This window comes from Podarcis vaucheri (assembly GCF_965113315.1).
Source record: "Podarcis vaucheri genome assembly, chromosome: 6".
NCBI classification, from domain to species: domain Eukaryota; kingdom Metazoa; phylum Chordata; class Lepidosauria; order Squamata; family Lacertidae; genus Podarcis; species Podarcis vaucheri.
This window is the reverse complement of record NC_138764.1, coordinates 70,643,786-70,715,874: the sequence shown is the minus strand read 5'-3', so window position 1 is coordinate 70,715,874 and position 72,089 is coordinate 70,643,786. Positions and strand designations below refer to the sequence as shown.

The window sequence follows — 72,089 nt, the reverse complement described above, 5'->3', positions numbered from 1 at the left end:
AACTTTTGCGTTTGGATCTTCACTCTCTGAAATATGGCAACCCTACTTTATTTGTAGCACTACTTTCTGCTTAATATAAAAAATAAATCTCAAAGCAGCTTGCAAAAGATTAACAACATTTTCTTTAAAAAATAATGGTAATTTCATATAAGAATGCAACAACATTCAACTGAAAGCTAAATAAAAGAAGAGAAAAGCGTGCTACATTTTCTTATAACATTGTTATTTACTAGATAATCGGACTGTACAATCCAGATAGCTCAGGGTGATTTGATACAGTGATGCTGAGTCTGTGGCCTCCAGAAATTGTTGAAATAGAACTCCCATTAGCCCCAGCCAGCATGACTAACAGTAGTGGGTGATGGGAGCTACAACTGGAGGTCTGCAGTTTCCCTACCCCAATAGATGGCCGTGGCTTGAATCTCAATCTGTCTGATGTAGGACATTTCTAGGTCAGTCATAAGGCAAAATCATTAGGATCTTGCTGTCTTCAGGATGAACCAGAAGTGATGCAGATAATCAACATCCATTAGGGGCCTATAGAAATAAATAATTTCAGATCACTATATGTTAAATACCATTGGTTTTTTTAAAATTTATTTTTAGGATCTAGAGGCAGTTTGGCTCTTCCATCTTGGATTGCAACATGTTTTTAGTGGGGGGTGGGAATTCCTGAAAGACCCAGGTTTGCAGACCTCTTCCAAATTGGAGCCTTAAACATGTTAAGAGGCAGAGTGTAATTGGGATGGAGGAGCATGACTGATAGGCCACCCATGACACACCCTTCATTTCTATTACCTAAAGTGCCAGCAGATTTATAAAGTCCACTACGTGACTGACAGGCCAGGGTCTCCCACAGAGTGTGGGGACTGGGAATCCACATGCTTGGATCTGATTCAAGGAATTTGAAGCCTATCTTGTCAGAGCAGGTTCTAAGGAAGAGGTTGCCAAATCTCACTAACCATAAAAATGTTCCTTGAGAAAAAAAGGTCTGGGTGAGAGGGGACTATCCACAAGCATTGGATCTTGCCCTGGTATTTATGACATGCATATGTAGAGGGTTGAAAACAGAAGAGACATTTTTGCAAGTCCATAAAATGGAGAGAAAGAAGAAAGTTTTGACTTAGCAAAAAAAGGAGTTGTTACTTTGAACAAATTGAAAGCAATAAAAAGGATCATTCCATTGTTTTAAGATTTCCATAACTCATTGTGTTTAAGCACATAAAAGCATAGGCATTTGGCAATAAAATTTGGATCATTTGGACAATAGATCAAAATGCAAGGTTTTTTATTTTTAAAAAGAGTTTTATATGGTTCTGAAAAAAATTAAAATATATTTTTCTTGGTTTTTGTGACCAGAAAAAATAGCCTTACTCTGGACCAGAAATCTCTAAGGTTTCTTTTTAATCCTCAGCATCTGTGTCCAACCCATTCACTTCTGCAGTTTGTCTTTCTTATTTAGTTTTCAGTATGTTTACTTGGAAGTGCAGACTTTTCCCAATATACACATTTAACATTTCCTGCTGGGCAAAAAAGTGACTGAAACTAGAAAATGATGCTTAAGTCTCTGTTGGATTTCCACATAGAAAGAGGAAATATACACAACTGTGTTCTGCATTGATGACAGCTGCCTGTGCACATTTTCTCTAATTTAATTTTTCACATCACCCTGGCATAAATTTGTGTAAAACTGCTGTGAATATCTCATTGATTTTGACGGTCTGGGGAGGCAGTCTTGATTAGCTCATGCAGAATGGAAAGCCGGGGGGAAATAATTAGGAATGTATTCTTTTTTTTACTTATTTGCAGACAGATCCTAAACTCCATCCCCTTAGAGCCCTTTCGCACATTACACAGAAACAAAACTGGTTTGGCAAGGAAATCTACAATTAACAGGGAGCTAAAGTTAATATGGCCTTTGTAATGGGCATACAGGTATGATATATGTGTGCTCAAATACATGGTTCTGTTTTGTACTTTTCCTTTGTCAAACCAGGCATAAGAGATGCTGCCTCTTGTTTCTCTTTTCTTTGTACTAAAGGAACATAGGATGCTGCCTCATACTGAGTCAGACCCATTGTCTAACTCAGCTTTGACTGGCAGTGGTTCTCCAGTGTTCAGGCAAAGAGAAATTCCTAGCCCTACCTAGAAGAAGAAGAAGAAGAAGAAGAAGAAGAAGAAGAAGAAGAAGAAGAAGAGGAGTTTGGATTTGATATCCCGCCTTTCACTCCCTTTGAGTCTCAAAGTGGCTAACATTCTCCTTTCCCTTCCTCCCCCACAACAAACACTCTGTGAGGTGAGGGGGGCTGAGAGACTTCAGAGAAGTGTGACTGCCCCAAGGTCACCCAGCAGCTGCAGGTGGAGGAGCGGAGACGCGAACCCGGTTCCCCAGATTACGAGTCTACCGCTCTTAACCACTACACCACACTGGCTCTACCTAGAGATTCCAAGGTTGAACCTGGGACCTTCTGCTTCAAAGCAGGTGCTCTACCAATGAGCTATGACCCTTCTTGACATCTAACTCATATATGTGATGTTATCCCAGTCCCTGCCCCACTCCCATTATTTGCTGGTGAGGGCAGAGGCAGGGAGATGCACATCAACACATTATTTGTTCCAAAGAAGAGAAAGAAGAATGGCAGAGTCCGTTCCACTGTTGAACAGCTCTTACTATCAGAAAATTCTTTCTGATTTTGATCTCCTTTCTTGAAACTTGAATCCTTTGGTTTGGGTTCTACCCTCTGGAGAAGGAGAAAAAACAAGCTTTCTCCATCTTACATGTGACAGCCCTTTAGATATTTGAACATGGCTTTCATATCTCCTATCACTGTCTTCTTTTCCAGGCTAAACACAGCCAACTCCCTCAGTTATTCCTCATAAGGCTTGGTTACCAGACCCTTTATCAACTTGGTCGCCCTCCTCTGCACATATACCAGCTTGTCAATATCTTTCTTACAGTAAATTGTGGCGCCCAGAACTGGACACAGCTAAGTTGAAATTGCTGAAATACTGTAGCTAAATTATTAGAAATGAAATGGTTGGGGAATGAAAAAGGGTCACCCCAAAATAAGTTACTGCCTTTTCCATACTCCCTAGGTATGTGGAATTATGCTAGTTTGTAAATTTAAAAGATTTCTTTAAAAACCCAATGGCTCAATAAATATCTGTGCTCAGGGACTTCCAATGCCTATGGAATGCTGAGATCGGCTAATTCACAGACAGTTGAACCGAGAACAAAATAGAATGAAAGGAAAAGGGAGAGGGGAAATAGAGTATTGGCTTGCTTGAACCCTTAGTAGAACATGGAGGTGGTGTAGGAACAGGATTGTTTGTACTAGCAGTTGAGAAATTCTCTTACCCCCAAACTGTGGGGAAGTTTCAGGAAACAAAGGAAGAGAAAAGAACATTTTCCCCCTTTCTCACCCCCTGGAAACTCCCTTTGCTAGGTTCAGTGTCAGGAGCCCTTTACTGCAATACAGCTGGTGACCATTTCACACGTGGGTTCTGTTCCTGGCCCCTGTGCACATCGGCAGAGTATGCATAAGTGCACCCTGCACCGTTATGCCCCACCCTACGCCTGTTCAGTCCCCATGCAGCCTTCTTCTGGGTCCAAATGAACCCATGCGTTGGTCATCGTGCATCAATTGGTCATGCCTAAAATGGTTGCCACCTATATAGCACAATGGGGGACAGTTTCAGGATGGTGGGAAAGGGGGGAAATGTCATTTTTCCTTCTTCCACTCTTAAGGCTCTCCCCCTGAAATCCCCAAACACTGCTAGAAGGTTCATAAGCCACTTGACATGCTATTCAAGAGCATTTCTGGGCCTACACTATAAAAATTTGTTGCAGATTCCCACTTGTAATCATGCATGACTCCATGACACTGGATGAGTCCATGGAACAAAAGGATGTCATTGTCACATAAGTACAACAATGGAAGATCATCCTCTGCTTTTGTGTTAACAGCTGTCTGTCACTGTTACTTGCCTAACTTCTGAATCAATGACATCATTGAAATATAGGCAACCTCATGCATGACGTCTAAACAATTATGCCACAGATATAGATATGATCATGACATGTGTGGTTACAAATGTATCTTTGCCATCAAATATCACATTTTTAGGTGCGTACCTAAAATAAAATTATAAAAGTACAGTGTATGTAGTAGCGCTAAATTAACTTGACCTGTCTGCTTTATTTATTTTTTTTCAAATTCTTTTTATTATTTATTCCATAAAGAAAATAAAGACTAACATACAGATAGAGAAAACAAAGCATAATAAAAAAGAAAAAAAAGGAAAAAGAAAAACTTACCAACAAAATAAGTAAGAAGTACACAAAATTTTTGTTTTCATAGTTCTCCCATAACATAACTGTTTCTTTCAGGACTTCCTTCAGCTTGGCCGCAAATCATACGAAGCGAATAAATAAAGTTACACGTTTCATCGTTTATATTGTCATTGTGTCCGGTTTTGTTCTCTATTTTCCTTACACAATAACCATAATCTGTCACAGTACATCTCTGAATCCCTCTAGCGTTATTTGTCCCTCACTGATGCCTTCCAGATAATTTACGTATTTTCCCCAATCCTTAATGAACACTTGGTCTTTTATATATCTAATTTTTCCCGTTAATTTGACCTGTCTGCTTTAAGAGTAATAATAAATGTGCATATCAAGAATGGAGAATGAGTGACCCTCCAGATGAAGTTGGATTCCAACTCCCATGGGCCTATGGAGCAAGTTATCATCACCATTACGAATGCATTATTATTCTTTTATCCCAAAAAGCATGTGTATAGATCTGATTATGCTATGATTATCATCCCTTGCAACTTGTGGCATTGAACAAGCAATTATGAGATTATTTCTCAGTTCAGAGTCTGAAACTCTGCCAGACATTTTGAATCTGGACATCAAAATTCAGCCGCAAGATGCAAAGCTGCTAAGAGGTGTGAGTTTCTCTGCATACATACAAGCCTGCTGTTGCCTAGTTTTGCTCATTCCCTGAATGCTCTAGGAGGTAGAGTCTGGTTACTCCACTAGATATTGTTGGGTCAATCAATAGGGCAAGAAGCAAGTGGGGCATTACTTGGTTCAGTTCCCACCTTCGTGGCTAGTTCTGCTTTTGGCAATACCACCGGTAAGTTTAATATTTTCTCAACATCTTTCCTAGTGTTGTTGTTGTTGTTGTTGTTGTTGTTGTTGTTGTTGTTGTTGTTGTTATTATTATTATTAAATATTTAGTTTGGTTGCACCATGTTCTTGACTGAAGGGGGGGGGATTTAAATTTTGTTTGCATTTTCATGAAAATAATCTAATTCACACTTCTCAAACCAATACGCAAATCACAGTGCAGTAATCCTTTGAAATTTGCACTTCTGGGAATTTTGCAATGCAGCTCTCCAACCAACCAATATTTATATATTAGCAAATAGTGTGCCAAAAATGCATACATTAGTAAAAATGGCGTGCACAAATGCATTGAAAAAAATGTCAATGACAGTCAAACATGGGAACAGAAATGTGCTAATTAGGAAAAAATAATCCTGAAATGCTGAGGAATTTTCATGAGAATTTCTCTCTCTCTTTTACTGTGTAAATGTGGAGAACTGAATGTAATATTGGAGAGATGAGAATGTGAGAGAAATCAAAATTGACATATTTGTACACCGCTAGCTCCAAGTAACTAAAGTCAAGGCCATCTTGACAATATGGGCACCACCCATCAAATTTATGGCCCTCCCTCCCCTGGATGGCTTGCTTGGCACCTACTGGGTATTTTGTAAGTGCCAAGCAAAGGAGAGACTGTACTTCAATGTTAAATCTCATGCTTTGCATACAGAAGGTTCTGGGGTCAATCCTTGACATCTCTGGGTAGGTCTGGGAAAGACTGCTGTCTGAATCCCTGTACAGCCACTGCCACCCCGTTTAAACAGTAGTGGATCAATGGCATCTCCAGATAGAACTGGGGAAAACCTCTGAAACTCTGGATAGAGACTACCCCTAAGTTCCAACAATACTGAGCTAGATGACCACTGACCCAAGCTGGCATAAGGCAGATTGATCCAATTCCAATTAAACTTTTTATTGCACTAGCCATAGGCCATGGCACCATTCAGAAGGAGAACAACAACAAAAAAAACCCAAAATAACCATAAAAATCATCGGGCACAGACATACAATAAAACCACGGTTACAGCTACTAAAATTATTTGTTGCATTAAATAGAATAGCAGAAGATTCTCAGGTAAGATGTGCCAAATTAAATATCCAAATCTCCTTTGCAGTTGACTGCTCGTTTGTCTAGTTCCTTCCTCCTGATCTTCTTATCTGCCAGTGCATAGACTGCTACTTTATAAGTAATAAAGTCGCTGGTGTCGCTCAGCAGCCATTTCACCCTTTCCCCCCTATTCAAATGTGTTCCATTCGTAAAGAGGGGTTTTATAAATTGGTCTCTTGGGTCTATATATAACGGGCGCTACAATAAATAATGGCAGAGGTCCTCAACACAGGGTTGTCCACACAGACAGAGTCTCTCTTCATAATGTACTTTGCCGTACCGTCCATCCAACACCGCTTAGGGCATCAATTGGAATCGTAGTTCTGTAAAAGCGATTTTTAGTAGGGCAAGTGGGAGCTTTGTCAGGTATCTGGCTCGGGCATGCTCCATTTTGATAAGTGGGAACCATGGTGAGCTCTTGGTAGAAGCAAACATGGTTAGATCCCTTTCTGCATTGGACCTAAAGAAACAGTCTCTTAGGTGTTGTGTTCTTTCCATCTGAGCCCTTTTAAGCTCTGAGCTCTAATTGCTTCAGTCAGATGCTTTTAACAGCTGGTCTTATTTTGTACTTATTATTTATCTGGATACTTCTCTTTGTGAGAGCAGGATGCTGGCCTAGATGGGCCTTTGGCTCTTGTATTTGTTGGGAACTACCCTGGTAACCAATTGGTCGAAAGGGGCATCTTTTCACAAAATAAATGAGTAAAGCACTGTTGATACAAAGCACCCATTAAGGAGGGTGGGCATGGAAGAGCAAAATCTACCTCACCGACTCCCGACCTTCAGAATTGCTGAGGCAGGTAACTGGGGTGGGGGGACGGGAGGTTGGAGACAGAAATGGTTCCTATCTGGCTGGGATTTCAGCATTATGGATTCATTTCAAGGTGCTGTCAACTTCGATATGTTGAAGAGTTCCTTGAATATTGCAAGAGTCTTTTTTGCATAACAGACACTTGTCGGCCTTTTCTAACCTACACACATGGTTTCCTGCCAGATAGTCCCAAACATCCAGAAACCTCTGCATCTGGTCAAACAAGGACAAACAAACACTCTTCCTTTTTAATTATTTACTTGCATGATTTATGGTTTTGGGGGGGTTTTTTAATTTTAAAAAAGGTCTTTTACATTTTCCAGAGCACCACCTGATCGGTGGAGCTCAGCAACTGTGTTTACTGTTTCAGATTCCAAAGTCTCTCCTGTCTAAATGTCTTTAAGATGTATTTCCTCATGTGCCATTTCTTCTCTTGGCAGGCAGGTCTTCTCAGGAGGATCTGGTGTATGTCAAAACGGGTATAAAGTTCTTCGTGGCAAAGGTTGGACAGGGAGAACTTGGTGTTAAAATTCTTATCACATAGAATCCTGACAGATTTAAGCACCTTTGCTTCACAAATGTGAAAACTAATTCCCAGAGCACACAGGTAGGAACCACACCGTATGAAGGGAGGATAGTGGCCTACCATGATCTCAGCTATTCATCTGCTGCAGGTCTACACAGCTGGTGACTCACCAAGTCAAGTGCAGCCCATAGCCATGAATAGTAGCCTAGCTAGTGCTAGGCTAGCCTTGCAGTCTTGAATACACAGCCATATCATCATCATCATCATCATCATCATCATCATCATCATCATTTTATACCACCATATACCCACAGGAAATCCCACACAGTGAGCTTGTCACAGCAATATTTGAGAATTTTAAAAATTTAAACTTGCGAAGTTGGCCAAATGTGTGAAAATTGCTTTACCTCTTGTAATAAAACTGCATGACCACAATGATTAAAGCAAACTTGTGGTCTCCCTCACCCTGTCCTCTGAGATCCGCCTAAAGTAGGGGTGGCCAAAGTGTTGCTTGCCAGATATTGTTGGACTACAGCTCCTATCATCCTTGATCGTTGGCCATGCCTGTTGGGGCTTATTGGAGTTGTAGTCCAACCAGCAACAGAAATCTGCAACACTGACTACCTCTGGGCTTACGTTTCCTTGCCACCATCCCTCTTTGCATAGAAAAGCCTTGCAGTAGGCCAGACTCCTACATACAGTAACTTCTCTTTCCCAGTCTCCTTGCTTTTTATTTTACTGCTGCTGCAAAACTATATACTATTTTATGGTTTGTGATTCTGCTTTCCTATTAAGTGCTTGATGTCTATTACAAGCAACATTAGAGTCAAAGTAAGAAGGCTCTCTGTTTTTCCCCAGTGGTGACTAGAGATGGATAAAACTGTCTATTTTTGTTCTCTCGAATCTTAAATTTGGTTCTCTGCCTTTCTGCAGCAATTTGTGAACTTTCTTTCTTTTTAATCCTTATGGAAATTCTCCCAGTAAACACATTTATGCAAGCAGTTTCTCCTAATATAATGATTTTTTTTACTTATTTTCACTAATATATCTATTTCAAGCACACTTTTACTTAATATATGTATTTTGGTAAACAGTGATTGGTTCAAGAACTGCATTGCAAAATTTGGATAAGTGAGAATTTCAAAGGATGGCCCTGCTTCGGTTCTCATATTATTTCAGAAAGTGTGAATTTTGTGAATTTGGCTTTAAATGTGATCCGAATTGAATCCCCCCTCCTGTAGTTAGTGGTGACTATGGTACTGGTTGATATCAAACTGGCAGGAATTTCTTTCTGCAACAGAATCCCTCCTCATAAGATCCCTCCTTCTTATAAATGCTTTTCTTCAGACCCATTGTATTTCTCCCCCTCTCTTATTCTCCATCCTGTTTTCTGGGTCATTCATTCTCTCTCTTATCTTCAGTGAATTTTTGGTGCTTATGAAAAGTGTTTGAACCAGAGTCTCAGGAACTTCACACAACACCTTTCCCCCCTGCGGATAACAAGCTGAACGAGTTCTGTTGATTTCAAGGACCTTTGGATTAGTCATGGGAAGCAAAGCGATATGTTCATAAGTTGCTTTGCTTTCTGACATCTTTTAAAATCTGGTCTAAGATTACCATAGTGGTGGTGGTGATGAGGAGCTGTCTCTCTGCTCTTCATTTCCAATAACAGCAATCTCATTAATAAGGCACTTCTTAACCTTCCGCTTCAGATTTAACATTCTCTCCTCTCTCTGCAGTTGCCTGTGACCCCCAAAACACTGCTCTGGGTGGCCTTCCTGAACAATGTGGGATGGGGCCAGGAGTCCTAAATGACAGTCCAAACCACTCACCCTTACAATCACCCCCCACTAACATAAAACATTCATACAGTAAAATAATTAGGGATGCACTGCAACAATTAATGCAGATCTCCACATGTTGCCTTTCAGATATATCTACTGTTTTCTGTGCACATACATACATGCTCCAATACCTTCTTTCAGAGCGACTTGAATTGTGTTCTCTGTGAAGTTCCATTGTATGTAACAGAACTTGCACACCATTCCCTTGAAACTGAAGCACTTGGTGTTTTCAGTGTTTGTAAATGCTTAGCATTCAGTGGCTAAACAGCTCCCCTTGCATGCTGGTTGGGTGGCTCAAGAAGAAGAAGAAGAAGAAGAAGAGCAGGAGGAGTTTGGACTTGATACCCCACCTTCCACTCCCCTTAAGGAGTCTCAAAGCGGCTAACATTCTCCTTTCCCTTCCTCCCCCACAACAAACACTCTGTGACGTGAGTGAGGCTGAGAGACTTCAGAGAAGTGTGACTAGCCCAAGGTGACCCAGCAGCTGCATGTGGAGGAGCTGGGAATCAAACCCGGTTCACCAGATTACGAGTCCACTGCTCTTAACCACTATACCACACTGACTCTCTAGAATGCTGGGGACAGGGACTCTGCTACAGAAATAGTGGCAGGTCTTCAATCCTTACAACCCCAGACAACTATGACACTAGATGAGCTGTGAAAGCTGCTAGGGAGAAGGGAATGCAGAACTATTCTTATTATTATGACTATTGTTGTCACTAGAAACTTTCCCATATTAACTTATATTAGGATGCAAGCTAAAGTGAATTTTCAGGTTCAATGGATTCAAATGCTGCTGCTATTAGTAGTAATAGTAGTATTTGAATTTATATACTGCCCTATACCAGGAGGGCTCAGGGTGGTTCACAGAACAAAATCAAAATATAAAACTACAACATACATAATCAAATTAAAAACAACAACCCAATAACACCCCCCCAAAAAAACCCCACATTTTAAAAGGGCATAGGATGTCAATCAAATCAACCAAAGGCCTAGTTAAAAAGGAATGTTTTTGCCTGGTGCCTAAAGGTGTATAATGAAAGTGAACTTCATTGGGGAGAGCATTCCACAGACTGGGAGCCACTGCAGAGAAGGCCACCCTCCAGACCTCTCTTTTAACTGGAAGATCTGCCCGCATTTCACAACCTTCTCTGGATTCTGAATGTATTGGAGTATATAAGAGCTGCCACCTACCCATTTTTTCACCAGCATAGTTTGCCTCGTGGCAGGACCAAGGTTTGACACAGGTGCTCAAATTTAGGAACACCTGAAGAAATAAATGCACAAATGGATTAGGATATGCTGCTTCCTGATGTCATTAGATTCATTCAGTTTGTGGTCATGTTGTTCCATTTTGGAGATTAGGTCTACAGTCAGAGAGAAGCAGAACAAGCACATGGATGCTTCAAGTGACAGGAGAAGGAAATATTGCTTGGACCAGTCATGCCCTTTCACCAGCCATGTCTGCCAATGGGTCTTTCCTGAGTTGGATATTACCCATCCTTCTGCATGCATGAGGTTCTCGGGTGGACTTCTATCTAGTCACTGACCAGCCACAGACCTGCTTAGCTTCAACAAGATGGCTGCATCATGTGCCGAGTGACCATTTAATACTTATACAGTGGTGCCTCGCAAGACGAAAATAATTCGTTCCGCGAGTCTTTTCGTCTTGCGATGTTTTTCGTCTTGCGAAGCACGGTCCGTCACAACTGCGCCTCTTCAAGCAGCTTAAAAAAAAAGCCCAAGACGTTTTCGTCTTGCGAAGCAAGCCCATAGGGAAATTCGTCTAGTGAAGCAACGCAAAACCAAAAAACCCTTTCATCTAGCGAGTTTTTCGTCTTGCGAGGCATTCGTCTTGCGGGGCACCACTGTATTAATAATGCCATGCAGGGCTGTTGTGTTAATTAGCCATTTGTCAGCTTCCCATAGGCATCTGGTTGGCCACTGTGGGAACAGGATGCTGAACTTTGGTGTGATCCATCAGGATCACTCTTCTGATGTTCCTAGCAATACAAAATGTTCTGTTGAGGATGGATGGCTTTTGTTGTGGTTTTATAAAGGCCTACATATGTAAAAGAAAACTCTAACAATACCCCCTGTGTTGTTGTTTCCAACATTGCTTCCGGCTGTCTCATACCAAAGAGATGAGCTCTGTTGGATACAGCTTAGACATAGTTTTTCTCAAACATTTTCTCTCTTCAAAAGCTCAATAGGATTTCTTTGTGATATGCCTGAACAAGAACACCCAGCAAGCATTCATGTTTTGTGCAGCAGGTCATGCTAAAATTATACATAGCCCCAGAAGTGAGATTCTCCCCAGTGCTGCTCTCAAAGGGGAATTTCTAATCCTGCTAACATTCTGGCATTTTGATTATGCATCAACTCAATTATTTTCATAGCAGTATGGGAACCCTTGAGGTCCATTCCATTGTAACAAAGCAAGTAGATGATTATGTGTGCATTGCTACACTCACATAGACCTTTCTCCTCTGTTCAAATGAACTGGAGTACTTCTTGTGTGAGCGCCGTGTGTGTATCTGAGGGCTAAACTAGGCCCGGTGTTAATCCAGATGTGGGGAACACCTAGAGATTAGTGATCAGCTTCAGCTATTGTGACCAGTGGTTGGGAGTGATGGGAGCTGTAGCACAGGAACATCTGGAGGACCACGGGTTCTCCAAAATTAACTCCCCCAAATGATGGATCTAATCTGGCTCCTGCACCTGCAGTGCTGGCTTTGTTTGCTTGTTTTTCAAACGTGTGCATGTCAGAGTTAGTTTGGTCCTGAGTTCACACAATTCACAATGCCACATACACCAGTTCCATCCATCAGATGATGTTGCCATTGATTCAGGATGTGAAGTGACTGTGGACGCATTTCTATGCATGTAAATGTATGCCCCCGGGCTGCTTTACAGTTAACACACCACTGTCTAATGACAATATGCATGTTCAGTTGTTTTTCAATGCATTTGCTGCTCTAGCGCCAAATAAGACTTTAAAATAATATGGGTTTTAAAATGCATGCAACATTTTGCAAACATCACTCGGGAAATTCTACATGCATATTTATTTCACTACAATAATGCAGATATGCCCCAATGTCACTAGGTCACCCCCACCCCCTTGCCATCATTCCGTTACAGTTCCCTTCATGGTGGCCACTTCATGGTAGAAGTAAAACATGTCTACCTATTAAGTCTGGAATTGGTGCATTCTGAGGGTGTAGTCACATAGAGATACCTAGATTAAAGTGAGAAGAGATCATCAGGATAATTTATTCTGACTGCTTGTTCTTCCTAGTCCACAGAATTCCACTTAGCAATTCCTGCATGAAACAGGATTTTCTGACAAAGACACAGTAATGGGATGGCATGGCCATGATCAAGGAAAATGCTGTCAATTCTAATAAAGGAATGTACACTTCTAGCACTGCTTTCCCTAGTGGACTTTGAGCTGCTGCTATTGCTGCTGGGCCAGGCTTATCATTGTTTTAAAAGCACATGACAGAAGCATATATTCATAGAACTGTAGAGTTGAAAGAGGCCTTGGAGGCAGAATCTGCAAGGCAATATGAAATTTCAGCATCCCTGGCCAGATGGCCATTCAGCCTCAACAAATACCTGCAACCAAGGAGAGCTCACCATCTTTCAAAGCAGTCCGTTGATAAGTTTTAACAATAAAATTGGTTGGCTTGTATATTGTTGTTGTTTAGTCATTTAGTCGTGTCTGACTCTTCGTGACCCCATGGACCAGAGCACGCCAGGCACTCCTGTATTCCACTGCCCCCCGCAGTTTGGTCAAACTCATGCTGGTAGATTCAAGAACACTGTCCAACCATCTCATGCTCTGTCGTCCCCTTCTCCTTGTGCCTCAATCTTTCCCAACATCAGGGGCTTTTCCAGGGAGTCTTCTCTTCTCATGAGGTGGCCAAAGTATTGGAGTCTCAGCTTTACGATCTGTCCTTCCAGTGAGCACTCAGGGCTGATTAAGAATGGATAGGTTTGATCTTCTTGTAGTCCATGGGACTCTCAAGAGTCTCCTCCATCACCATAATTCAAAAGCATCAATTCTTCAGCAATCAGTCTTCTTTGTGGTCCAGCTTCCCAGAAAATATCTGAAAGCAATTTCACAATAAAAACCATTAGCAATAAAAAGAATTGCAAAATTACACAATTAGACAATTAAAACAATTAAAAACACTTTTTCAATTCCAATGCAGATGTAGTTCTCTGTGTTCTCTGGACACAGTTCTCTGTCTTTTGGTCTTAAAGCAACCCATGAACTCACTCCATTGGACTTGCTCCAAATTGAGTCTGTAAATCCTATCTCCTCCTATCTCTGGGATCTCGATGTCCTCCACTATGGTGCTTGTTCCTACCCCCTTCTGCCACCATCTGATACTTTCTGCTGCCACCATATACACAAGAAATGCCTGCATGGCTTAAAGCTGCAGCTGCATAGCTTACATAATATTATGTAACTTTGGCCTTCAAGCGACTACAAGCTATATAGTTTTCTATGCAATCTCTTTGTCTGTCTCTGTCCACTGATCAGCAGCTCCTTCTCCAGAACATTACCCTTCTTGTTCTAATACTGCTTGAAGTGGGCTTCTGCAGATCATAGAAGATCTGGACATCCTATATAAAGACAAAGAAATGAGTTTTGTACAAAGATCCCCAAGCATGATCTGCAATTCAGCCTTATTTCCCCCCTCATGGCAATGAATTTACAGTCCTGGCCAGCAGCCTCTGGACTTCCTTGGACCCTGGCTTGGGTCTCCTTCACCTGTGTGTGGGCCCTGCACATACTCACTTTTATGAGGAGAAACATACTGTACATCTGACTAAGAAAACATTCCCTATAGTCAGTGGTCAACACCAGAGAAGATCTCACTCATGGGATGAAATTAATTTCATCCCACACATCTAATTGAAGCCATTAGTGAATATTCTTGCCTTTCAGACAGGATCAAAGCATTCCATGAGCTAGATCATTAACTTCTTTGCAAGGCAATTACATAACTTATTGTATCAATTAGTTCGCCTCCAGCTGTATGAGTTTATCTCTGCCTATTGGGGCTAATCTGCAGCCGCAAAGAAAATCAGCAGACCAGATTTGATTCAAAGGCCCTTTGCTAGGTTTCCCTCTTCTGTTTTGCTCCTCTTATTAGGTAACATTAGGAGAAGTCATCTTTCAAACACAGCCTTCATCAAAGGACTTGAGCTATTCCATTTTGTGAAATTGCTTTTTAAGATATTCTAAACATCTGCTGAATGGCAAGAGTTCCAGGGCAGTGAGTGAGGAACTTCAGGTCTGGGGGCCAAATGAAGTTCTCCAGGGCTTTATATCCAGCCCAGGACAATCCCTCTCCTCAGACCTCACCATCACCGGTGCTGCTCTGCACTCCCCTCAAGGACTTTCCCCTGCTGGAATAGAAACACAGGGAATATAGGAGGCTGCCTTCTACTGAGCTGGACCATTGGTCCATCTAGCTTATTATTGTCTACATTGGCTGGCAGAAGCCTGGAAATGCTGAGGATGCTGCAAATCAGAAGCTCCATGACTCAGCAACAATCCTTCCTCCTGTATGTTCTTGAACTCTGATAATACCTCCAGCTTGATTTCACAGAGGATGTAAAGGGGTGTGTGGGTGGAAAAACTTCTGAGTTTTGTGTAGCTGCATCCATTGCTCTTATCATTTTTGCTTTTGACTCCACCCAACAAGGGTACAGTGGAACCTCGGTTGTCGAACGCTTCAGAAGTCAAATGTTTCGGCTTTTGAATGTAGACAACCCAGATTTTTTCAATGGATTTTGCCGACTGGCCATTGCACCTTGGTTGTTGAACATTTTGGAAGTCAAACGGTCTTCCGGAACAGATTACGTTTGACAACCAAGGTTCCACTGTATATAGCCCCTGGAAGCTAATTTATGAAGAATGATGGCCCCTAGGGTGAAAAGAGTCCCCATGGTCTTTCCCCATACACTGTAGTCTTCACAATCTTCCATTCCATTTGCGACTCATCTCATTTCTAAAGCAATTTGTGCATCCTACGTAATGCTATTCATACTGTGTCCTAACAGCAGCTCAAGCTCTGTGCCTAGACAAGTGCAAATTTTGTGCCAAGGAATGTTGGATTCCACAACCTGTCTGTGTATGGAACACCCAAGCCTGGCCATTTTGGCATCTTTAGCAGCTTTGTAATGACGCCTCACCAAAGAATGGTAAGAGATTACACGCATTTGAACACAATTTGTGTATGATAATTTTACTTACTTATTTTATGAAAAATACTTACGTTCCACTGTTTCATAAAACATAAAAGTGGTTTACAACAAAACTACATAAAACCATATAGTAAAAGCCATATTTAAAAAAGATAAAAATCAGACTTCAATTAACTATTGTGGAAAGTTGTATTCTTAATTGCCTGGCAGAATAAAAAAGTTTTCAGCAGGCACTTAAAATTTGAAACAGAAGGCGCCAGCTAAATCCCTCTTGGCAGCATATTCCACAATACTGGGCCAATGACACTAAAAGTTCTGTATCTTGCAGTTGTCAAGTAAGTTTCACCAATGCAGGGATTGGGGAACAACCAATGATGTTCCTGTAGAAGATCTCAGTGACTGAGCTGGGATATAAGGGTTCAGGTGATCCCTAAGTTGTTCGGGGGCTTTGTAAATTAATGCAAGCCCCTTGAAAAAGAGAACTGACAGAGGCAATATGGGTAGATAGGTTCGAATTTAGAAATAATTACTATAATTTAAATAGATGCATGTTTATTTTGTTATTTAGATATTTATACACCACACTTACATAAAAAATATAATCAAGGCAGTGTACAACATAAAAATGTAATATTAGAGTAAATACAAAAAAAAAAAAAAATCCAATAAAAACCAGTTGGTAAAAAACAAAAAAAAATGTTCCGAAGATGTGTCTGAACAGTCCAGTTTTATTAAGATACATAAAAGAAGGCAGAGACAATGCCTGCTTGACCTCAACTGACTTAGAGTCCCATAGGGCAGGGCCTTCAGTGTTAAAAGTTTGCACCCTGGTAAAGGCAGACTGAATCTCAAGAATTAAACAGAAAAGAAAATAAGAAGAGTAGATCCTGCATGACTGAAGACTGTCCACACCTTCTTATTATTTCCATAAGTTAAAAAGTTGAAAGCTTACATTTTTCTTTTTTAAAAATAGCTAAGAATTTAGAAAAGGCACTTTGAATATCCATAAGGCGACACCCTGCCTGTACATATAGCCCTGATCCACAAAACGCCCCCCCCCCGGCACTCTCTTGCTTCAAGGCCAAAGAGTTAGATAAAAATGTCTGCAAGTGCCACACACATATCAATAGTTGAATAGGGGCAAGTATACCTATATAGTGGGTTGGGAACTTGTAGTCCTCCAGATCAGTGGTGGCTGGTACCCATGGGACTGGTAGGGCATAGCACAGGGAGGCCAATACGAAGTGGAGCTGGAGCCAATTAGGCAGAACAAACTAATTCTAGTTTAGGCAGGACAAACTAATTCTAGTTTACTCCTCTTCTTCCTCCTCCTCTGCTTCAATCTACAAGAGCAACACTGAGACGAAGGAGGAGAAAGCTGATAACCAGTGCCACTCCCTGCCCTGGTTGTAAGTAAGAAGTCAGTCAGGCAGTGGTTGGTGAGGCACTTCTAACTTTGCCCTAATGGACTAGCCTCCACTGTTCCAGATGTTGCTAGGCTCCATTTCTCATCAACCCTAACCAGTATGGCCCAGGGTCAGAGATCATAGCAGCTGGAGTCTAAGAATATCTGGACTTCCCTTCCCTGATTTACAGGCATAAAATGAATGCCTTCAAGAGACTTCATGGTGTGCGTTGCAGGATCAATCAACCTTTGTGGGTGTTTGGGCCACGAAATGGTATGTAAATAAAACATTGTGGATAAGCAAACATCTAAAGCATGGGTAGGAAAACTAAGGCCCGGGGACCGGATCCGGCCCAATCGCCTTCTAAATCCGGCCTGTGGATGGTCCGAGAATCAGCGTGTGTCATTTTCTTTAAAATGCATCTCTGGGTTATTTGTGGGGCATAGGAATTCGTTCACCCCCCAAAAAAATATAGTCCGGTCCCCCATAAGGTCTGAAGGACAGTGGACTGGTCCCCTGCTGAAAAAATTTGCTTACCCCTGAACTAAAGGGCCACAGATTCCCCACCCCAGCTATACACTAAGATTTCAAGGCATTTACAGCACGATAAGTGAATGAGCCCTGCTTCCATGGGGGCTGTTTGAAAGCCCTGCCAAAAGTGGTTTGAAATGTAAACTTCAAAATGTGAGTTTCCCAATAATTCCCAAAAATCGCATTTTCACATTTGGAAATTGCCATGCATTCTGCATATTTGTATCGTCACACAACATTAAGCTCCCGACATATTAACATTTTTGGTACAATGTCAGAGTTCAATGCACACAAGCAAAGTCACGGGAACCACATGTCAAGTGGGGTCAGCTGACTTGCACAATGATGGTTGAGGAAGCTTCAGAACCCGTCTCAGTTTGGGACACACCAGCAGCTGATATTCAAAGGGTGAAAACCCATAGTGCATATGTCCACTTGGTCGATAGATAGGTACAAATGCAGATACAAAGTGCTTGTTTGTGGAGTGGAATATGGGGCAAGGCAGCCACAAGAGAGGAATAGCCATTGAATGGGTCAGTTCATATGGCTGAGTGGCTGTGGCTGTTGTTATGGATAGCTGTATGTCTGTACCTGTTTTCTTTGTGTGGCTGTTCGCCTGCCCGTCACCTCTTGTGTCTAGTTGCAGTTGTGGTTCCCATGCATAATGTGGTGAATATCAATATGCAGCACAGGCTGATCAGCCAATCAGCCAAGGGTGTTGTAACTGCATCCTGTGTCGCTTGCAGATCCTGCAAAGGACACAAGTTGGACCAAAGGGACTCCAATGTCCTTTCCCACTCTATGATCCTCTGGGAGGAACTCAATTCACGCTCTTCCAATCATTCCATCAGCTTGCCTGACAAAACTCTTCTCCCCTCTTCCATACTATTCTGTATGGAATTTGTCTACACACACACACACACACACACACACACACACACACACGTGTGTGTGTGTGTGTGTGTGTGTGTAGTTTTTATTCTTGTTTTTATTGTGCATTTCAGGTTTTTATCTTGTATTTTTATGCTGGGAGCTGCCCTGATATCAACAGATGAAGAGCAGTATACAGATTTAATTAATAACAATCATCATCTTCATCATGATCAACAACAACACTAGAAAGTATTCATTATCAGTATTTCCAAACAGTTTTAAACACCTCACAAAACTTGATGGGCATTCTGGTGAATTTTTCTATTGCAGAGTTGCATTTGAGCTTGCCTTCTGCTTTAACTTTATTGTGAAAAACACTTAGCTTTGACTGTAAAACTATACCTTTAACTGGGAGTATACCCCATTGATCTCAACGTTAACATTTATTTATTTATGACCTAATTCAAATTGACAGATATGGCTTTTCTGAGCACGTGCCTCCATTTCTACAGCAGAATGTATGTGTATTCCTGCACTGGCAGCTAACATTTCTTTCATGAGATTGCTTGCATGCTTCTTTCCACAAGGGAAATCTCAGTAATTTCTTCTGGATCTCGCACGTCTTCACCACATCGTGTGAATCTTACCAGTTTCATGTTCTAAATGTTAGTAATCCTACAATTCAAGATCGTCGATATGCTAACTGGCAGCGATTCCCCAGGGTTTCAGACAGAGATATCCAGCTCTACCTGGAGATCTCCTGAGTGCAGAGCAGATGTTCTTCCACTGAGCTACAGCCCTTCCCCACACAACCATAGCTGTGTGTGGGTACACATCATCTGTAGCTGCATCTCCCCCCTCACATAAAACACCTCTTCAGGAGAAGCCCCTTGCACTGAGCTGTGAATTTTCACCTCTCAGCTCATCAACTCGCCTCCTAGTCCAAACTTGTCAGGCATTTCCCCCCTCAGGCTAGCAGCCTGCTCCTCAGCCCCTAAGTGACAGCTGACATTCCCATTGCTGCAAGCCCTCTACAAACAAACCTCCCGCCGCAGTGACCCTTCGCCGTCAAACACATCTGACCCTGGATCCTAACACACGGCCTACCTTGGTGGCTCTGGGCCCTGCAGCCTTTACAATAACACTGGTGCTGTTCTTTTGTGTCCCAACAGTCGGAACATCCCCAGTCACAGTTAGTAAAAGGCCCATGTTTACCAGGCAGCACTGTGTCTAAGATTGGAGAAGGGTGGGTGGGTTATTAATCGCCGCCTTGGCCAATTATTCAAGCACAAGAGATTAATCACCCAGCAACACACACACTCTCTCACTGCCTGTGAGGCGGACAAGAGGCAGCTGTGGACAGAAAAGCTTTACTGGTTTCCTAGAGCAAAGTACTGAGTTGGGGAGAGGCACGCAGAATGAGTCTCCTCAAAAGACAGTGAGCAAGATGAATTTGAACGCAGCAGAAAGGGGGGCTCCTATTCACAAATCAAATATGAATGCCCTTTCCCAAGGCAGCAGAACAACCACAAGAATAACCCACCCATTAAAAATCACTATTTAATACGTTTACTACTACTAAATGGTAAAAGGTAAAGGACCCCTGGACGGTTAAGTCCAGTCAAAGGCGACTATGGGGTGAGGCACTCATCTCACTTCAAGCCAAGGGAGCCAGCGTTTGTCCACAGACAGCTTTCCAGGTCATGTGGCCAGCATGACTAATCCGCTTCTGGCGCAACGGGACATGATGATGGAAACCAGAGCGCACAGAAACGCTGTTTACCTTCCCACCACAGTGGTACCTATTTATCTAGTTGGACTGGTGTGCTTTCAAACTGCTAGGTTGGCAGTAGCTGGGACAGAGCAACGGGAGCTCACCCCGTTGCAGGGATTCGTACCGCCAAACTTCCAATCGGCAAGCCCAAGAGGCTCAGTAGTTTAGACCACAGCGCCACCTGCATCCCTTTACTACTACTAAATACTACTAGTACTACTATACTTCTCCAGCCTTTAGGTCCCCTGTTGCATCTCTTCCAATTCAGGACTGTTGCTCATTGCCGATATACTGGAGTGGTTTCAGCTAGGAGCTCTTGGTGACAAGTAGTGTTCTGTCATTTTCCCTTCTAGGACTTTTCCTATAACAAGTTATTCCTCTGCGTTAGTTTTTTTTTAATGCATTACTATTCTGATTCTTACGACTTCAGCAGCAGGTCCCAGGGTAGGTTATTATTCAAATTATAATTCAAAATTCAGAATTGAAAACAGTTAAAACAGATTACTGTCACAGGTGGGCCCTGAGAGCAGACACTTCAGATGTTGAAGTCCAGGGTAAAGAGGCATCTCTCCATTATTCACCAAAAGCTTTACAGTGAAGAAGCCACACACACCTCTGTGGGGAGGGAAGTTCACAATTTAGGGGATGCCACAGAAAATGCCCTCACCTGGGCCACCCCCCCCCCAGACTCCTGAGGGAAGCATACCTACCAAGAGGGCTATTAAATCTAGAAGTGTCTGTAGGGAAACCGGTGTTCTTCCAGATGTTTTCCAAGGATACAGATTTTGAGCATCTTTAGGAAAAACAAAAACAAACACAAAAGTCATTTGAATCTCACATTAGGAAGAATACATTTACAATTTGCGGGTGGGTGGAATGGAATCTGCAAACTACAACTTTGCCAGAAAAACAAAATTGAGCTCCTGGAATTTCACAAGAAATTCAGGTTTCACAAGATTCATGCTCATCCACAAGCATTTAAAGCATAAGTCAATAGCTGGGACTGAGATAAGTATAGTAAACTTGATCAACAGTTTCCAAATCACCTTAATGTCACTTGAGTCAGTCTCATGAAATGACAGCATGTCAAAGTAGTAAATTGAGACTCTAGAATGATTCCTCCAATGCAATTGAATACAGAAAAGGTAGGGGGGGTATGGAGATGATTTTGGCTTCTTTGCACTAACCCATCACATGAAATCTTTTCATAACACCACTCAGCTAAACTAGTCAGCTGTGTTTATGGTGGACCACTTGAGTCTGCCATTGGTGGAATCATATTAACTACATTAGTAACCAAGCCTATTTGGTGATGGAAACAGATAGTCCACAGCCAATATAACTTAGCTATGATCTAAATTTTAAACAAGAAGATGGGATAAATCTACCAGTGATGGACAGCTTCCTTGCTCATTAATGCTAAGTGGATCAAAATCTTGTTAAAACATGCCACATTTGGGATCTTTGCCCAGTACTCGACCAGAAAATAAATAGAGAGCAAAGCAATGCATGAAAACACAAATACCATATATTATTTAATTGAATTATGCAAGATGAGCCCAGTCCTGATTTATGGAAGATATCCAGAATAATTGTTTTAGCAAACCAGGGGAAAAACAGGAGGACACTGACTCTTGGGCTGGGCTATTGTTTACAGGTTTTTGTTGGGGAGATTATTATTATTCTTTGTATCTTTATATTTAGATCTCACTGTGATTTATGTGGAAATTGTTAAATTTTGTTGTGTACTTTTTGATGTGTTTTATATACTGATTACTTTTGTTATGCTTGTAATTATGCTTGATCATGGTTTTAATTATGGAAAGGCTGCATACAAATAAGATGCCCATTACTATTACTAATCAGTACCTTATAATTATTAATTCAAGCAAAACATTTAAATCAAATTATGTATGTTCAGATCAATAATCAAAGACAGATAAATTTCTGGGTGATTGGGTGAACTTTAAATATTACATATGTCTGTCAAATCCATAAAATACCAATTGTCCTTAGATGATACTAAGGCTTTTGATCAAATTCCAAAGAGCAAGTCAAAAATTTGGAGTAATTATGGGGGGGGGGGGAATATCCAGAAAATCACAGCAATTAGAATAATTAGGTGTCTGCTTAAACACATAGAGAGAGCATGAGAGAGAGACCCAGGAAGCCATAAGCGGTCATGTAGCTTTTCTAGGAATCACTAAGCAGGGCCTTTTCTTCCCCCTACTCTACATGGCTCCACTTGCCTCTAATCTATAGGGCTCTAGTGCCCTATAGTTTACCCCACAAGTTGCCAGTACGACACCTGTGGGTCAGCCCTCCCTGGCACCCACAAAGTCCCCTCCCACAGCTGAAATTAGGCTTGTGAGAAGGAGTCTATTGTACCCAATAGCTCACAGTGTGTGGTGCCCAAAACTGCTTCTCTAGATTGAAAATGTGCTCATGAACCCCAATAAGTTAGTGACCCCTCATTTCCTGCACCCACCCGAGTTTCTGCCAAATTTTCCAAACTGTATTTCACTTACCAAATCAAAGTCATCAACATTGGCTTTGTTTGGGTTGGAGATGAGAGAGATTTTTAACACAATCTTTTAACACAATCTCCCCCCCGGCAGCCTTCTAGCCTCCATCTTCATCCTCCATCCTTCATCTTCCATGTGCCCCTGTGCTGCTAGCACATCAAAGCCCTATGAAGAGCAGCGCATCAACTCTTCTTGCATTTGTTCCATCTTTAACACTCACAGCTCATGATAACACTGAGGATGAGAGGTATAAAAGCCAGCTGGACATATTTTATCCTTGGCATGGCCCAATGTGATCCATATAGTGAAATTTCCAGGAAGAAGGGGGGTGGGGGAGAGAGAGAGAGACTTGTGTTAAATGCTGCTTCTTTCTTTTCTTCTCTGTGCCAAATATTATTCTGAAACGAAATGGTTTTAAGGCTGTCCATCCCACCCGCATCTTGTAATTAGGTTTTTCTCCATTGATTTTCTAAACAAACGCCAACCCTCTGCGCTGCTCGGTGTTTGAGGCTGGGAAAGATCTGGTTACACTTTCTCTTCAGGATGGAATTATTATGCTGACAATAGGAGAACAGTCGCTGCTGATGTTGGAATTTCCCTTAGTAAGGGGGAAAAGGGGCTCTGGAGCAAAGAGATTTGCCCAAAGTGAGTCAAGAAACAACTACACATTCCAGGAGGGAAATTTTCCTTGTTGATCCTAGATACATACGATGAACTGTATTACAATAAGCACAAACCAGTGGGGTTTTTTTTTTTTTTGCATCCATTGGGACTGTTAGGGAGGAAGGCAGTAGGGGGAACCCAAATCATTAACAGGCAGAGCCAACTAATTCTAGTTTTGCCCCCATCCTTCTCACTGCAACAGCAGCACTGAGATAGAGGAGGAGAAAACTGACAGGCAGTGCCACTTCCTGAACTGCTTTTTAAGAAAGAAGGCAGGTAGGTTGGTGGGGCATTGTCATTTTTGCCCAAACATTGCTTTCATTGGCCCTTAGCGAAAGGTTTTTACAAAAAGCTGTTATACAGCTTCACTCAGTCCCATTATCAGTCTGTGATGGTGGGAGGGTGGCTTTAGCTCTTTCCTCACAGAAATTGCCCCTTAAGTTGCTCCCGGCTCCTTGCCATTGGTGCTCTGATCACGTTCATGCAGCCTGGTATCTCTCGTTCCTGTGTGCCTGGTGAAGAAGTACACCACATCCGGCCTTATCTCAGGAGCTAGAGATAGCAGGCTGCGCACAGCAACAATTCCAATAGCCATTCTGCATTTGAGAAAGTGCTGTATTTACCCAGCTGCCTAGGAATAGAGGTATGAAGTCGCCTCTGGCGGGATGGGCGGTTGCTTGTGGAAGATGAACCAGGCTTTTCAAGAGCAGCTCTGTGACGCCAGGAAGCTTGTGTGCTCATCACACAGAGGCCTAAGGAAAAAGTGCCATAACTCCCATTAGCCTGTTTGCATCTCTGCACGGATTGGGGAGTGAAATAATAACCTCTTTCTGCCAGGTGGAAAGGAGTAAAAAGCATCTGCCTGAACAATGCTGCCCTCTGCTGACCAGCATACATTCTTAGAGACATTTTCTATAAACAGGATTTTTATCTGGGTATCTTTATAAACAGGATCTGTTAGAACTTCCTTTGAAACAGGATGCTTCTGTGGACCTCTGATCTGAGGTGATTGTGGACATGATATCCTGGCCTTCAGTGATGGAGAAACTCTAGGGCCAGGTATCTGGGGAGATTCTGTTCATGCCTTGGAGATGTGAAAGTCAATGCATGGACAACTGGCCACTACAGTGGCCACACAGATTTTTCCACCTGTTGTGGATTGGGGGAGCTCCTTGCTGGGAGACCCCTTTTTAGACAAGAGTTCCTCACCTCAAAGAATTATGATAGGCTGCCGCACTTGTCTGTTTAGTGCTTGGAATGTTTCTGGGCTCTACTGCCTCAAACCAGTAGGTTTGGGTCACCCCAAAAACTCCAGAGGACACAGAACCTAACCCAAACCTTGTGAAATATCCTTATGAAGTATAACTTAACCATGTGGTCTTAAGGTTTTAGTGAGAAATTCCTCTTTGATTCAAGGGAGCTCATTTTCTAAATATTTTTTAAAGCAGTTTATCTGGGAAATGGGTGGGGGTGAGGAAAAAGGAAACACAAGCAAACACACAGAGAGAAGCTTGCAAATAAAATGAAATAAATTTAACTTTCTTTGTTATATGTTATCTGCTTAAGCAGAGTCTTGGGTTTCAGAGCACGTACTGAGTTCCTTGCAGAAGAGAGGTTCTGAAAATGAAAATCTTTAGACATCAGATATTTCCAGAGACTGAGGCTAAAGCCACACTTATTTATAGGCATCTGAGCCCACCATAAGCTGTTTTCTCCAGGGGCAGAATAAGCTCCATTTCTGAAGTCAGTTGTTTGAGTGGCCAGTGATAAATTGACTTAGAGGAAGATGGACTGCATCTTAATGGACTGCATTTTCAGTATAAGCTGGCCAGTTCCAACCATCTTAGGTATTATTTTAAAAGAATTTGTTGGAAAACAAAAGATAGGGAGTTATAGCCAGTTAAGGCCCACTGAAATGAATGGTTCTAAGTTGTCATGCCCATTAATTTTAACTCCGAGTACAGCTAACACAGGATACAACCCAGGATGTAGATCTGTTGCAGTCTTTCCAAAAGAGTGCCCTGGTGACTGACACTCTAGGTGGCATTGTAGAGCTACATCAGAATACAGGACATCACCACACCAATAGAAAGAGCTTCCTACTTAGGTTCATTCGTTCATCCAATTCCTACATTCCCTAGCTACAGAACTAATGCCACAGAATGAACATGTCAGCTTAAGTCAATTTCTAAGGTATCAGTTTGAGGTTCATCCGTGTGTGTTTATGTAGGCACAAACACACTTTTTGACACCAGTTCCCCTTTGTCACAAGTGTTAGCCATCACTTTAGTTTGTAGTCTCCCAGCTCTAAACTTTGGGAGTTATTAGGATGTTATTGGCGACTGCTCCCAGGCTTTGGTACTCCTTCCCTAGAGAAGCTACACTCGCTCCCTCCTTGCTGGCAGGTGAAGAGCTTTCTACTCCAACAGGCTTTTCGGAACTGACTGCTTTTATTGAGAGACCTGGTGCTGTACTGTATCGAAATCTTGGTATGTTTTAAATAGATTTTATATATGTAAATAGATTTTATGTATGTATGTATGTATGTATGTATGTATGTATGTATGTAAGCTTTAATTCTATCAATGTTTAATTGTATTTTAATGTTTGGTTTTTCTATGTTTTTATCTGTAAGCTACCTTGAGTCCCTTCAGGGGGCAAAAGGCAGGGTATAAATAAATATGTAACAATAATAGTAATAAGTCAATTTACCCCATAGTAAGGCACCAGTAATCTCAAATGCAAACCCCAGAAATGGCTAACTTAATTCTCGCTTCCACTAGTTGCAAGTGATTGCTCTGTTACTTGCTGCCAAGGAAAAATTCTTCTCTTCTGGAGCATCCTAAAAGCTGTCAACAGCACACTCGGGTCCCAAAGGCCCCATTCACGCCCCTGCAGTAAGCATGTTGTAACTTGACTATGGGACAGCAAGGCACTCTGAAATTTCTCCTCCCCTCCAAGTGAAGCAAGTGCCAACACTGTTATCAATTATCAACATTTGTTGAAAACCTTTATTTTGTCCCAAGCCTATCCAGATTAGTCAATTTTATTTCTGCAGTTTTTAATTTTTGTCTGTTTCTGTGTTTTAATACTATTTTATGACATACACCATGTTTTATATTCTATTTCTGTACATTACTCGGGTCTTCTCTATATGAAGAATGCTTTATACATTCTGAAATAAAATAAAACAAACATTTCAAATAGCCAGCTCTTTTTGGCCACTGGCATTTGGTTAGAGGACTGAGCAGTGATCCGTTGGAATCATATAGTTGGAAGGGACCCTAAGCAAAATTTGGCCATGCGAGTGAATTGATATGGAAAGGCTGCTCTCTGGTGGATAAGCCAGGAAAATGTTTCCAGAGGAAGTTTTCACCAGAAAGCTCATTATTAGCGTCATTATTCTAGAAGTCATAGCAGGTTTCAATTAATAAACTGGAAGGAGGGTCCACTGTGGCAGAATGGGCAATGTCAACGTATTCAGGGAAAGTGCCTTTCAGCAACCAATATTTCCTTTGGCTGAAGTTTCCAACAGGCAGCTCTGCAGAGCAAGGAACATTCTGTAAGTCTGGTTTAAAGGTTGTAATTTTCACAAAATCATGAGTCACAAATGCTACAGACTGCCAAATACTAGGCCAGTCAGTTTCCTAATCCCTCTGAGAACTTCCTATGACCTAGAGCCACAAGACCCACAACCTCCAATATTATTTCACCCTCTGCACTCCCCACAAGTTTCTACTCTCTCCTCGATCCAATGCTAACTCCTCAGCTGTCTCTCTAGCACCCGCCAGATCTGGGCAGATTGAGCTTCTTTCCTTGACCCCCAAGGACCCTATTCCACTCTCATCTTGTAGATTGTATGCTTAGCATCCCTTTCCATAACAGCCAACTTCTAGGGACCAAGGTCCCTTCAGCCTCCCCACTAAAATGTTTAAGGGGGCTGCTTCTCCAGTTGATGGGCATTGCCATTCAAACAGTGTGTGCATGCCATGTCTTGTGATTGATTATGCATGCTGGGGCTTAACTGTCCCCCCCATATTTTATTCAAGTTGTCACCCCTGCACCCTTTCCACTAACCTGCTCTCTCCTTCCTCCAGCTCAAGCATAAAGAGGACAGGCTAAGGTAAAGCCTCTGTCATACTCCTGGTACAGGTACACAGGCAAAATCTTCACCTGTTCAGGGGCAAGATGTGGCTCCATACCTGGGCCTGGATACAGAACATACCAACAAGGATGAGGAGATGCAGCTGGACCAAAACTCACCACTGCTGGTCATTGACCATGCTAGGTAGGGGTGATAGGGGTTGGGCTCTAACGATGTATTGTTTGTGGATGCCAGACTTTCTAACTTCTGGACCCAGCAAGTGTTAAAACATAAGCCAGGCTGGTTTCCTGATGTGGTAACCACTCAGGATGATGGACCATTCAGAGGAACAAAGGAAAGGTGATGGGCCATTAAGAGAGCAAAAGAGAGGGGACTCTAGCACAGGAAATGGGTGGGGGCCTTCATCTCTCAGCTAAAAGGACAAAACCTGAGTTTTAGAGCAGAGTTTGCTGTGATGTGACCTAGAGGGAAAAGCTGCAGGTTGGAAAGGCAGAGAGAGAGCTATCGCCAATTTCTGCTTGAATACAAGGCTGCGGCTATGGGAAAAGCAAGACCCCTTTGGGGTGCCAATGCTGTGAACCCTTCTATGATAGGCCCCGGTTGTATATATGTGTAAGTAAATAATATATCCCAAAAACAACCACAGTCTCTGCTGTGCCTCATTGATTAAACCCATAGCTTCTTTGCTTGTTTGGGGAGCTGTAACCTAATTCCTCCAGTGCAGTCAGGCAACTTGTATTTTAGTAAACTTGCGTTTCAAGCTGAAAATTTTCTAGCTGCTCAGAATGTGCAATGAATATTTTTTGTGTGTTTATGTCAATTCTATGCCTATGCGGTTTGTATTCATCATAATCAACTTCATTGAATGTCCATGGGTTCTAGTGTTAAGAGAGATGGAAAATAACTTTTCTCTAACCACTTTGTCTATAGAAGTTGAAAAACTTTAATCCAGTTACTGCTTCCTTGCCATTTCTCTAAACCAAAAAGTCCCAAATGCTGTAATCTTTCTCCTATATGTTGGTAGCTCTGCGGGGGGGGGGGGGGGAAGGACCTACTGAAGTGGAAATTCTACTGAATTAAGAAAAATACCAGTCACCTGGAGAAATAACATTCAAGAGATAAGCCTAAATCCAAGCATGCCTTTCAATCCCCTCATTTTAAAAGTTGCAAGAATATATGTCTGCCAGAGTCAACAGAGAAGCATGTATTATTCACAACACAAGGTGGCATAAGAGAATTATTTTTGAACACTCCTGGACTGGAAAATTATGGCTCTCAGAGCTGCAGACAAGTTGCTGCACAAATCAAGACTCTGCTCTAACAATGAAGAGAGTAACTGCAGTAGGAAGTAACCTCTGCTAATTTTATCTTCCCAACAACCCTCTGATGTAAGTTTGGACGAGTTACATATTCTCAGCCAGTTATCCAGTGAGTTTCAAGACCAAATAGGGATTTGAACACAGGTTCTCCAAGTCTGACACTCTAACCACATCATCCCATGGCCATAGTGCAAGAAGTCTAAGAAAGAGTCAGAAGACTGGAATTTTCCTAGTCATAAATATATTTTTAACTTGTCCCATCATCCAGTAAAAAAGAATTAGTTCAAAGTCTCAGACTCTGACTTCCGGGACAGTGCAGACACTGTTTTCTTCTTAGTGTAAGGAAAGAAGACTTTGGACAAAACTCCCCCTCCCCCTTTCTCTTGAGTAATTGTCTGTGAAGAAAAAAATTCCTGTATGTGAGATGCAAGAGACAAAACAAAATAAAGCAGCAGCATAGAGATGCTCTGTCGGCAATCGTCTCTTTGCTTCTATTCCCATAGTTTCAAAGCAGGTTGCGGAGTTGCTCTAAGGCTCCTCGGAGTCATAGCTCTAGAAAATGGGCTGGGTTAAGTGGATTGCCACAGGTGAGATTAATACCTTCATAGATTTGAGCGCTGGATGGTAGAAAGTGGTGGGTGGAACCTTAACAGGCTTTTGATGTTGTACGGATTGTTTTGCAACATTCCAGACCAGGGAGAGGACTTTGCCTTATGCAAAGTCTGACTCCACCCCCAGAAGTGGAAAAAGAATCAGGTTATATGCAGAGGTGTGATCAAATAGGTGGAAATGAGCTGACCAAGTGCCCCTATCCTCTGCCAAGTGCTGGCACCTAAGCACAAAAAGTTCTGTACAGAAATTTGTGTCACTGGTTGCAATCTCACATGTACCAAAGTTGCAGATAATCTTTAAGGTATGCACCTAATGCACCCTGTTACAAATGCATACATATTTCCCAAGGGTGCTGGCTCACTGCTGCATGATGCAAGACTGAGGAATCAGAATGTGCAGCGGAAATGAAGAGGTGTGGTTCCCTACCCAAAAGCTGGCTGGAGAGGTGCCATCACATCATAATGTTATGTTGCATGGCAATGGTTGGCATGGATGTTGGTACAGAAGAACTCTGAAGAGTAAAGACGAAACTGCCCAGAAGCTAAGGGCAAAAGTGGTAGCAAATACTGGCAGCATTCCTACCAAGTAGTATGAAGTTTCTTATTTTTGTTTTAAAAGCTTTGTCCCTGGTATTGCCAGCTACTGGAAGTGTTTTCACATTTTTATATATGTCTTTCAGACATACTACAGCTAACAAAATGCCTACAAATTGCTAGCAAATGCTCCATGCCTATCCGGTAAAAACATTTCATGATAAAAGCAGCCCAACCTACTTCTCAAACATGTTCCTGCACAATATTCACATCACAAAAATATAACCCTTTGTTGATAGTGTGAATGTTTGAGGTGTTTAATGCTGCCAGTTATAAAAATGGTAAAAAGACTGTGCTTCATACATTTGACTTTACAAATATACCAGTGTTAATGATAATACTAGATTATGCAGTTTTGACTTCATTAAAATATATTATCATCATTATTATCCAGGAACTTCTCCAGCGATACAGGATTCTGAGAAGAATAAACATGTTGGTTTTTTCCTGCATACACTCAGGTCTATAGAAAACCTACAATACTAACGCTAGATGTCTTACTGGATTAGCTGGGAACATTTTAATAGTTGTGTTTAGCTTAATCTCTGAAGACAGACTACTGGCAAAAATATAAATCTCCTCTTGCCTTCTCCCTTCTCACCATCCACTGTAGACTACAATACTCTGTGCATTTTCCTAATAATATTATTATTTATAAATCTCTATCATATCAAGATACAAGTTAGTCTAATACCAAGGAAAGATATTAAGGGCTGCTACAATGCCCTTATAGTTCATGATTCACAGAGATACCAATAAGAAACCATTCACCCAGTATGCAGCTGCACAGACCATATTCAGAAACTTGTACTGCACAAATGGACTGTTTGTGTGCTTTCCTAGTTGTCTATAAGACATTCTGGAGTACTGTTAGTGTAGGGGCAGCCAACTGAAATTACGGTACACTGATTAAAATTTAAGAGGTATATGGTCAAGTGGTATGGCCTCCTAGTCTCAGAAATATCAGTCACTTTGCTAAAATACTTCAATATAGCTTAGAAAAAAAGTTTAGAGTAGGAGATAGTGGAGTCTTGAAGCAGCATCAAGACCTCGTGTCCAGTGCAGGAGAAGACAACCTCCCCACCAGGGAGGGACCTTTGCAGAGGTCCAGATGTCAGTGTGACCAGAGCTGCTGGTGGGCAGAGCAAGAACTGCAAGTCACCAACACCACACAATGTTTCTGGCTCCCTGAGGATCTTGAGAGAAAAAGAAATACTTTGTGTTTGTGTAGATGACGGAGAAATTTCCTTTTCTCCTTGCAGCACACACAACTTTTGAAAATGCTATACTTTTCCCAGGGAGGGATGACTTTTGCAAGCATCATTAATTTCCATGGGTTTACTTTGAGAAAAACTTAGCTGGATACAACCCAACGTTACTGCTTTGAATCATCTAGCACGGATCCCTATCTTTCCAGTGATTAAAACATGCATAGAACTGACTAACCACTTCTCATTTCAAGTAATGTTAAGATCATTATCTCAGAAGATTCTGCTCTCAGAGATTCTACATACAAAACAGCAAAATATGTGAAAAATATTTTTAAAAACTAGTGGAACACTTCCAGATTTAATCTCACCTATTTTCTCTCTCTGCATATAAAAAGAAATGAGTACTTGACTGGGGGAAAATGGCACCCTGATTGCTTAAATCCCCCTCCCCTTTTATTTTATGTTTACATGGTCACATAGAAAAAGCTCAGGATGTACAAAGCTCCCTATTAAGGCCAAATGTGCCTGACAATGCAGCAACATAACTGACTTGGTTCCTAAGAGGGAAACAATTGGCCGGCCTCTGGAACATTTCATTTCTGCTGATAACAGAACTAATGGAAAGGATTAAGGACAGTGGTTATTTCAACATTCGTGATTCAGAGAGGAATCTGGGCTTGCTTCAATTGGACAATCACTTCTGGTTTTGCAGAGAAACACACGCATGGCTGCAGTGCAGCTTAAGCTCAGGCACTTCTTAGGAAATGTCTGTCTGGAATGGAAGTCTGCATGGAGTGTATTTTGCTGCATGATTTAAAAGCAACTGCTTGACTGTCATAGTCCACTGGTCAGCCCCCAGCACAGGAAATCAACTGCTTCTCTGCTTGTTTGATGTGCCTGCTGCCGTTAAGACACCTCGAAGATCTAGTGTTTAAAGGTTTGTACACAAGTTGTGTTATTTTCTATATACCATAAATCAAAAGGAAAAGTACACTAAACGTGCTATACAAACAGATCTTGTTACTAGCCAAATAATAAATAACGTAAAGTGGATAAGACAGTGTAGCAGCTGTTTCAGCTTCAGGAATGGCAAACACTTGGAATGCAACACTTTTGGAAGCTAGCTACTGGTTGGCAATAAGATCTCAATTTCTTTCCCATTGGCTACAACAGGATTGCTTGAGCAGCTACTTGCCAAGTCCATAGGAGAACCCAGAGAAGATGCCTGAGAGGAGGTTTTAGTTGGTGGAGTGGGACTGGCTGGAGAAGGAGTCAGTCCAGGTTTCTTGGGAGGAATTGGTGGAGGGTTTCCTCTTTCTCCTCTGGGTATGGTCGGTGATTTAATTCCAGGTGACAGTGGACTCAATGGGCCAGAGACCTTGCCTGAGCCACACTCACTTTTGGGGCTCAGGGGAGTGGCCAGGCTTCGGTAGTCTGTGCCAAAGGGGGAGCTGTTGGGAGAAACTGGCTTGATGGGACCCTGCTGGCTGGTGAACCTGGAGAGAACCTGAGTGACTGTATTACGGGCAATCTGCTTTGCGGCAGAATTATCCACCAGGGTGGGTGACAGATCCCTAGATGGAGGGCTTTGGAGACCGCTTGGCTGGTGATCTTGATCAGATTGGGATTGGAATTTGTGACGCGCCGCATGGAAGCGCTGGTTGATCCCCACTTGGTACGAAGATTGGTAGCTGGGGCTGCTGACTGATGCTCCAACCAAACGTTTAGTCATCACTGGGGAGGAACATGGGGAGGGTGTCAGTGATGAAGAAGTTGTGTTGCTCGGAGAAAAGAATATCCCACTGGAAGGGACTGGTGGGGTTGAAGGCGAAAGGGAAACTGTTCTCGCTGGGGAGCTGCTAATTTCTGTGGCCCTCTCAGCTGCTGGTCCAATCGGCTCATCCTTGGGCAGAGTTGGCTCCATATTTGCTTGTGCATGAGCATCACAGTGCCCATTTGCCTTGGTATAAGAGTGGGAAGCAGTGGCAGAGATAGGCGATAATATAGGTGCCCGTCGAATAGTACTTCCTTGGCTGAGGCTCTCTGTCCAGGGGCTTTCTGTCTGGCAAGTGACTGACCTACTTGAGCCCTCTGTGGCAGTTGCTGTGGATACCTTTGAGATCTTTGCTGGCGTGTGCTCTGCTTTGCCTCTCCCAGCTTTATATGAGGCCTCTAATTCTTTTAGAGTTGTCTTCAGATTCTCTACTTCTTCCTTCAGGGCCTTGGTGCGATTCTCTTCCCGATCCAGCTTGGCTCTCAGCTGCTCCCGTTCAGTGTCAAACTCGGACAGCTGCTTCTCCACTCGCGCCTCCATTTGCAAGCCTCTCTTCTTCTGGGCTGCTAGCTCTCCCTCCAAGTGGCTTGCTTTGCTTCTTTCCTCAGCTAGCTTCAGCCTCAGCTCCCCAAGCTTCTGTCCTTCCTCTGCGGCTTTGGCTGTGGCTTTCTTGCACTCCAACACAAGCATGGCAGAAAGCTGCTGCTGGCGGTCATGCTCCTCCTCCAACTGGTCCAATAGCTTCTTCTGCTCTCTCTCAAACTTCTTCGCCTGCGACTTCTCAAATTCCAGCTATAAAAGGAAGGTAAAGAAGCTCAGAGGGGGGGAGTAAGTAAAAAATAGTTTTGTGCACACTCTGCACACACAAAGATTCTCAAAGGCAGTCATATCAGTTAGTGAGTGGATGGATGTAAGGATCACTGTAGATAAAAATTAAGATTCATGAGCAGTCTGCACTCCCAGCTTAATGTGTGCACAGAAAATGACCAGATTAAGGAGTACACACATTAACCATAAGGTGTAAAGTCAACATAATGTAGATTAGGGATGGGGACCTTTTATCCCACCCCACCCCCGCCAACAGATAGCCACATTCCCTCAGGCATAATCATGGCAAGGGTCTCATACCTATGGTGTGCAAGTGTGGAGCAAAAAAAAAAAAAAAAAAAGTGGTTACCCACATGTTCTCTCCCATCCATTCCCCAACCCTGACACACACCAGTTCCATTGTGCATCTACTATTTGCCTTGTGTGGGTAAGGAAATTAGTGGCATGGTAATGGAAGAAAGTCCCAGTGCCAAACTGCAAGCATGTGGTTCCCACTGCAGCCCCATTTAGAGTCTGCCTGCTGCGACTTGCAATTTGCATTGGAAATAAACCTCTTCTTAGAAACATGATTTCCTTTTATGCTCAAATGTTATTACATCTCTTGCTTCTGCAGGCTACTTTCACACACTGGACAAAAATCTCACTCTAGTAAGTCTAGTCTCTCCCTGGCGGTGGAGAATGAAGCTCCCAAATACACAAATACCAATGCTAGGCATCAGTTTCCCCACCCATACAAGGCATGTTTTCTGTGCTAAGCAGCAATTAATCATTCCTCTCCAAGAGCTGACTAACTAGTGAGAAGGCATACCTGTTGTGCGAGCCGCTCTCGTTCCTTTGCCAGCATGTATGTGACATCATCTCCTTCAGCAGTATCTTGGGCATGCCGCCGCCTCTCTTCCTCAAGATCCAAGATTACCTTTCAGACCAGAAGAAGAACACCATCAATCACCTTTAAATACAGCATCAATTACAAATGTATCCAGATATACAGGCCAGGCCCCTTTCTGCCTAAAGCAATATTTCAAGCAAAACACACAAAAATACAGACATACAGAATCTTTGACCTTTACCTAGTAGCATAAGGCTTCTGAACAACGCTAAAGTGTCACTTCATGGTGGAACAGAGAAGGAACAGGAAAACAAACAAATTCAGATGCTTTACAGGTACAGAAAATACTTCATGACCAGGTAGAATTGAGTTTTTGAGAATTGAGAATTGAGAGCAAGTTCTCAGTAGAACCAAGAGGAGCCAAATAGCACTTGGTTCCCAGTTGAACCAGTGGGGTGTTCCATGTTGTCTCTGCCAGCTGTAACTAGATCTAACTGCTGCCAATATTGTTCTTCCAGTAACTGGAGAGCACTCAATTTTTCTTTTCCCATTTTTCAGCACAACAGGCATTTCTACATGCAAGTTTATGGGTCTTCCTCAACTAGAAATTAGACCATGGCAAAAGAGATAAAATGTGTAAGCTTCTGCTTCTCCCAAGCCCCCATGTTTGTTTTGGAGTTTATGAAACTGTGTAACTGGTGTAAATCAAATCAATTTGGACAACTCTTTTTATAGGATTGGGACAGATATATTAACATACAATAGGGCATGCTAGTCTACAACTCAAGACCATTTGGAGAGGAAGGAAAAGATTGATCTGCATCTTTCTAAATTATGAACTTGGGGAAATGACCAAAATGCAGGACAATAACTGAACAAAAGAGGTTCTAGTTTGTTAATGTTCTAAAAGGAAGTGGTTGCTTCCTTTCAGAATTGTCAGCAGCTGTTTTTCTAGGATATTTGTAATTATTGGGAAAGCACATATCTGCAGATTTGAAGCTGCCTATGATCAAACTGCAACCAGAGATTGATAATTATCATCTTATGGGGGCAGAAACTTTAAGGTCAAAGCGCTAAATAGGTTAACTGAACATCCAGCACAACAGGGAAAGGAGAAGCTGGATGATAACAAGACTTTGGTCAGTTCTGAAAAGTTTTCTACATTCCAATAGCAGCATCAATAAAAAAAATTAGCAACATATTTGTGCTTTACTAATTGAAGTATGCTTGTCGGGAACTTCATAAAAAGATTGTTAGCACTGCAATGCTATTTTAATCAGCTAAACTACATGGCTTGAGACTGGGAAATGTGCAAAACCATGAATGTCACACACTGAAAGTGTCACATCAAGATGGAGAAAATGTGGTTCAACATGTAGTGTTAAACTGCTCTGCAATACCAAATGCTAAGTAGGAAGAATTTTATTCCTTTGATCAAAGTACAAAGGTCTTGGAACCCACCTTTCTGTGCCTGCTCTCTGCTGCAGCTAGTTGGAACAACATTTTTTCTTGCATATTCTTGCAATGCTTCATCACTACCTTCAGGATGGACAAGGGATTGGTACAAACAGGCTGCTTATCATCACGATTCTCTTCATTCAGTGCTTCAAAATCTCTCTGAAGAGCCGTAAATGGATTATTAATGTAGTATTGTCCATAGCGCTCTTCAATGAAAGTATCTCTGCGCCGGGCCTGAAACATATGATGAAGTTTTTTATGTTATTAGCTACCAGAGGGGGGAAATAGAAATAAAATGCAAGATAAAATCCTGTCACCTCATGGAAACAGGAGTCATGAAATACTGGACAGGCAGGAGTGCAAAAACCAGCACAACTGGCTGGTTGTGAGTGGAATAAGTGACTGTGAAGGACATGGGAGGGGGGGAAACAGCATGAGAGCTACTTATTACAGCACTGCCTTACTACTATACAACAACAACTTACAACAACAAGAGAACTTGAGAAATGGGAGGCTCCTTCCATTGGGATTGATGGAATAGGGCTGAAGAGAGGAGGATACCAAGTGAAGGAAGCGAGAAGGCAAGAAAGCAGCCTTGAAAGAAGCAGGGGCCAAGGAAAGGCTGTAGCTCAGTGGCAGAACATCTGCTCTGCATGTGGAAGGTGTTTGGTTCAATCTCTGGTATCTTCCAATAGGGTTGGGAGAAAATTCCACCTGAAATCCTGGAGATCCAATGTGCCTGATTTGGGTAGCTTCTTATGCTCTATAGGGTAGTGTTGCAGTAAACAAAGAAAGCATGGGGGTTCTCTTCCTGAGCCACTTCAGAAGAGGAAGTGAAGAAGCTGAGATCAGCACTTGCCTATGCAACAGCCTCTCTTTATGGCAATGTTTCCATACCCGTTCTCACTACCTGTTAGTGTGGTGATAAATTAATCTAATGGAGTGCATGCTTCTTTATATGGACTCATTCACTTAAGAGGCATGGGGATTTAATGTTGAGATTAAATAGTGGGTTGTTGTTTTTAAAGTACTGTTACTGAGTAATCTTTAGGGTGGCTTCGTACTTCTGACATAGACCACAATGGATAGGGATGCATGGGGGTTAATGCAATATGCTATGTGGCATTGGAATTAATATCTTATTACAAGATATTACAAGAGCAGAAAGTGACTACTATCCTTTCCTCTCACCATGATCTCGACCATCATTAACTACAGCCATCAATTTACATCCTCGCTTTTCCCTGCAGGAAACCATTTGCAGGAAAAGGAAGCCCAGTTTCAAAATGCAGAGGTCTGTGGTATTTTAATTAGTGCCAAAAAAGAAATTCCCAAGATCAACACAAAAGGAACCCTTTGAACTAAAGTACCAAAGTACATGCACCACCCCATGACCCCTTTGTGTTTGCTTATGGTGGCTGATGAATACATCAAGGTCAGGCAGTTGCTGGTTATACAGCTGCTTCCTTCTCCATTGTTGCCAACACTGGCCTACAGATTATAAATACACTCACTTGGATCTATTACAAAAAAAAATACAGCAGATTGGATAATTTGTCAGGATTCTGGGATTTGGTTCAGAAAAGTATTAAGTTTCCTTTGTGAATAGGGTTCAAACAACTTGACAAACAGGCTAGGGAGGAGGTTTCTTCTTCACTCTTTATTCGCAAACACTCTAGACTGGCAGGGGTAGGGAGCTAAAGGGCAGAGCAGCTGGGTTAGTGTAGGGAACAAGGAGAAGAGAAGAGGAAGCAGCTTTGTGCACAAGTGCACAGAACCACCACCTCACCACCACCCCACTTCTCCATGTTCCATCTAAGTCATCACTGATGTGCTACATGCATGGTGAGACACAGAACTGGTTCTGGGAAAACAACTAATTCAGATACAGTTCAGCTATTTCTACTAGAAATGTCAGCCCTGATTATGACTTTAAACATTTGGGTTAGTATTCCACCACTTTTTTAAAAAATGTTTTTAAATGTCATGAACTATTTCAGATTGCATACTGTCAAATAGTAGTTAAGTACTTAGATACGTTTTGCAATTAGCATAAAATGAAGTACGGCTTTTTTGAAGATAAATCTCTCCTAGAAACTTTCCAGACCACTTTCCAGAGACCATTCCTCTATATTGGAAATCCAACAAGAATTGAGGGTAGTCCTGGCCTCCAGGCTCATGCAACCTGCGCTGATGAGAGGACTGTACATTGGCTTCCTCACTGCTCCTGAACCCTGGCTAAATTCAGAGATGCCTGTAACTGCAGAATGTATATATAGTCAGTAGGAAAAGTCATGCCACAGGGCATAACTGAGAAAAAAAGGGGCTGAAACTTTCTTGAGAAACAGCAGGGAATCACTTCTGCTATATGATTGGCAAGGGCATATGAAACTCCACTATAGCTAGAAAGCATGGGAAGGGCTGGAAGATGTCCTAAGTGTTGGAACATTTGTTTTGCATGCAGAAAATCCCTGGTTTAATTCCCTATATCTCCAGGAAGGGCTAAAACCCTGGCTAAAATACTGGAGAGATACTGCCAATAAGTATAGGCAATATTTCCCTAGAGGGAATGTCCCACTCCTGCTATGTCCCACTCCTGCCATCTGATGACACAAACATAAAGGTAGAGTGTCACTTACACAAACGCTTATTGATGTCAAGGTGTATTTGACAGGTCAACTTTTGCTCTCCCAACTCCAAATACAAGATAATCAGTGGATTGTCTTTTACTTCACTTGCAGCTTAACTCAACAATACCACGCTGCTGACAGTGTTTCAGCTCAAGGTTGCTCCACACATTCCATTTACTGGCACACGCTTGACATAAGAGCAAGGAACAGTTCCACTTCTAGCATTTTAGCTGTAGTAGATACACAGTGTGGGTCTATAAAGTTCTTGTTAAACAAAGTAACAGTGAAGCAGCTTTCAGTCTTGAGGCTGATGGAAATACTTTGCTTTCAGACTGTTCTGGGAAATTTATTTCAGAATCTCTTTCCTTGTTCATAATACCCTTGTTCATAATACCCATAAAAGCTCTCTACACACAAAACAAGTCCCAGTTTACCAGCTGAATCACATGTTCCGAACTACAGACAACTCTGCTTTCCCACTTTGGGATGAGAACACTGATACTCATTCAGAATTACTGAGCACAGAACAACATGGCATTTCATGAATGGCTTTTGTAACCGGAGAGGAAAAATACTCCAGGAAATTCAAGAAGCAGAATGATGCTTGCCTAATCTCAGTCCACACAAATGCTAAATGAAAGAGTGGTGCATTTTCAATAAATTTAATTGTTCAGTAAATTTAATACCATTCTGGAGTTTAGACTGCTGATCCATCATATATTCATCTTTATGAGGACTGAAGTATGCAGAAACATTAATCCTACATGGAATCCCTGATTAATTTATACAAAAGCAGCCAAAAAATTAATTCATGTCATTATTTGTCTCATGAAAATCTGTTCTTACAAACAGCACAGAACCAATAGCATTTGCTTCCTCCCAGCACAGCTCGCAATGTCATTTTGACCACGCCTGACCTGTTTTGACTACTGTAAACCTAATGAATAGGGCAAAATTATTTCTTCGGACAAGAGCAATTATCCAAGCAAACTCCAGGTGAGCTCCTGGGACCTGTGAAAAATCAGACTCACCTGTTCCCAAAACAGACAATTTAAACCCAAGGGTGAACAATGTTTCTGTCTGTCAAAGGGTGCATAACCCTGGTGGACAGAGCCACAGCTGATGCTAAACTCACAGGCAAAAGTATTCTGAATTAACTAATCTGGAATAAATACTGCCTGGCTTCAATTTTCACCATGGCACCGTAATCTGCTGACAGTTACTGATATCATTTTCTACTCCATGTTGAAATGACTGAATTCTTTCCCACATCGTTTTCTTCATGGCAAGAAGTTCCGTAGCTCAGCTTTCATCAAGCTAAGTACAGACATTTGCTAACTGAAGGCACGGGAGCCTCTTTCCCACACATTTTATAGCATAGGATCTTCACCGCACCCCAACCTTTCCTTTTAACCCTCCTTTCCTTTCCTTTCCTTTCCTTTCCTTTCCTTTCCTTTCCTTTCCTTTCCTGGCTCTTTTACATTGACTTTTTCCTCCCATATTAGCTGTCTTCTCTTATCCCCCTTCCTTTCTATTCCTAGTTTTGATGATAATGATGATATTAAATATTAACCTTTTATCTCTCATTCAAACGCTTCCTCTGGCCTTTTCCCCTCAGGGGAGTGAAGCCTTCCTTCCCTCCTCTCACCATGAACCTCTCTGCCTCTTGGCCACCCTTATTCAGTATGCAAGGAATCTCTGGTTGCAGACATTGGTCCAAGCAAGAGGCCATATTTTAACTAGGATAAGCTGTGACACTGAGACCAGTCTGAAAGGGCATTGGTGGGTCCCAGCTCACTATCTGAGATACACTGGCTGGAAAGGATTACTGTAAACATCCAACAGGAAACAGGAAAAAGAATAGGCAAACAACATACTGAAATATATACAGGGGATTCAGGTACACCAAGGAAACCACAGAACAATACAGCTATATTTATTAATGGCTCAATGACGCAAAGAGGGGTTGTATTATTAACTTGCTGGTAAGAAGTCTCTTTCTTCTTTTCCTACTCCAGAGTGCAATGCACTTTAACAGTACAGCATAACAATTCTCAAATTTTAATATCTAGAATCCTTAACATCATGGCTTCTTGAGAATGCAACACTGTCTGTCATCCTTTCTAGGCAGGAGTTATTCTGCAGATAAATTTTCCCAACAGGTTCCTATTCTACTTTTGAAACATCAGAAATCTTGAGATGATTTTTTAAAAAACAAGCAGAGTACTTTGCAGAGGGACTGCAAGAAGAGGCTGCATATTCAGAAAGGTGTATTTGTTTTGCAGCTATGTTGTCATATTGGCCAGAGAATTAAAGCAACAAAAGGAATAGAAGCGGGGATCATGCTTTTTCTTCCAGCACCATATAGTAAGATCAACTCCTTTAAGCAAAACTATTCCTGCTTATTGTTCACAAAACACTTTGGGATTAATAGGATGGGATGCGTTGTTGTTGTTGTTGTTTTATTTTTAAAATATAGTAGTTCTTGTGGCAGAGTGATCCTGTCTCCTGCAAGACTAATACCGTAACTGTATTAAATGACGGCTGTGCTTGCACATCTGGGGGTCTCCATGAACACAAACACATGTTGAAGCCATAGCAAGTTAAGTACAGTAGCCCTTTCAGCTTCAATAAAGACTTTAATTTTAAACAGCAGCTCTATAAAGCAACAGCTCTGCTGAGTCTCTGTTCAACAACATACAGCAGTTAAAACTACAGGAAAAGCAAGCTATTTGTATAGAAGGCAATAATGTCCCCTTTACAATCTGTAACATTTTGTTGCTGGATCTAGTTCACTTGTTAAAACAGAATGAGCCACTATTAGTAAGGAATGATTTAAGTGTGTTCCAGGATATGGTCTGAAAGCTCTTGAGGTCACCACCTTCCTGAAGTGATTGCCTGAAAACCACATGCACACCACCTTGGGTTCCCTGGTAGCCTCAGAGGTGGGATATGTAATAGAATTTAAATAAATATGTAAGAAAACATTTTCACTGAGATTCTGAAGAAATGAAGAGACTTCCCAGTTTGTAAGCGTTTTGGACAGGGACCAAAGAATGTATTTTTCTCAAGAAGAAAACCATAGCTATGTTTTCACAGAAGCCTTTAAAATAACCTTAGATTAAAGCAATCTCAAAATACCAATATATAAAATATACTTGTGAAAAGCCACTCTTCTGGAATGAGTGGGAAGTAGAAATAACTGTTTGTATGTGTGTTCAGTTTTATATTTCTCCAGAAATGGAACAATTGTTTACTTCAAAAAAACTGTTCAATTCATGGGTTGCCATGAGTTTAAAAAAACTACAACCACAAAGCAGGAAATCCTAAAAGACAGATCTTTCTCCAATATGGAGTAATTTGTCCGGGAGGATGAATCTTTAAAGCCTGATGAGATTAGGAAAACAGGAAACAGCCAGATCATGAGACGTTGACTCATTTGATAGGATTTTTTTTTTTTAAAAAAAGAAAGAACGATTATGCATTTTTTAAATTATTGGTCAATTATAGTATTTTCCATTATATTGCCATGTAGACATCAAGATGCCTGCAAGAAAACCAGTTTGTTTAGATTTGGAGGATATCTAAAACCAAATTGGTAGTTAATCTAAAACCAAAGTGAAAACTTCCCATTTCCTTGCAGCCACACTGATAGGGAAGTCAGCACTGACAAACTTGTTGAGTCTGAATGAGAGTAATGAGCCATTATTAAGCTTGCTTGCAAAAAGGAAAATAGCTAAAGAGACAAAGGCAGTTGCCTTGAACACTTGCATTATTTACTCTAGAGAACATTTTCCTGAGAGAAGAGAACTGCTTAGACCCCCAGCATCAGCTCCAACACTGTTTCCCGAATGAAGGAAAAAGGACTCGATGGAGGCATGGGCAAGTAGCAGCTGCAGTAATGAGCAGGGCAAGGAGCAAGAACACAGATATGGAAAGATGCCAATGAGTACAGGGCACTTTGCTAGTGCAGTGGTACTTCGAGTTACAAATGCCTCAGGTTACAAACGCTTCAGGTTACAAACTCCGCTAACCTGGAAGAGTTACCTTGAGTTGAGAACTTTGCCCCGGGATGAGTACGGAAATTGTGTGCCTGTGATGCAACAGCAGCAAGAGGCCCCATTAGCGAAAGCACGCCTCTGGTTAAGAACAGTTTCAGGTTAAGAACAGACCGCCAGAACGATTTAAGTTAGTAACTAGACGTACCACTGTATCAAATTAAGAGTTGTTCACTGCATAAAACAAGCTACACTTTGAAGGAAGACACTTTAATTATTATTTCCATACTGCCTTTGGAGAATACTTCCCACAGGGTTTTTAACATTTATTGGATGGTCTTTTTACAAGGGCTTAACAGAATGTTTCCTCCTGATCCTCTGGATCTATTAAAAAAATGTTTAGTTGCCCCCGTATTTCTGTATTGATTTATTAAACACATTCTATACACTGCTGGTTTTACCTCTTATATAGTTGTGAAAGTTTAGTCAAAACCTGCCAATGGGTCCAAAGAGGGGGGAGGGGAGAAAACTGGATATATAAATTGTTCAATTAAGATTTGTGGAAAATTTGTTGTTACAATTTGAAAGTTCAATAAAAATTATTTTTAAAAAATTAAACATGTTTAGTTGCTATCAGTATTTCTGAAGCAAAGAAACAGAGTTTTACCATCCACTGTGTTTCTTGACCCTTTACAACATCATACATGTAAGCTGCTTAAATACCTGGCTTCACTATGCTATAAACAGTGCCTTTTTTTTCTTAAAAAAATATTTAGGGGTACTCTCATGGTGACTCAAGAAAATCACCATTTTATAGTTCAAACTGGGAAAAATAAATACAGTAAATGGATAAAAGTAAAAAAATTCACAAAATGTTTAGGGATATGCGTACCCCTGCATACCCCCAGAAAAAAGCACTGGCTAGAAGAGCCTACATTTCTCAAGCTGCTTTCATCATCATCATTACTACTACAGTACTTACTACTACTATTAAATTTCTATAACACCCTTCATCCAGAGCTCACAGGGCGGTTTACAATTCAGTGCCTCTTCTAGATCACAGAAAATGCATCTTCTTTAAATAGCATACCATGCAATCTTGAACTTCCTTATTGCTAGTTTTTTCTCTCCTAGAGACAGACGTTTGAAAATAAACACAGACTGAGATCATAGCATGGGGGTAGAGAGAGAATGAGACTAGATTAATGCAAGTAATCTGTCAGCCAGATACTTGATAAAAGACTGAACCCTCTTATCTCTAGTCCGCAGAAGCTCCAAATCAGAATAATGTTGTATATAATAATGGCTAAAAGTTGCCAGTGTATTAAGAGAAAACACAGACACACAAAGCTTATTTGGCTAATCATGCCACTTTCTCAATCAAATGATCAATCTGCTTTATATACAAGAATAAGGTGTGGCACTTTGTCTACACTGCAGAATGAAATTTGCACCCAATGACTTTAGATTACCATGAACCTACTACCCAGGTAAATGGAGCCTTTAACAGCAAAAAATATGTTTACATTTTATGGGAAAGTTTTCTAAGTTGTATTGCGTACCACAGATCTCCTCTGAAGGTTTCTGGCTCTCATAACAAATTCTGAGCTGCTGCCATTAATTCTCTCCCCTTCTCAAGTTCTATATTAGTAGTGTCATAGATCTAGGGTACCAGGGCCTGTTAGTGGATGGTAGAAATTAATAAAAAACTGTGGGAGCTAGTAGAAGACAGAAGTGCCTGGCGTGCTCTGGTCCATAGGGTCACGAAGAGTCGGACAAGACTAAACAACAACAACAAGTATTTAGATACTATTTGGGATACAAGCGAGAAATGCAAACCAGCCTGGGCAAGCTAGCAAAATACAGAACCACTGAACAACAATGGGGACTCAGGTATTGGGCCATTAAGGGCAACTGGCAATGCAAAAAGTGATCCTTCCCCTCTGCTCGAGGAGTAGACAGAGATAGGAGATTTGGGAGGCTGTTAAGGTGATGATGAGTAGCATGATGCCATAGAAAAAGCTCGCTGAAGCTATGAGAGCAGTGAGAGATACTTTAAGGATGTAATGTTCTGCACCCCTTCCACTGAAGACAGGTGTAAACATGTGTAAAATAAACCACTAGCCTCCGCTGTGCCCCAATTTTCCCAACAGAAACAACTCTGAGAGAGTACCTGGAATCTTGCTACTACTTGGCAGAGATTAGGGGTGGTGCACAACCTTTGCAACAGTAGATTACTGCTGCACCTTTGATCTGTGATACTGAAGCCTATGAAGGCTTCACCTGAGATGCAAACAGAAGCTTCACAAATTTTGCTGTTGGGACCATAACAGGTAGAGAGGGAATTAAACTCCCCTTTGCACCCCCCTATAAGGCTGTTATTTGTGTAACAAACAGACAAAAAAGCACTCAGTTGCATTCACACAGTTAGTTTGGCCCATGCCATTCCATACAGATGTGAGCAGGAGTAGCAAGGAGGACTTGCGCAGGGTTTTCCTTCTTCAGAGCTGAGCATGAAGTAAAGGAAAAGAATCATTTTTCTTCTTGAGTCTTGTGTGCCCAAGGTCTCATTGGCAAGCACAAACAGCTGTTGGCTATAATCCAGGCCCAAATCTGCACGGTTAGTTCAGTGGCACTTGAATGCCAAAGCCATACTAGCTAATTTCAGCATTCTCTGGTTTTCTTTGCAGTATGTTTCTACTAGCGGAAAATGGGCTGCGATATGAGCCAATACTGATTTCTAACCTAAATATACCTTGCAGAGTAAGTTTCAAAGATCCTGACTAATTTTTACACACACACACACACACACACACACACACACACACACTCATCTGCTGTTCAAATCCTGTTCAGCTTTCAGGAATCAGCTATGTATTGTCTCCACTCTTCTGTGCATGACTCCTAGTTATCCTGGTAAGTAATCCTGACTGCAGTTCCAATCATTAAAACATTCATCCTAGTTTCTGAAATGAAAACCACGCTCAACTAGGCAATCTATGGTCTATCATTGCTTAATTCACTTCAAGATTTTATTTTTACTCCTCTCCTTTCTTCATGAAAAAGCTCAAGGCAGACAATCTTCTTGTTACACAATTAAGACTGTTCCTCAAGGCTGAAAGGCTAATGTTACTTTCATCAATTTTCCTCTTTCCTATACCATCAGTTAAAAGTTCAGCTATCCCACTGTGTACTATTTCAATTATTTTTGTCCAGTTCCTTGGAACGTACATCTTTCAAACACTGTATAGCTTGAAATAGTTCTCTCTCTCTCTCTCTCTAAATTCTTCATCTAGACAAATGCTAATTAAATTCATGTGCAAAGAAATTTGCAATGATGCAGGAATTAAATCACAAAGGTGAAGTAAAACAAGACAGGTTTTCCCCAAATGAGCTTCAATTTAAATGAGCAATTTTTCATTATCTCGCAGTATTTGTATAGTTTGCCACTTGAGAAAGCATAATGCCCAGCTTATTGTTCAACTTAGTGCAGGTGGTAGGGATGGGTGAATCTGTCAGTTTTAGTTTCTCTCAGGTTCTCAATCATAAGCTCATTTCTTCACATATCCATGTCAGGTTTTTTTTAAATTTAAAAAGTTGTTGAAAATTCATCACTGAATTTCTACTAATATACACTTATTTGTATATAATTTTATATAAACACATTTTTGCAAAGCAGTTTTCCAAAATATAATTCATTTTAATGTTGTTTTCTCTAATGTATGTATTTTTGCACACAGTTCTACTGGGCAGGAGAACTGCATTGCAAAATTCAGAGAAGTGCAAATTTCAAAGAATGTGTTTTAGTTTGCATCTTGTTAAGGAAAGTGTCCTAGGTAAGTTCACCTTTAAATGCAAACTGAATTTCTCATACATGCATAGCAGGTGAACTTTTGTTCTTAGCTAGCATTGATGCATAACCATATACATAAGTCGGTACGAAATGCCAAATCTATTATCCTAAAGTGTTAGAATGGGAGTTCTTACTTAGTCTGTAAAGCAATTCACCCAAAAGGATAACATCCTCAGGAGACACTTTTCAGGGGATTTTGAGGGCTGCAGCAAAGGGGGCAGGAAATTCCCCTTTCACAGGCTTCTGTTGGATATAAGCCAGTGTCATTTGCGATCTTGGCACAGATTTTGAAAAGGATGAGCACATGGACTTCCCCATAGTTGGCTGCAGAAAGAGGCCCATTTCCTTCCTTTTCCAAAATTACCAAATGGGAAGGCACATTGGTTTTGCTTGCATGTACGAGATAAAGCTTTAATAAAGTCACTAAAATACTGGATTCATTCCTCAGAAACAGTAATAAGAAAGTGGTAAATAAAAAGCATGAAAAAACAAAAAGAGGAAGAAGCCAAGTGGAAGGAGAATAAAGCGTCCTTTTTTTATTTTAAAGACAGCCAGCTCAGACAGAACCAGAAATCATTGTCTGCTGAGGAAGTATTGCACATATTTTGCAGAAATGAAATCAGTTTAGTCTATACCACATGAAAAACCTGAAACTGGAACCCATATCCGAATCTCTCCCAAGAGAAAAGAGACAAGACAGCATTATTAAATGGTTTTATTCAAACAGGCTTACTTTTTTTTTTTAAAAAAAAATTGTTTGTGCATACATTCAGCATTTATCCCTCAGTATCCAGAGCAGTATAAACAGTAAGCATCTGATTTTCCTCTTCCTAATATGTGGAACAGGAACTTGTTCTGTTTGGAACAAGATGAAGAATCAACTCAGGTGTAACTGAGACAGCCAAGTCTGTAGCCTATAGACTACAGCTGCCATATGCACATCAATTACCTATGTTAAAAAATGGAAAGGCAGAAAGGGAGCTCGAAGAGAAGATCTGAAGGCGTGTCTCCACCCGCATCGTTCAGCCCAGACACTGAGGTCCAGCTCTGAGGGCCTTCTGGTGGTTCCCTCACTGCAAGAAGCAAAGCTACAGGGAGCCAGGCAGAAGGCCTTCTCGGTAGTGGAACGCCCTCCCACCGGATGTCAAGGAAATAAACAACTATCTGATTTTTAGATGACATCTGAAGGCAGTCCTTTTAGGGAAGTTTTTAATGTTTGACGTTTTATCGTGTTTTTAATATTCTGTTGGAAGCCACTAGAGCGGCTGGGGAAACCCAGCTAAATGGGCGGGAGATAATTGATAGATAGATGATAGATAAGCACCAGAGCATCCCCTCTTCCTTCTGCATTTGTAATGCCTCCATACATCTTTGTATCCCTTCCCACCAAAAGCATGCGGCCCCTTCTTTTTCTAGGCTTTATAGGCTGAGAGTTTTACCTGCCAAGTACCTCAAATATTTATGATAATTCTATGACATTCCTGTACCTCTGGCAGTTACAGTGGTGGGTCGGTGTGCAGTGGGGGTACAGGGTGGATTAAGAGAAGCCAGAGCACTTACAGGTTTCAAAGCGACTAAGCAGGTTTTCAAAGATGACATCTTGTTTCCTTTCCTTTCATGTTTGTGAGACTTTTGGCAAAACTGATATTTGTTTTGCTGATCTGTGTTTTGATTTGATCTCTCATGCAACTTGCTGTGGCAACAGCAAGTGCCCAGACTACTCATTCAAATGCCTTCTAATTAATTTTAATACAGACAAGTGGGGACTTGCAACAATTCACAGCAGGTAAAGGCAGCGGAAAGGATTTTTTTTTTTTTTGCTCAACAACTTGATTCCCTGAGTGGGTTTGTTTGTTTACAGATTCCATGAGGCTGGCAGACAGAAAGTTCCAGCTGCTGTGCCCCAGAAGAACCCAGGATCTAACAGCATAGCAGCCGTGGATGCTGCAGCAAATGTTCTGCAAATTCGATCCCTGGTTGCTTTTATTGGGTGTTAATTGTCTTTAAATTCCTTTAAACAATCACATGTTTTTACACTGGCCCTAGAAGATATTGAGGTAGAACAGTCTTACAGCAGTAGCAGTAGCTCTCTTTTAGCTTTTAGGCAGCACTAAAATATTCAGTACAGATTTTGCCCTTGCCTGGGTGACTCCATCTGGCACACAGCTCAATTCATACAGCTTAATGTGGGAGGTATCTAGTGGAACTCCCTACCTGTTGACAACAGGCAAGCCCCATTGCTGTGCTCTATCTGGCAGCTGCTTAAAACATTTTTAAAAAAATAAAAATTGGCAGACCTACCCAGACATGTAGAATGCAGACATGTGTTTTGGCCTCTTTTTGCTTATAGCTGATTTAACTTTCTTAAGAATTGTTTAACTGTCTTTTATCGATGATTTTAATGTTTTATTTTTTATTTTTGTAAATGGCTTATTAGTTTTATTGCAATCAAACAGGATTTAAATGTTGTGAAATAATAATAAAATTATAAATACTAATAAAATATACTAAGGTAATCTATGTTCTTACTCATTAATATCCACGCACAAGTCTACCCATGACATCATTTGTCTTCACATGCTCCAATCCATGCTTATTTGTCTCTAAATTTTACATAACGGGCACCTTCAGACTGATTTAAAAGCTAAGCGGAATGACCTTATATGATTGATTGCCACTCCGTTTCACTAAGAACAATGCCATTTTATCCAAGTTGTATTTTAGCCACCTCGCCTCTCCTCTTGCCTAGACATTATGCTCAGAATAGCTAGGCTTAAAAAGTTCCTTATAAAGTTATGTAATTATTATTTATTTATTTATTTATTTATTTATTTATTTATTTATTTATACATACCCCGTCCATCTGGCTGGGTTTCCCCAGCCACTCTGGGCGGCTTCCAACAAAAGATTAAAAATACATTAAAACATCAGTCATTAAAAACTTCCCTAAACAGGGCTGCCTTCGGGTGTCTTCTACTTTGCTTCTCACAGTGAGGGAACCACCAGAAGGCCCTCAGCACTGGACCTCAGTGTCTGGGCTGAATGATGGGGGTGGAGACGCTCCTTCAGGTATACAGGGCTGAGGCCGTTTAGGGCAGGCATAGGCAAACTCCGGCCCTCCAGATGTTTTGAGACTACAGTTCCCATCACCCCTGACCACTGGTCCTGTTAGCAAGGGATGATGGGAATTGTAGTTCTAAAACATCTGGAGGGCCGGAGTTTGCCTATGCCTGGTTTAGGCCTTTAAAGTTCAGAACCAACACTTTGAATTGTGCTCAGAAACATACATGTTTTGTTATTTACCCTTGCAGAAAACACCAACAGACAAAAAATTGTGGTGGTTCATTCCTCTTGTTTATTCTTTAAGTAGTTAAGCGAATACATACATTTACCAAGCAAGCTTTGTTTTCATCACCACCAACCGAAAATGCAAAAAAGGGGTAAGCATAAATTAAATGCGATGAAAACACTTAAAAATACTAGGCGGATAAGGTCTATTGAGAACCAAATCATGCCAATATGTCTCCTAGCAACAGACTTTAACCCTGTACAAATATTGCACTGCAGAGGAGGCCTCAGAAGAGGACTGATAGAAGCCAGCAAGAATAGTTAGGTATTCAGAGGAAATATCTATATTGCTGCATCTGCCTGTTGAGACTCCTACAGCTGCTGTTCACCAGGCCATTTCTTTAGAACAACATGCTGAAACATGACAGTTAGAACAAGATCTTCAAGTCGCACTATTCTTCTGTGATGAAATGAGAACAATTCTGATTTAAAAATGATGTGTTTGAATTTGTAATAATGAAGGTGTTTAACCATAGCACTTTCTGTGCCTTTTATCAATTTGGACATGAAATGCCAATATATACATATATACATACCATTTGAGGTCCAAGACTGCTAATAAAGCCTGAACTGTTGAACAGTATATAAACCATTGCTAGCGAACAATATATCTTTGGGTAGAAAATGAGGACAGCACCTGCAGCAGCACTCTTGCATAGCAGCTCTTCCAGTAATTTATAGCTTACCTTCAAGGCTTCTATGACAACATCTCGGGCTTCTAGTTCCCCTTCAAGAATGCTAAATAGTGTCAGTAGTTCAGGTTTGCTGAGTTTGTCCAGATTCATCTTGAACACCTGGAGAGAGAGAGAGAGAGAGAGAGAGAGAGAGAGAGAATTAAGCTAGATACTGTTTTTGAACAGCCAGCAAGCATACTTTTATAATGCTGTAAAGAACTTATGACATACAAGTTTGAAGTTTCCAAGGTCTCAGTCTGGAAGCTCCTTTTAAAAACCCACCCACCCAACACTTCTCCTTTTTTATGGCCAGCATAATTACTTTGCAAATCAGCAATCCTTCACCGTTTCCCCTGGGCTCACAAGCATATGCACACCCAGATGGCCTGGGAACGACACAACTTTTAATACAGCAGCACTAGCAACCAAGTAACAACCGATTTAACTAGGATAATGAGAGGGCTCATTAACCAAACTTGGCATTTAGACTATATAGCTAAATATCCCATTGAGAACCATTCTAAAGCCCTACAATTTTAAACTTAAAAATTAATGTTTGAAATACTACATAGAGTGTGGCAAAACCACATCCTACATACAGGCACTCTCTGACAAAGTTTCAAGGCGTTCACTCATGCTGGAATCACTAATAAATTTGAAGCCCCATCTATTAGAAGTCACTACGATACCAATCACATGAAAGCATATTACCCAAAGTCAGTTTCCTTACACATTTTGAGTCCCACTACTCACCTTATTCCATCAAATAGTCAAAAAATAAATTACAGCAAGCCAGCATCTTGAAATTATGATATATCTATCTCAAAGTTTCTGTATGCTTAAGAGACTATTGCATGCAAAATGCTCCACATCCATTACCACTTTGCAAGTGATTTGTATTATTCTATGCTGATCTAAACAAAGACACATTTAGATTTGTTTAAGGCATAGTAGTGATCCAGCTGCTCAGAGAAGATGCATGAATGTACTGAATATGTCATAAGAAACTAGGCCATCTGCTGAATTCTCACTGCATTCATTGGATCAGTCCCATACTGGAGTTCAAGATGAAATATTAGGTTCTTCAGCAGAACATTAAAGATGTCAAAGGCAGGGCAGGGAGAGTAAAGACACTGCTGGTCTCATTAGAGATTCTTCTCCAAATGAATGCATAAGTATGGCTTTTTGTGGTATTGTGGCAGCTTGAACCCAGCATAACTGCTCATTACAACAGTCATCATACCATGTACAGGTACATTCAGTACTGCAGATAAACAAGTTGACTGTCTAGGGGGAAGTTTAAACACTTTGGAAAACTCACAAACGCCTGCTTTCATAATTTCCAACAAGACCAGACAGACCTAAATTGGTACCGACACAACAGAGGAGGTGATATGTTGATCTTGAAGTTAACAGCCACATTTCCCTGCTTTCTGAACTCCTTCCCTCAGGCACACATTTGCACTGTTACTATAACTTCCTGGCAACTCCAACAGGCCCTTCAGGAAGGCACAGCTACATAAAGCAAAATATGATGGACCACAATTTACTTAAAAATACAGTGGTACCTTGGGTTAAGAACTTAATTCGTTCTGGAGGTCCGTTCTTAACCTGAAACTGTTCTTAACCTGAAGCAACACTTTAGCTAATGGGGCCTCCCATTGCCGCTGCGCTGCCGCCATGCGATTTCTGTTCTCATTCTGAAGTAAAGTTCTTAACCCAAGGTACAATTTCTGGGTTAGCGGAGTCTGTAACCTGAAGCGTCTGTAACCTGAGGTACCACTGTAAACCATTCCAAACCTTTGTCTTGGGTTTTTACATCTACCTGTAGAGTTTGATGAGTTGCATAAAGTTCTCAGAACCTTGACAAGAAATAGCACTTCTCTACAGAAAAGCTGTGAGATAGAAGTAGCAGCAAATGGTTGGTAACTGAAGTTCAGAAATGTTTTACTCAACAGCAGTAAACAGATGACCATATATTCCACTGATTGTAATATAAAAACCCAAAATCTGACAGATATTTTCATGTTGGGAAGGGTTGACATCTATACTGTAAGCTGAAACTGCTTCTTGTTCTTATGAGTGTTTCTACATCACACTATAGTTTATACACTTGTAGATTTACTTTAGGTGTCTTATACTACCTACCTTAGAATCCATTTATTATTTTCACAGTTACTAAACTGAGAGTGGGCGGGGAACTATCCATTGCAGAAACATAGACCAAATAATTTTGTTAGTATACTGTGATGGGATGATGAGCTGCTTGTGCGTAAAATCCAAGTCCCTCAGAGTTTGTTCAAGTCCGCAAACCTCTGTCTGTAACGGAGCCCCTTAAGCATGGCTCCGTCAGTCGCTGGCCAATTCCGACAGTGGTTGCTTTCGGAATCGTTTCCAACATAAAAGCTCCTTAACGGAAATGCGTCTTCTGGACTCACGGCGTGACAGTTTCCGGCGAGGAGTGGGTGTCCCTATGGGAGGTCCAGAAACCTCCCCACTGTTCTTGCTGGAAGTGTCTCTGAGCCATTCCTCCTGCTCACTTTCCCTCGGAGACCTTCCTCTCCCCCTGCTGGTTCCCTCCTCAGCTGCTGAGTCTCTCCCAACCTCTGTGAGCCCTTCCACCTCCTGTCTTTCCGATGGCAGTTCCCTGACATATACTTTCTTCTTCGACACTGCGGCTAGTAAGTTCTGTGCTACCCTCAAATTTTTAAAATGTCACCAAGAAATGTACACGCATTCTAGCCAGAGTGAAGCAGCACAATTATTTTGTGAAGACAGCAACTTGCATTTCATTTGTAAGCCGAACAGGAATTACTGTCAAAAGCGTCCTTCATGTTAAACCTAAACAAACCATGACTATTGCATCATAATTCAATAAGAATGACATTTCTGAATGATATTGTTTCCACAAATGCACCAATCAGAAAAAACACTGATTGCAGTGTTTCTGAAAGGCCAGCCCAATATGTACCAGCAGTGAGGGTTTTTCTTTTTTAAGATCTGTGTTTGAAGGTTTTGCCTCAGATGCCTGGTGCTATTTCCTTGGCATAAACTACAATAAACAGAGGCCAGCATTTTCCTGCAATTATTGAAGATATTTCCTGTGCTTCTAAACTCTTTGACAACACATACCTGTTACTGAAACAAGGCTCCTCTGTGCACAAACCTCATTTAAATTCATTGTATCCAAGTAACTCTGGAATTTTCAGCACTTCAAAAACTCCCCTATGTGCTAGCTGAGAATATGCTGTCATTTTCATGTAATGTGGAATGTATTACTTCCTTGTGGTATATATGCAAACACAGCAATGTCTACAAAGGCTTACATGTATAGCACTAATTCAATTTATCTGTACAGTGGTACCTCGGGTTAAGCACTTAATTCATTCTGGAGGTCCGTTCTTAACCTGAAACTGTTCTTAACCTGAAGCAACACTTTAGCTAATGAGGCCTCCTGCTGCCGCCGCGCCACCGGAGCATGATTTCTGTTCTCATCCTGAAGCAAAGTTCTTAACATGAAGCACTATTTCTGGGTTAACGGAGTCTGTAACCTGAAGCATATGTAACCTGAAGCGTATGTCACCTGAGGTACCACTGTATACTTTTGAGATTAAAAAGTTGTTCCCATTAATCTATTGCTAAAAAGTGTCCACAACCCACTTACTCTAGGGCAGTTGTAGCATCCTTAAACTGAGTAATTTTTAAGTAGACTGTGAATGCAGTCTAAAAACCACAACTCAGATTGTGTTTACCCAGATGTCAGAAGCCTCAGAAGAAAATTCAGTTGACGTTAATAAGTAAATATATAGGGCAGCAGCTTAAAAGCACAGTTCAATGCATGTCTACTAAGAAGTAAAAAATGAGTAAAGCCTTGTGGCACATCAAAGGCTTTATGGCACAAAGTATTTACACTCTACATGGTATAGAATGCCAAGTATACAATGAGACTCCAAAAATGTTATTTAGGCAGCAATCTTATGCCCACTTACCTAGAAGTAACTCACAATCACATCATGCAATGTCCATCTCAAGTCACACTTCAGTTGGGTCCAATTGCTTACTATAAAGTTTCACAACTCAGAACTTTGCATATAAAATCTCAGAGATGCAATTTTCTTCATTTGAGGAAAAAACATCACTTTCCCACAATCACTAACTCCTTATCTCTGTCTCGTACTAAAGATATGAAGAAAAATGAACCTGGAAAAATCTAAAAGCCAAGTATGTATCCTTGTGCCAAATAAAAATACAGTGGTACCTCGGGTTACATATGCTTCAGGTTACATACACTTCGGGTTACAGACTCCGCTAGCCCAGGAATAGTGCTTCAGGTTAAGAACTTTGCTTCAGGATAAGAAAAGAAATCGTGCTCCGGCGGCGTGATGGCAGCAGGAGGCCCCATTAGCTAAAGTGGTGCTTCAGGTTAAGAACAGTTTCAGGTTAAGAACAGACCTCCGGAACGAATTAAGTACTTAATTTGCTACAGGTACCACTGTAGATTATTATTTTCCCATTCTGACTGATAGCTATTTAAAATAAACGTCTTCATTTTTTTAAAAAAGAAGAGGGATTCATTCAGCAACAGCCATATAAATATCTGTATGTACAAATCTGATATTTTTTGCTCAGCCTGCAGGTGCACAAGAAATCCAATTAAATGACTTCTCAGTGATTGCAAAGACATTCAGTACTTTCTAAGTACTGATATGGTAAAATCACAGGCTCCTCTACATTTATAGGATGTCTGTGAGGATGCAGTTTTTGTATTTCTAATTTTTTTCTACAGAACTCTTGATAGTGCTGCTACCGCTTTGCTTCAGGTTTAGAATGCAACAATAATCTTCACTGTCTTTTGAGAGGTATTTTCAGAACTTTTATTGAGAAGCAGAACTCCAACTCTAGGAAAGGTACTTGATGCACATTCTTTCCATCATCAGAAAGACATGCCTGTTCTTTTATTTATTCTGTCACCAATTCTCTTGCACTTCCCTCTTTGCTGTCCTGTGAATTTCCAGCACTGTTCTGAGAATCAGCTAGCAATGATGCCAAGTGATAGATCTAAGCCAGCACTTTGTCCATTAAAGGCAGAGTTTGCAACAGGCCTGTGAATTGGAGGCTGTTCTCAAAGAAATGCGGTTCATGAATATCACTCACACAGGCCAGGCTGTGTGACTTGGAAGCACCTAAAAAGAGACTAGAAATAGCTAACTGGTGCTGTAAAGAATGAATGCTTGGATTTATCAAGCCAAATCTGGTTCACAGCATCAGTTGGCATGTATCTGCTCACATTCAGCAATGGAAGCAGAACAGATATGATCGGAACTACTCTGTGTATGTTTGGTTTTTTTACTTATAGAAGAGGGGTAGCCAACACGGTGCCCTTCAAAAGTTTTGGACAACTCCCATCTGCTCCAAGTAGTTTGGCCCATGGGCAGGAATGATAGGAATCAAAGTTAATAACACCTTAAACTGATGAAAGTTACTCCTTGCTGCCAATGAACATGCTATGAATGAGGTCTTTCAAAGGGAGGGCAACCCATCTAAAACTGGTTGAAAACCTCAATCAAAATCAGCTTGCTTCCTAAACCATGGTTCCTTCAGCCATGGTAATACATTCATCCCATCATAAGAATGAAACAAAACCAACATCTTTGGATGTGGGGGCTCCTCTTCAGACATTTGTGTGTTTAGTGCAAATATACGAAGAGGATTTCTAAGTGCATTTGGTTGAACAAGTTTAGAAACCTCCCTGTGACTGGGAGCCCGGTTAAATCAGAAATAAAAAGCTTGGATAGCTCAGTTGGCTAGATAGAGCATGGTGCTGATTGCAGGTTCAATCCCTGTTTGGGAAAGCTGCATATTCCTGCATTGGGGTGTGTGTGTGTGTGTGTGTGTGTGGACTAGATGATTCTCAGGGTATCTTCCAACTCTACAATTCTATGATTCTATGAAGATGAGTCCACGCACTTGAGGTGATTGGGTCAGAGCTCCAGATAAAATGTTTGAGCACAGCTTATGTCTTACTGGAGGAAGTTTCAACTTGTTTGCCTTCATCCAGCCAGACGTGATGGGCAGAAGCAGGGATTTAACAGTTTGTTGCCATCTTGAAATTATCAGAGGCACAAACCCTGAGTAAAATATAGATAAATGGCAGCACCCTTGTTTCATAAACCATATAGCTAAATGGCCATTTTTATAGAAAGCTGCACAAAACCTACTGTAGCATACAAAGTCACTGCTGGTTTACCTTCTTCACTTCTCCAAACTGAAGACAGTAGCTTCAATTCGTTTCTCACAATCATCCCCCTAATAAAGAGCTTTTTTTCAGTTCACGTCATATCATATTCTGGAGATTCTAACTGGATATCGTTCTGCCTAATCCAGGAACTGCTAAACATTTACTCTGAGATACAAGCTAGCCTTTCAAGGGCTTTCCGCATTCATCCTGGTACATACTCTTAGTAGTTGCAAATGAGTGAAAGGCAGCTTTTGCAAATGAGTCAAATAGAGCCTTTACCAGGAGTGGGAAATGGACTGCTCAGTGTCCCCCCAACCATTCTATATCTATAATAAAATAATGCAAAAGGGGACCTTTTACGTGACATGGCATGAAACCCAGAACTGAATCAAGGGCAGACCACTTGGACTTCACGAGCAGGAAGACATACGCCATCCTTCAGGAGGCAGCCATGCAGGCTGATTAATTGTGCAAAGTTACCTCCCATGCACATGAACAATTGTTTCATTCTCACTTTCCTCCACACCTCCCTCCACCCTTACTTTACATCTTGGATTTCTCAGTCAGAAGGACTGTAAGAAAAAAATTCAGTCTGACACAACTTGTTTCCAAAAGAGGCAGACAGTGTTCAGTGTGGAAATCCCCATTTTAGTCTGCCTGAGGTAAGCCAGCTGGAGACAGCAGCAACAATGAAAGCTGGAAAAGGCATGGGGAAGTGAAGAACACACAAGATTATCTAGTGGTGTCCTAAGATAACATTAAAGCCATTAAAGCTATGTCACTAGTGGGTCCTGGAATAGTCTGTTGCATTATGGGATCTTGAGAATTATAATTCTGAGTGTAATCCAGATCACTGTTTGCTGCCTGAAACGTTTAGAATGGCCATATGGCCATCTGGTTTCTTTCCATTTCCTCCATTGAAGTCACTGGCATGCTTGTAGTGTTGCACGTGAACAAACTATAGTTGCTGCAACATTTCTGCTTAATATTAAAGGCACAATAGCCAAAGCGATGAGGATAACAAATTATCAAATTTACAAAATGCATAATAGCAATAGTTTTGGGTGGTGGCAGTTAAAGAGATCTGCAGGAGCATATTTGTATTATTATAGTCAAAAGGAAATACATACACATCTGTTCATGAGCATAGGAATTAAAAGTTTTAAAATCATATTCTTCAATATATCCAAATCAGAACCTCAGTCTTTGTTTCCTGCCAATCCAAATGAATTTACTACTAGCAATCATTAGAAATATAACATCTTCATTTTTAGAAAAAAACTAGAACATACAACTAATTTCCTATACAACAGTGTGTTTGCTTTTAGAATTCCTGCAAACCTATGCTGTCAGTGCTGTTATGGGCACTAAACACACCTTCAACAAACACAGATTCAGTATAGCAGTGGCATGCAAGAGCAATAACTTTCAAAGAAGCAGATATATTGGAGGTAGTGGCTAGAGTAAGTTACAGTGATGGCAAACCTTGAGGAACCATATCATACATTAATATTGATTTTTGAAAATACTAATAAGTCAGTTTTTAATTACTAAATTAGTAATCTCATTACTCAGAAGAATTTTCTAAATAAATAAAAAATCGTTCTAGGAAGAAATGCTTTACACTTCTCATTTAGGAAATTAAATATGGATTACAAGACAACCAAACCTTAGAATCTCTCTCTCACATACACACAGCTCCCAAGCCCCAGACATGCAGGGTCATTTCACACATTATATAGTTGTAATTGTGTTTTCCCATGATAGGATCTGTTACAACTGTGCAAGCAAACACTAATTTTTGCCAAATGTACAAGTTATTTTTTGCATTAACTTTTATTGATCGTCAGTTGCATTTGAAGGTTCAGACTGATCTCTGAAGGGGCCCTACACCCAGTTCCCGCTTTTCCTTTTGGGACTTGCTCAGTGCATCCCCCTCTCCCTAGTACCTGATGTTTTAAAACAAGGGCAGGGTAACTTTTTCTGCCAGAGCGCCAGATTATTACCATCGCTCTGAGGGCCAAGTGGACGAGGCCAAACGTTAAGGGGGAGCTAAAGCTGAATGAAAAACAGAGCCTTTAAAAAAATAAAAAGCATCTCCAAACGTAAATGCAAAACACACAGAGAGAACATTTTAAAAAAATTAAAAAATGAGCATCTGTAGTCTTAAAAAATAATAATCAAAAACTGTGCTCTCTAACCAAACAAACAGAGAGAGCATTTCAAACCTGCCGCTCCAAACTTAAACGCAAAGGAAGCTTTTCTAAGCCAGCAGCTCCAAACTTACATGCAAGGCAACGCACAGAAGGCAGACAACGCTGAAGTAGGCAAGCTCCCGGTGGAAGACTTTATCAGTGACCGAGTGAAACAAAGCAAACAGCCTTTTTCACCGGGTGGAGGAGGGAAAAACACACAGAGAGAAACAAGCAGCCTTCCCCCCCGCCCCGGGTGGAAGGGTGGGAAACACGCAGAGAGAAACAGGGAGCTCCCTTTCCTTATGCAAAAAGGCTCAGCGAGGGGAGGACCCGGAGAAAGCAGCCCTTACCAGAGCGATTCGCAAGGAGTGCCTTCTCCAGCCTGGCCTGACTGCAGGAAGTAGGAAATAGCGACGTCTTTCTGAGAGCCCAGGGCGTCCTTAGCAACCACCTTAGCGACGGACTCTCTGGCGCCAAATTCAAAAATGCTTCCAGGTAAAGTTTCTATCGGAGCTGCTTGGCAGAAATGCAGCAGTGGCGGCTTTTCTGTCCCAACCAGTGCTGGATTTACGTATAAGCTAAACAAGCTGTAGCTTAGGGCCCCACTCTCTTGGTGCCCCCCCAAAAAAAAGCAAAGGGGAAAAACCCCCAGGATGTACATTTCCAAAATATAAGATAAAAAACAAATAAAATAAAATCTACATACAGCAACAGTGTTTTGTGTTCTGTAGGCTCCTATGATGTAAGTAATGGGCCCCGCCTGCTAGCCTGCTCCCTAAAATATCATTGATTTGTTCATTTCTATATATAGGGTGCCTACATTCTGCATGTGCAAATGGCTTTAGATACCTATTAGGTCCATAAAGTACCATATAGCATATATTCAACACAAAAAAGCGACAAATTGTTGTTGACAAAGGACAGCTGGACATATAAAGGGCCCCATTACCTTCAGTGGCTTAAGACCTCATCAAACCTAAATCCAGCCTTGGTCCCAGCGCTTCAGCAAGCAAAAGAGTCTGTGGCATTCGGTGGGGGGGGGTTGCAGCAGAACTGGGCATAGGAACCAAGCCCTAGGGGCCAAGGTCCCTTTGCCACCCCCCAATAAAATATTTGAGCCCCACCCCCGTTAATGGGCATTGCCATTCAAATGGTGTGTGTGTGCTACATCATGCGATTATGCAGGGTGGGGCTTACCTGCCCCCCCATATTTTTGATGAGATTTTTGATGACACGCACCTAAAAGGTTTATCTGGAAATACTTCCTAAATTGAAGGTAAGGCCGTTGCTAATGCAATTGGTAAGTTCGAGTCTGTGGTATCCCTTCTTACATGGTAAGATATCCTTTTTGAAGTCAATATTATTGCAAGCTACTACAAAATTAGGAAGATGGTTTAAATTCAGCTACAAACCAGTTGCAAATGACCAATAGTTACCTTGTGGTCTGCAAGTGTGATGAAATTTTTTCCAGCAAGTTCTGATAGGTGCTACTGAGATTGCAAAGCAGCTAGAAATACTAGTACCAAAAGAGACAGAACAAGTTAGAAAAGGAGAAAGAAACTGAAATATGAAGCCTTAGAAGAGGCACCACAAACTCCAAAGAAGAAATTCAAAGCAGGTTTCCACTCTTCTGTCTTAGATATGGCCATACAGTCTGTGGAAGAGAGATTCTAACAGCTACAACAATGTAATTCTCTATCTGGCTTCCTGTATGATATATACAGTATCAACAAAAAACTGCCTGAAGATCTACTTAAGGCCAGCAATAATTTGGAAAAAATCATTGATGCACAATGGAAGCAAGATATTGATACTGAAGATCTGTGCTGTGAACTTATAGCTATAGCTTGAAGACTTCCAAAGTCCATGTTGCCACAAAGTGTACTTCTTTTCACACTACAACAAAAACTCCTGGATAATTTGTCTAATGTATCTGTTGCTCTAACGATCCTTCCCACACTTTCAGTGCCAGTGGAAAGTGCTGAATGCAATTTCTCAAAGCTCTAATTTACAAAAACTTACATAAGCTCAACAATGTTGCAAAATATAATTGCTTGGCAACTATATAGACGTATCTGCTCAACAATGTTGCAAAATATAATTGCTTGGCAACTATATCAATTGAACACGTCCAAGCACCTGACCTAAAGGAATTGGTAACAAAATTGATGTGGCTGAAATGGAAACTTTTAAGACTCTTTACACCCCTAAAACATGTGTCCTATAACATTTTCTTTTTTTATTTGAGAATGACAATCAAAGATTGTTGCATTACTTAATCTTGCAATTTAATTTTGTTAGAAGTTTCAACTTTTTTCCCTTTCATTTTTCCCCTACAATACTTTAAATAAATAAATAAATTGAAGTTAGCATTTGTGTGTGTGTGTGCGCACGCGCCAGCAGTTAGTCTTGCCTAGGGGCCAAAATAACCTGGCAGTGGCACTACCTCTAATTACCTGCACCCCTTTTAATCTGTTTTCAGGCCTGGTTTTGGCAGGGAAATTGCCTTGGCCAATGACAGTGGATGAAGAACATCCATGGCTACTAACCCTGATGACTGTTCTAACTCCACTGATAGAGGCAGCAATAGTTCTGAATACCAATCTCTAGAAACAACAAAAGGGGAAGTTTCTGTTGCATTCAGGTCCTGCTTTCAGGCTTCCCACTGGCATCTGGTTGGTTACTATGAGACGAGGACGCGGCCTAGATGGGCCACTGGTCTGATCCAGTAGGGACTTCTCATGTTCTCATGGAAACTCTTTTGTCTGGAGGGTGTTCTGCCAGGAGCAGAGGTTCTTTTTAGATTGGTACAAAGCAAAGAGCACACCAATACTGTTCCTTGACAAACATTTAATTTGAGGCAAGATTTAAGGTTTAAGGTGCTGGCTTTGACCTTTAAAGCCCTATGCAGCCTAGGACCCTCGTATCCAGGGGACTGCCTCTCGGTATGCCCCGAGGAGGACCTTAAGGTCCATAAATAACAACACTTTGGAGGTCCTGAGCGTCAAGGAGGTTAGATTGGTCTCAACTAGGGCCAGGGCCTTTTCAGCACTGGCCCCGACTTGGTGGAACGCTCTGTCACAATAGACCAGGGCCCTGCGGGATTTCACATCTTTCTACAGGGCCTGCAAGATGGAGCTGTTCTGCCTGGCCTTCGGCTTGGACTCACTCTGACCCCTTATATGGGATATGGTATATAAATTTTCCCTTGGCTTTTTTGCTGGCACATGGATAGCTGGCTCAGGTGAATATCTGATGTTTCCTCCCGTTATGGTCTTGATTTATGGGCTACTACTAAAATGAGGCTGCATTTTAAGCTGTATTTTAAGCCATATTTTAATTAACTTTTTTATTTTTTCTATTTTTCTATTACATTATATTGTAATTTATATTCTGTATTAGCCACCCTGAGCCCGGCCCTGGCTGGGGAGGGTGGGGTATAAATTATTATTATTATTATTAGGGATGAAAGAGGAAACAAAAGCCAGATAGCTTAGGTCCCTTCAGTTGGTGGAACTCTCTCAGAACAGCAAGAGATGGATTTATTTAATGACCAGTAGGTAGCATCTTTCATGGTCTTGGTCTACACTGAGGTGAGTTCCCAAGCTGCTTTCCTATCTTACATAAACATTGTCTGCGACTACATGACTATACAGCAGTGCTCCTCTAACAGGTGGCTGATACTGAAGCCCTGCCAAGAGCTGCCCCTGACTATAGGACAGATAAGAAATTAGTCACATTATCCGCACGTGTCTGAACACAGGATAATAAATGTGGCTGAATAATGAAAGGGTCCCAGACCCCCAAATAAGGTCTGTGCACAAGAGGAGTCTTCCACATTTCTATCTGCAAGTCACTCTCTCATGCACCCCTCTCCCCAAATTACCAACAGTAATTGTTTATTTCTTTATGGAAGTATTTATATACCACTAATTCACTTAAAATATCATACAGCTATGCACTATGCATTGCATTTAATTTAACTCAGCAATGTTTCAGTGTTAATATATCACCCTGCTAGGAAATGCCAATGAATGCAGACCAATTTTATTTATGCAGAAGAACTGAACTGTAGAAAACATCCCTCAAACATTAGAAGCATTGTTTGACCACTCAAAAGAGCTGCTTTGTAACTCAGCATCTGGAGGAATTGCCCAGCCAGCTCTCCTCTGGTCCAGGATCCACGTGACAAGAGATGAAAAACAAGCAATGGTTTAACCTATCCACCTTTCTGGACAACATGCCCTGATGTCAGCACATATTAAAAAGAGCCAGTGGCCTGTCTGGGCATAAGTAAAGATGCATGAAATGTATAAATGAGGCTGTCATGAGGATCCTGTGTGTTTGTGTGTTGTGCTCAACTTTAGGAAATGTGCAAGATGGCTGAGGGCTCTTCAAACTTCTTCTTTTTTTAATAAAAAAAATGTGCACTCAATCACAATGGGGCTTTTTTAAAGTTTTAAAAGCCCACCCCCACTTAAATTAAAATTGTCATTTTAGGAAGCCTTGTGGGGCTGCAAAGGGCCCTGTGATGCTCTGGGTGAGCATGAGGCTTAAAAAATGTTTGAAGTAAAGGAAATGAACCTTTGGCACCTTGCAAGGATGCATCCCTGACCTTCTCTATTGTGCTCAGAAATTGGGTGTGTGGCCTGTGCTTGATGGACTCGCATGTTCCCTAAAGGAGCAGGTTTGTAGTGTGGGGATATTCCTGGCTCAGTGCTGACACTTGAGGCCCAGGTGACCAGCAGTGTGTATTATCAGCTATGGATCTTGTCCCAACTACAGCTATTCCCTTCACTGTGGTGCTCGTTCTTGGAAGCTCACATCTAGACTATGGTAATGCACTCTGTGCTGGGCTTTCCTTCAAGAAGGTCAAGAAATTGCCACTGGTTGAAAATACATCTGCTGGCATATTCACAGGTGCACCTGCATTTAACAACTCAACACCTATTCTGTGGGATCTGCACTGGCTGCCTATATAAATTTTACTGGGGCCAATTTATGATGTTAGTCCTGACATGGAAAGCAATTTGGGACCTAGTTATTTGTTGCAACACTTCCTCACTTAACAAATGATCCACACCACACAATTGCCCAAGTGTGTGCATTTATCCTTGCTATCCTGCCAATGAGCATGGCTCACTATGTGATAATGAGGGACAGGGCTTTCTCTTTTGTAGTGCACTGACTATAATTCTGTCTCCCTTGTAGTGCTGATGGCAATGATTCCACTCCCATGTTTATAACTTGTCTGTTCTACTGAGTCTCTGTAGGAGATGGGCTGTGACTGTTTAAGGCCAAAAGTTTAATTTTGTGCCCTGGTATTTAATTGCTGATTGGTTTTAAATAACTGTATTTTATTATTGTTTGATGTGATGTAATATTGTTTCATAACATGCTGGAAACTATTTGTGATGGGCAGCCATCTAGTTTTTTTTTTTTTGTAACAAAATAAATAAAATCCTATGCACCTGATTTCTGTTGAATTCAGTAGGTCCCTGTTTAATGTTCAGAAAAAGTCAGAAGCCCAAGGCAGTATAAGTTCCTCAACCGTCATGGTTCCTGTGCCCAAGTGGGTGAGGTACCAGGAGGTTCCTCCGGTACCCGCGGTCTGAGTGGGGCGGTCAGGGAGGGGTCACTGTGATGGAGCCACTGAGGATTCCGGCCTGAAGTCACCCTGCTGGGGTAACTCAGTCACCGGCAACCCGTCTGGTTCCCACCCTGGCCTGGCTCAGAATCTCCCAAAGTACCCATTTCTTTGTCCTCTGGTTCCCCTTGAAGTTCCATGTTCGGAGGTGCCCTGACTCTGATCTGGTCAAGGTGTCTCTTCCAAACCAGTCCCCCCTCCAACCCTACCTCGTAGGAAACCGGACCTGTACAGTGGGCAATGATACCAGGGACCCAACCCTATCTGGGCCCATAGTTTTGGATGTACACAGTGTCCCCCAGGAGAACCCTCTTGGAGCCCCCCGCACCACAGTGGATGCCCGTTGCTCAAGAGCCCGCTCGGGGTACACACAATCAAGGAGGGTAGTGAGCCTCTTCCCCATAAGCAACTCCGCCGGTCTCCGACCGGTCACTGCTCTTGAGGTGATAAGAACTCCACTAACTGGAGAGTCCAGGCTCGATGAACTATGCACCTAAGCTCATCTTTGGTTGTATGGACCATGCGTTCAGCTTGGCTGTTAGTGGCCGGGTGAAAAGGAGCGGAATGAATGTGGCGGATTCCATTCTTGGTTACAAATTCTTTGAAGTAAAAGCGATCCCATTATCACTCACCAGTGTGTCTGGCAAGCCGTGTGTTGCAAATAGCTTCCTGAGCCTGTTTATAGTTGCTCTAGTGGACACGGTTGAGGTCGGCACCACCTCGAGACACTTGGACTGCGCTCCCCCTGCACTCCTCTTCCTCCGCCAGTGGTCCCTATCTGATTTTAAAATCCATAGGATTGTACTGAATGAGGGACTGTGGCCAGGGTGATTTGCAAAAACACATACGACATCCACCTGGTAAACAGCTGCCCTGGACACAGAATTGACCTGTGCCTCCATGGACAGCTGCGAGTCCAAATTGACTCCCAGGCTGCACACCTGGTCCTTCAGGGGCAGAGTTACCCCATTCAGGACCAGGGAGTCCCCCACACCTGCCCGCCTCCTGTCCCCCCAAAACAGTACTTCAACCTCAATCTGTTAGCCGCCATCCATCCTCCAACCGCCTCCAGACACTCACACAGGACCTTCACTGCCTTCACTGGTTCTTATTTGAATGAGAGGTAGAGCTGGGTATCATCCACACACTGATGAACACCCATCCAAACCCCCTGATTATCTCTTCCAGTGGCTGCATGTAGATGTTAATTTCTTTCCATCGAATACTTCTCACCTACTGCTGTGCATATTATTTGTCACCGGAGGGCTGCAAGTTTTAAATGCAATAGTGGTTGAAGATCCATGCTTTATAAAAAGGCACAACTTTTTTTTTAAAAAAAAAACAGCCTGTCTAATCTTTGATATTTTACACACATTTAATTAAAATTCTAAGTATTTGGAAATGGTTTCATCATTTACTATGAGCAACCAGTTGTGATAGTGTGCTTTCCCCCCTTTGTCTAGAAGTAATTAAACTTTCTGTCTGAAGAGCAATGAAACTTAACAACAGTGAAAGCAGAAATGACCTCTACTGTGTATGCAAGTATTAGTTTTCTAATAGGACAGCAGAACAAAATATGTGTCCTAAGCAGAGTTCAATTCCCCTGCCTGATCTTTGTTTGGGTTCCAAAAGCTCACAATGAAATGACTATCAGATGCAAAAAGAGACTAGTAAGAACTATCAGCTTTCTTTGTGGAACAAAACACCATTTGCTACTTTCCAAATCTTTTATTTCTGCCACTTTAATTACTTCACAGAAGCAAAACAAAGTGGTCACATGTGTTTTTGTTTCTGAGCTAAAAGCAATCTCAAGAGCTTTTACTCTTGGATAAAAGATGTGTCAAGAATAAATCACACATTCCTTTAAAGCCTGTGACTTCAAAAAATGAAGTTCAGATATGCAGCCTTTATAAACATGGTGCTGTACATAACAGCAGCAATGACAACAACAAAAATTGTATGCCATGCTTTATCTGTAGATCTCAGTGCAGTTCACAGCATAAAAATACAAGATAAAATATAATATGCACAATAAAAAAGGAATAAGCCAAAACAAACCAAACCAAACCAAACCAAACCAAACCAAACCAAACCAAACCAAAAATCCTCTCGCCCCCTCTCTACCCTCTCCAATAAACACATTTAAAAGGTTATAGGATGTTAGTGAGCAAAAGGACTCTTCCTTATAGGGAGTACACTTCAAAGTGCTGGTTATGATCCATAAAGCCTTCTATAACTTAGGCCCAGTCGATCTGGGGGACCATATTCTCCCATACAAACTCACCTGGGCTCTGAGATTTTTGAGGAGAGCCCTTCTCTCAGTCCCACCACCATCACAGGCACACTTGGTGGGAACAGGCCTTCAGGAACTGACTGAGTTAAATCACTTCTAATGTCAGATCATGGGTCCATCTAGTGAATGACAGCAGTTTTCCAGAGTTTCAGATAGGATGTCATGGATTGAACCTTGGGTGAACTATGGCTCTTCCCAAAAATATACTGTACTGTGTGTGATACTATGAATCACACAAAGTCCAATTATGGGACAGTTATACTTCCCAAAGTGCAAAGCTAAAACTAAGATGAATTAGAACAATCACTGGATGAAATGCTTGCTCATTAAAGTTCCTCCCTTTCTTTGAAGGCTAATTTGGAGTACAACAAGCTAAGCTGTGAAACATGAGAGGAGGTATGTGAGAGAGTGTGGGCTTTCATTTTGTCCAATCTACTAACCACCAGCATTACGTTTTCCTTCCTTGCACAGCTAGAGGGGATGGGGCAGCAACAGGATTATTAAATAATTGTCGGAAAGCATGTGCGGCTGTTTTGCTGTAAAGGTTACAGGGTTTGCCTGGATAGGAAGCCATCTGGGAACCATATGCAAGGTGCTCTTTTGAAGACAGGTGGGATGAAAGGACACCAAATGCAAATAATGAGTTTAAGCAAGCAATATCTTTGCTGCACAGAATGGTTTCTATTTTTGATGGAAGCCATAAATCCACAAGTATACAAAGCAAAAGAAACTCATAAGCCTGCTTTTCAGGCAGGCGGAACAGTTTTGAATAGTCTTGCATGCTAAAATATAAATAGAAAATAGAAGCTAGCTAGCTCTTACTCCTTGTTGCATTGGTTTTCTAACTTCTCGTTGTTTACAATAAAGAGTTGTCCAAAGTGGCCCAGTTCATTCAGCCATCCTCAGAACTCTACTACTCATCCTCTGCCATTTTTATAGATCTGTTCAAGACTCCATTCCCAACTAAAACATAGAAATCAAAATTAAACATTTGACTTTCTTATTAAAATAGCAGTTATGCATTAACAATGTTTAATTTTAAATATTACATCCCCAGTATCATCTTTAGCCAAGAGAACAGCACAGGAACATGTAACCTTTTAATATGAAATATAATTTTCTTACAATGTCAGCGTGAGAGGAAACTAGTGAAGCCAACTGCATTTGCTCCTGTGTTGATAGTTAACTATATGCTAAGGAAGAAAAGAATATTTACAGTTCATCAATTCCAAATGTGATGTTAGTAGGGTGCTTAAAGAGGTCAGGGTTTGTGGGCAGGTGGGAGTGTAGAAAAAGTGTATAGAAGGATGCATTTGAGGAAAATGGGGGAAAGATGGGTGGGGTAAAAGAACAGCCAAACAGTGAAATAACTGCTTAGCCAATATCCAAAGCAGTGTTCTCAACAATGTGTTATTCTTTACTCCTAGAAGAGAGATGAAGTTGGAGAGGGAAAGAGCAGGGCAAACTTTTTTGTAGATTAAAGCATTAACCAATGTGCTTTGTACACAGGTTCTTGTTCCTTAACCTATTATTTTGTACTTGATGATGCTTATTTGCTTTAAATAGAATTGAGAAATATCCCCCCCCCCCCGTTAAATAAAACAGAGTTTGGCTAGTAGAACCTTCCAACAGCTGTAATCCTTCAAAGCTTCCTTAGTTGCAATAATCTTTTGGTTTATTGTAAAGTACACATTTATTAAGTCACATCAGTAATAAAAAGGTAAAGGTACCCCTGCCTGTATGGACCAGTCGTGTCCGACTCTAGGGTTGTGCGCTCATCTCACTCAAGAGGCCGGGAGCCAGCGCTGTCCGCAGACACTTCCGGGTCACGTGGCCAGCGTGACGAAGCTGCTCTGGCGAGCCAGCACCAGCGCAGCACACAGAAATGCCGTTTACCTTCCCGCTATAAAGCGGTACCTATTTATCTACTTGCACTTAGGGGTGCTTTTGAACTGCTAGGCGGGCAGGAGCTGGGACCGAAAGAACCGCCGCCCATGCGATCGGCAAGTCTGAGGCACCGAGGTTTTACCCACAGCGCCACCCTCATCCCCCACATCAGTAATAAGTGAAAGTAATTATTTAAGAGGTTTTCAAGTGGGATGAAACGTGGAAAGTTCTAGACACTCTGTCTGAAAGAAAGAAAGAAAACTTTTGAATACGGCAGAAAATAAATACATTCAAAAACATATCTCATTTAAAGAAATATTTAAATACACGTGAAGTAGATCATCTGTTTATCAAAACTGATAGCTCAACACTTGCTTTAATTTCCAAGCACCCTTGAAATTTTATAAAACAAACCCAGATGTGGTTTAACCAGTGCTTTAAAAAAAAATGTTTAGGGGTACTCTCCTTCTGATTTAAGAAAATCACAATTTTATAGTTCAAATAAGGAAAAAAAAATGTAAATGGACAAAAGTACAAAGATTCACAAAATGTTTAGGGGTACGCGTCCCCCTGCATCCTCCCAGAAAAAAGCACTAGATTTAACAATTTCAAGAAAGCCTTCCTGATACTGAAAATCAAATTACAAATGTCAGAAAAGAACATTAGCAACCAAAAAGACAATAAAATATACCTGACCACTTGTTGGAATAACTTACAAAGCCCAAATATCTCCAGCTTTCAAACCTAGTTTTGTATATGTGCTTTCCCAGCAATTGTGCCATTGTAAGACAGAGTATTATAAACTATTCCAAAGATTTAATGGAGATTCCCTCCCCTGCTATCAGTCCAAACCTTTTAAACAATAATTAATTCCCTGAAAAGGAAATGTCTATCGAAATATTTGTGCAAGCCAGCCTAACTGTGATACTAAATCTAGTCACTTGTTTGGACAGTTACAGCTTGCAGATCTTGTAAAGATTTTGAGAACCATTTCTGTGAATGTGTACCTCCACCCTGTGACCAAAACCTTGTACTACATCACACTGTTGTGTCATCTTTGTTATGGAAATAGTAATCCTGATCTGTATATCAAGTAGGGGTGTGCAACAGCAATGCCTGTACCCCAACTGAGGTGAACTAGGATGATTCCGGCCGGACTCTCATATTCCCAAGTCAGAATGCACTGTTAACAATGCTCTGTTGCCTCATTTTTTCCAGAAGGTTAAATGAATGACGTCCTTTCCCTTTCCTGAAAAACAAAACCAAGCTGACCAGGAAAATGCTCAAGAGGGGAGGAGGTGGAGAATTGAGGGATCATCTGACAGGTCTACTTTTTAATCAGATTTATTTTCCCAGTGCATCCCAGTCACAGTGATTTGGAGGAGAAATGCTGAAGTAAGCAGTGTTGCTATTTACTTGGGTAGCCATCATTCTCCAAGATTTGGCTCTGAGAGCAGGGCATATGTGGCAGGATTAGACTTTGGGGAGAGCCAACCTCTTCCCAATTTTATTTTTCCTAACAAACAGTTAAAAATCATAGCACTCTCTCTTTTTTTCTTCATGAAAGCTGCTTCCAGGAAGTTAGGTTTGGGTGCCAAAGGAAACAAAAAAGGACTTTTCCAGATTATTATTATTTTTTAAACGAAGGTAAAATCACTTAGCTCCTAATAGCCATGAGAATTACTTGTCTGAATATGGGCAGATTTCTTACCCAAGGGCAATCCCTCCTATCCAGTTTTCAAACTGATTTCCCCAAGATATTTAGAGGCCTGAATGTGAATTCTGTTTTCCATAAGGTTGCCCTTGAGGGAGAACTGCTGCACCTATCTCATGAAATTTGACAGGCTTCATTCCCTTTGAAGGGCTTGTGACTGGCATCAAATTCTGGCAGAAAATTAAAAGTGAGACATTCTTTCTTTTAAAATAAACATTAAAAGATTTCTGCAGGAATGATCCTGAATGTACCTGTCTGAAATTTGGAGGGCGTAGTCCACTCTGAAGGGATTTGCCTACAAATTTCATCCATTTATCTTGAAAGGGGGGAAAGTTATAACCATTTTTAGATTCCCCAGCGTAGTCAATGGGGACAAAACAAAGCTTCAAATTTAATAGATTTAGACCCAAAGAATAAATTGAATCAGAACAATACAGAGCAGTTCCGAAACAGGCTGAGTTTCTTCCAAACACAGCAAATACAGATTCAATGTAATTTTTGTGGTTACTGCACACCATTAATATCAAGCATGGTCAAGCCAGGATGTGCAAAATAAATAAATGTTATTCAGGAAGGCTTCTTCAATAGCAAAGGGGCTAATGAAAAGGAAACTGGAATGAGAAAGTATAATAAACAAATTTGTCTAGTTACACAACACCTGGAGGTATGATTGTGGAGAGAGCATGCTATAAAACCTTAATAACTCTACAAGGCTGTAATGATTTATTCTGTGTGACTTCCATGATAACCATTCTAGAAACACAAGCTATAGATACATATGAATCATGGTTTTCTTTAGCCACGGTATGCTATAGCCATCTACAGAACAAGGAAGTCATATGATGGGGTGAATGGGCAACCTTTTTGGCCCTGTAGGCCACATGAGAGGTGTGCGTTGTTGGTTGGAGGCCGCATGCCATTAGGAGTGACTGGAGGCAGTCACACACACAGGGTCAGATTTAGGTTTGATGAGGCCCTAAGCTACGGAAGGTAATGAGGCCCTTTCAACTGATGCAGGGCATCAGTTGAAGAAGGAGCAAAAGGGGTTTTCTTGTGCGTGTGTGTTTCTTTGTGGCTGATTAGCTGTTTTCCCTGTGTAAAGGTCAGAGGGGGCAGGGTTTCTGTTGAGGCAGGGGATTAGCTGTGGGAGGAGCTTATCAGAGTTTGCAGGGCATCAGTTGAAGAAGGAGCAAAAAGGGTTTTCTTGTGCGTGTGTGTTTCTTTGTGGCTGATTAGCTGTTTTCCCTGTGTAAAGGTCAGAGGGGGCAGGGTTTCTGTTGAGGCAGGGGATTAGCTGTGGGAGGAGCTTATCAGAGTTTGCAGGGCATCAGTTGAAGAAGGAGCAAAAAGGGTTTTCTTGTGTGTGTGTGTTTCTTTGTGGCTGATTAGCTGTTTTCCCTGTGTAAAGGTCA

General features: G+C 41.4%; 1 protein-coding gene across 2 annotated transcripts; it reads right to left on the bottom strand.

Annotated features, from left to right (window-relative positions):
• Positions 1-29,119: 29,119 nt before the first annotated feature.
• On the bottom strand, positions 29,120-59,544 carry CTTNBP2NL (CTTNBP2 N-terminal like). Of its 2 annotated transcripts, none has more exons than XM_082227649.1 (5): positions 59,487-59,544; positions 50,716-50,823; positions 36,204-36,434; positions 34,722-34,829; positions 29,120-33,877 (listed from the first exon to the last, which is right to left on the bottom strand). In XM_082227649.1, exons 2-5 carry the CDS (start codon positions 50,812-50,814, stop codon positions 32,432-32,434), a joined length of 1,884 nt encoding a protein of 627 aa, XP_082083775.1. In that variant the 5' UTR covers positions 50,815-50,823; positions 59,487-59,544; the 3' UTR covers positions 29,120-32,431. The 2 variants fall into 2 exon arrangements, with proteins under 2 accessions (XP_082083775.1, XP_082083774.1); XM_082227648.1 differs by lacking the exon at positions 59,487-59,544 and adding an exon at positions 59,229-59,475.
• Positions 59,545-72,089: the final 12,545 nt, after the last annotated feature.

Bases quoted from the DNA above. Each gene is read 5' to 3' on its own strand.
- CTTNBP2NL (XM_082227649.1), bottom strand. From the start codon at position 50,814: ATGAATCTGGACAAACTCAGCAAACCTGAACTACTGACACTATTTAGC. The intron at 36,435-50,715 runs GTAAGCTATAAA...CATATGTTTCAG, and splicing joins TTGTCATAGAAGCCTTGAAG to GCCCGGCGCAGAGATACTTT. The intron at 34,830-36,203 runs GTGGGTTCCAAG...CTGGTCTGAAAG, and splicing joins CAGAGAGCAGGCACAGAAAG to GTAATCTTGGATCTTGAGGA.